Source organism: Aotus nancymaae, unplaced genomic scaffold (assembly GCF_030222135.1).
Source record: "Aotus nancymaae isolate 86718 unplaced genomic scaffold, 86718_ANA_hifiasm-v0.15.2.pri h1tg000036l, whole genome shotgun sequence".
NCBI lineage: Eukaryota > Metazoa > Chordata > Mammalia > Primates > Aotidae > Aotus > Aotus nancymaae.
This window is the reverse complement of record NW_026988450.1, coordinates 94460508-94532596: the sequence shown is the minus strand read 5'-3', so window position 1 is coordinate 94532596 and position 72089 is coordinate 94460508. Positions and strand designations below refer to the sequence as shown.

Sequence of the window (72089 nt, the reverse complement as noted above, 5' to 3'; positions counted from 1 at the left end):
TGTTCCACTCGGGCTTCCTCATCCTTCTCCCCCGCCCTGGCATCAACTGCTTCACTTTATCCTTGGGTTTCAGGTGGACAGAAACCATTCTGGTACTTAAAAAATGGAGAGAAAAGGTAATGGTGAGAAAAGCTCTGGCCTGGCACCTGTCTCTCTGTCACTGTCCCCAGCTGGTGACCCCGTTTGATTTTGCTGCTTACTCTTGGGTGATGGCGCTCTAATGCATGCTCTTGTCAGTGCCACTGTGCTTCTGGCCTCCCAGATGTGGCTTGTCTGGCTGGAGGGACCGCTGTGAGCTCCTTAGCTTCTGGGAGAGGAGGGCTGAGGGGACAGGAAGTGACATTTGCAGCAGGACATTCTTATGTCCATTTCTCTCCTTCTAAAAGAAAAGAGCAAGACATCTTCTCTAAAAGGACGGTAAAAGACTTGCTTGAAGAGAGGATGGGATGCTGGGTGTGGAGGCAGAAAGCCACATGTGAGCCTTGGCCTCGTCTTACTCACTGAGTTATTCTCAGTGTCTGTGCTTCTGTGTCTTCTGCTCTGAGTCTTTCAGGAAAGCTTCCATGGCCAGCTTATGCTGTGTGCCAGGATAGATCACAGTCCCTGGCACATTGGCACTCAGTGAGCACATTGTAGAATGAATTGATGATCAGCGAATGACTTATTCAGCTATTGAGTGAACAGATGGATGATCAGCGAGTGACTGATTTATCTGTGTAGGGAAGAGACGGATGTCTAGTGAGTGATTTATCTGTCAAATGAGTAGGTAAGTGATTTATTTGTTGAATGAATGGATAAATGGCTGATGAGTGGATGATTTATCTCTCAAGGGAATAATGGATGATGAATGAACGATTTGATTGGCAGCAGTGTTTCCTACAGCAGTCCTCCTCAGCTGCCTCCAACTCCTCGGCCTCTCCAGCCCTTCCCACATTCTTTCCTGTGTGTTATGCTGTTCTTGGAGGAGATGGTCAGTCAGGGGAGAGAAAAACAAAGAAGATGCTCCCAGATCCTAGAGACAAGAGGCATGGCAGGCCACACAGGGCCACGTGGGGAAGCCACAGGGAGGTCAGGAGGCAGCAGACAGGAGCAAGGGGAGCACTTAGGCCAAGGTCTTTCTTGGGGTTTCCATGGGAAGGAAAGGCAAGGCCAAGGCAGGGCTGGGTGAATAGTTTAGAATCAGCTAGCTTAATTTCAGCAGATCCTGGGCCTAAGGGTGGTCTCTAGTTGCCCAGGATAATTTGTCAGAGGTGGTTCTGGATTTGTCAGTTTGTGAATCAAAGACACGTTGCAGGCTGGGCCTTTTGTGGTCTCTAAGAGTTGGCTATCCCCAGCCCCGGGAGAAGCCGTCAGAGCACTCTCTCCTTAGCCAGAAGACTTTTGTTTCACTTTGTTTTTCAGTATCAAAACATCATACATTGAAAACATTTAAAAGTCTTCACAATACACATGCAGATCTGTTGTAGAGGCTCCCATTCACACTCACAGTAGGTGCTTCATCAATAGGACTGAATGAATGAGAAATAGATCTGCCTGTGTATTGCATTTACAAAGTTATTCTTCCTTACAGGAGTAATCTGACCCCTCAACGTCTGTGTTTTATTACTATATCTTGCTTTGGTGACCTTGGTTTCAAGTTTTAAAGAGCCTCCTTAGCCTAAATGAAGCGCAGCGGCTTCATCTTGCCTAGACCATGCAGTAGCCCTTCCTCCACCCTGGCTACTTCTCTGCTTGCTGCCTGCAGTCACCTCACCACAGTCCAGCTGAAGGACTCTTTTCACCACAAACCAGGCAGTTGTCACTCTCATGACAGGTCCCCACAGTGGCTTCCCAGGGCACTTAGGACAGAAGCCCATGTCTGTGCGCCAAGCATGATGTGACCCCTGGCAATGCCTCCAGCCACGCTTTTCCTCCTCCTGCCCTTTCTTCCTGCCTCCCTCCAATCACCAGGGAAGATCATTCCCATGGCATTTTGGTTTTACTCAACCTGGAAGCTCCTTCCTTCAGACCTTCAAAGAGCTTCTTCCAGTCTTGGTCTTCAGAGAGGACCTCCCTGACCTCCCTCTCAAAAGGACTCCCCTTCCCCACCCCTCTCTCTTCCTCTGCAAGTCCGCTTTGCTTTCCTTCATTACCTGACTTTGTATTATTTACTTATGTGTTTTCTCATTTATTTTTCTGACTGCCTCACTATTAAACTCCAGATAGCAAGGACACCATTGATCTGGTTCACGCTGTGTACCCTGTTCCTAGATTAGTACCTGGACTTCATAGACCATAATAAATCTTGTGGAAGGAAGAAAGGAAGGAAGGGAGGGAGGAAGGGAGGGAGGGAAGATGCCATTGGACCACTAATTATATGATAACAAAGTCTATCTCTTGACTATGTTTAGCTGCTGAAGACGTTATATTAGATATGCGGTATCCAGCAATGGTACAAATAATGTCAGCATTGAATCACTAATGCTTTAAGATCATCATGACTATTTTTCTTTAACATCTATTGGCTTGGTTTATCTTCCCAGCAAATGACACCAGCTTTCCAGGATCAGGACTTAGCCTGAGTGCCAAGGAGAGACCTGGAGATGGGGATAACCTGATGGACCCCTCCCTGTCTGCGGGCAGAGCCAAGCCTGTCTTCATGATTGACTGGCCCAAGGCCCTGCTGGGAAGAGCAGTTTTCCAAGGCTACTCAAGCTCAGGTGTGAATGCTCTCTTTCGACCCTGCAATTGCAGTGTTTCTGAAGCTGTTAGATCTCAGCCCTCAATTTCTTCTGAACTTTTCATTTTACTAGATAAGTGTTTAGAACTGTGTACCTGTTCTACTTGTGCTTGTTCCTCTATGGACTATGGCCTGAGGCTCTTCTGCCAAAAGTAAAGTTAGCATCTGTTGCTACCAGGAGCTCCCCGTGTGCACACCACAGGGGAAGAGAGGCGCCTCCAACCGATGCACGTTGTGTGCGCAGACACCGTGGTGTGCACAGCCTTTCCGTGACAGACTTTTGTAGGGCAGACAGAATTTGCATGAATTGATCAAAACGAAGCTGCTCCTGAAGAGCAATTGAATTTCTAATAGATTTTCCCAGCCCAGACATGCTGGTTTTGCTCAATTTGTGGGATTGCCACCTTTCGTAGTAATACGTGTGATGTGTCATCCCTATAAACCTCTTGGGGAGGACCTGGATTTCACACTATTTTTAGATAATTTCCCCTTCACCCTTCCCTTAAAGCACTTCAGGAAGTACTGTTGTGAAATTGTACCGTCCGTGTTTAGATCGTCAGTCTTGTATTTGGCATCTCTCCTTTCTTCAGGGTGAGTGGTGTGGGGTCAGCCCCTCCCTGCTAAGAAAGTCATCCAGTCATGGTCAGCAGTTACACCCAGATTAAAAACTGTACTGTACGTGTTTAGATCGTCAGTCTTGTATTTGGCATCTCTCCTTTCTTCAGGGTGAGTGGTGTGGGGTCAGCCCCTCCCTGCTAAGAAAGTCACCCAGTCATGGTCAGCAGTTACACCCAGATTAAAAACTGTCCATGACCAGCATTTTGCAGACTTCAAAATAGCTTTGAAATTCCTTAATCATACTTCATAGTGTGATTTATAAAGTTGCCAAATTAAACATGAACATAATTATAAACAAGCAAAATAAGATCTTACCAGAATTGTCTTATTGCATGGGACATTAGTGCCATTTCTGAGCCAGGGATGCATGGAACATCCTCAGTATTGCTTCTGCTGGGCAGGAGAGGCTCTTTATAGAAGGCGGTAACCAACAAACTAGCAGCCTTTCCAAGCAGGAGTGGCATGTTTCACTAGCACCTATGTTACCTTCACCTCTGGGGGAGGGGGGAGCCCATTCCCAAGGACACCATCTGACCTCTGTCTCTGAGTCCACTGAGTGTCACTTCCATGCAGCCACATCTTTCCTGCAGGTCTTACAGAACAGACGGTGACAATCAAGCCATACTCTCTGAACAGTGGAGAGACGTACGTCCTGCAGGCGTCTGTGGGTATGTTACATTGTCAGTGGGATTTATGAGAGGATGGGAAGGAGGCCTGCCGTGTCTCTGTGAGTTTACTCTTCCTGAGGAATTGGGTGCAGGTCTACTTGAGGGTAAAGACTGAACAAGCAGTTGAGTTTTTAAAGAGCTACATATAAATCTTGTTAATGCTAGACAACTGGACAAGTTGATTCCTTTCCTGCAAATCTGTCCATAATCTCTCTCCCTCTCTATTTAAACCCTAGAAAGGTGTTAATGCTTGTCTTGTGCCGCTGATGTTCATTGAAATTCACCCACAGGCCTCCCTTCCCCTTGCTCCGCATTCCTCCTTGCATTTCCATGCCTCTCTCAATCTGAGATCATCATTTCGGGGAACTTCTAGACATTTCCCCCCATTTCTAGAGGTTTTCATTCCATATGAGCAGCACAGCGGACTCAACGTTTTTTTGTTTTGAGACCGAGTCTCGCTCTGTTGCCCAGGTGCAATCTCAGCTCACTGCACTCTCCGCCTCCCAGGTTCAAGCAATTCTCCTGCCTCAGCCTCCTGAGTAGCTGGGATTACAGGCACCTGCCACCATGCCCAGCTACATTTTTGTATTTTTAGCAGAGACAGGGGTTCACCATGTTGGCCAGGCTAGTCAACTCTTGACCTCAGGTGATCTGTCCATCTGTCCATCTCGGCCTCCCAAAGTGCTGGAATTATAGCCATGAGCCACCACACCCGGCCAACAATTTTTATTTACAGATAGGTTTGGTTCAAGGTCCACAGTTTTGCATTAATTGAAACCCACCAGAAATTTGCACACTTGCATTCTATGTGAACTCTTGTGTCATGCAAGTGGAAAACACGAGGTTCACTTTCTCCTGAGAACTGGCTGGGCTGAGCTCAGTGAGATCCCTGAGGGTCATCTTGATTCTCACAGTTTCTGTAAACGTCAGCCTGCCCTTTCCACATTTAGCATTTAACAACTAGCCCTGGGTCCCTGCCTTGGGTTCGAGATGGGCAGCTTTTGCTTTTGTTTCAACAAATGCCTTTTGCCCTTTGGCTGGATCTCTTTCTTTTGCCTCTGAAATTTGCCCAGTGGCAAGTGTAAAGACAGTTCTCTTAGCTGGATCATATTCCTTGCTGCTGCAGGAGACACCTGAGAACCTCTCCATGGCCCGCGGGCCTGGTCAGTGTCCTTGGCTGGCTGCCAGGTGGTGCAGTCAGGCTCCAGGTCTCCTGTTGGCCTCCTCTCCCTTGGCCTTGCACACCCTCACTGACTGCTGCCCTCTCTTCCCATGCTCTTCAGATCACACCAGACCCCGTCGTGACTCTGTATTTCCCTGTGGTTATTTTGGCTGGAATGCCCATTCTTTTCCCCACATCCCTTCCTAAGCCCAGTATAAGACTGACACCCCAACACTGCTCACTCAAATGTGTCTTCCTTTATTGAGATTTCCCTGGTCAGCCAGACAGAATTCATCACCCTTTTCTCTTAGATTTTGCTTTTCTTATGAGATCTGTCTTCTGTGGTTGTTGCGACTGTTAAGTAGGATAGTACAGGAACAGTGTCTAGCAGGGCACCTGGTGTGTAGCAGAGGCTGGATAGATGGTACCTGCTGTTACGATGAGGATAATGACCATCAAGGTTTTAAACCATTTGACATGTAAATTCCATTTCTACAATCCATCTCAAGAAAAATACGTTAAACATTAAAAAAACTATGTGTATGAGAATAATCATTATGGGGTGATCGATAATAACAGAAAATAGAAAATAAACAAAATGTGTAATTGTTGGGGATAACAGTTATGCATGTTAGGGTATATCTGTTCCATGGCATCTTGTGCAGCTATTTACAACAGTGATTTTGGATGCTATATGTCAACATGGAAAATAGTTACAACATTAATACAGTTAATAAAATAAATATAAAACTGTATCAGTGCTATACAGTCAACTAAGCTGTACTTATGTGTGTATATGTCCGAGGTTTTGAGGGAATCCAGGGGAATGGAGAAAGTGTGCTTTGCTGGGTGATGGGTCTGTTAGCATCATCTCCCCCTTAGGCTTCGGTTTCTGTCTGGGTGGTTGCCATGTGGCTCCCAGGTAGGGAGTCAATTTTGTCTCCCCAGGGCCTAGGATAGTGCCTGCCCCACCCACTGAGTGTTTGTTATATTACTGAATGCTATAGGCAGTGGTTCTCAAACCCCAGCAGTTCAGAATCCCCTAGTGTGTGCAAAAACTATCAATGAGTCTCACTTTCTGAGTCAGCAGGTCTGGGTAGGGTTCAAGAATCTGCATTTCTGACAAATTCCCAGGTGAGGCTGAGGCTGCTGGTCTGGGGACCCTACGTTCAGAACCCCTGCTATAAGGTTTATCTATAAAAAGTTAATCCTACGCTGCTGTAATTCTCCATCATGGGTGAAACCCCTGCTTGATCTTTCCCTTTAGCTTCAAAGCTTGGCCTACTGGGTAAAGCTCAGCTGTACTTGACAGTCAACCTGGCTCCACAGGACATGGCCTGCCAGGTGCAGCCCCACCATGGTCTGGAGGCACATACCGTCTTCAGTGTCTTCTGCATGTCAAGAAAACCGGTATGTGGGCAACCCCCGTGTCTGTCCTGAGAGACCCAAGACAGTGGCACCTGGCAGTCACAGCAGTCATGGGTGCTGTAGGAATGGACAGCGATGTCCTTCCCACCTGTGAAGGAATTCGGCCTGCAGTTGAATGTTAGAAAGTTGGTTAGGCATAAGTGGGCTTCCCCAGCCACTAATGAGAGGAGTGCAAAGGGGCCCCCTGGTTGAGAAGGTTCAGAATTTCATGAAGAGACAAAGGCCTGCTCACAAGGAAACATGGCAGGGCATCCACTGCTCCACAGCCTTGTTAGAGCAGGGGCCTCTGTTAATGCTGCCCGTGAGAAGAAGGTAGGCATGTGACCCAAAGTGAGGAGCATGGCCCTTTCCCTCCCAGGGTGCATCTCTAACCCGGACTTACCCTCACTCTTCATCTGGGCCATGGAGAAGAACACTGTGATTTTGTCACTCAGGGTCTTGTGAGGGTGAAATGAGAGGATGGATTTAAAAAGATGAAAGCCAATCAGCCTGGCCAACATGGTGAAACCCTGTCTCTACTAAAAATACAAAAATTAGCTGGATGTGGTAGCGGGCACCTGTGATCCCAGCTACTTGGGAGGCTGAGGCAGGAGAATAGCTTGAACTCAGGAAGTAGAGGTTGCAGAGAGCTGAGATTGTGCCACTGCCCTCCAGCCTGGGTGACAGAGACTCCATCTCAAAAAAAAAAAAAAGATGAATGCCTCAGGTGGTGGGCAGGCAGGGCAGGACCTGTCACCTGTCAGTGACCCTGACACTGCCCTCTCCATCCTCTTAGCCAGGACACTGGCCTCCCTGCCTTTCTGCCTGACCCCTTTTCTAAGAAGCCGCACTCTTGTCCTCCAGTGGGGCCAGATCTTGGCCTTCACTTGAGGCACGCCCACCCCTCCCTCCTGTTCCTCTTGCTGTGTAGTGCCTAGCGGTGGGGAAGCTGAGGGGCAGCTGGGACCCTTCACCCTGAGGAGGCCATGACAGTCTGATTTGTGACTGTAGGGAGGTTCCTGGGCAAGGAGAGGACACAGACCCCGGTGAGGAATCTCGGGGTTGTTCGAGAAGCCCTTTGGCCTTGGGGAACAGAGAGCACTGCAGGGCGCAGGGATGTCTGTCACGTGGGCTATGCAAGAGGGAATGCTGCTTACCTGTCACTTACCCTCTTCCTGGCTCTAAAGAACATCCTTGGGCACAATGAAGGCTGCAGGGTGTGTGTGTGTGTGTGTGTGTGTGTGTGTGTGTGTATTGGGATGTCATTCACATGTTCATTTATACTATTTTTTGCTCCCCATGGACTGGATCATAGGACTTCCATTATAAATTTGGTTACCAGATAGGAAACACCTCTAAACACATGTTGTACCATGGGAGAGACACCCAGTATTATTTTGTGTTGCCAGCTGGTGAGCGCTTGGACAATTACAAAGGTAAGCCGTGGTGCCAGCTGGGGTCACTTGCTGTGCTGACCTAGAATTCTAAAGCTTTTTTTCCTGGTTTTCAAAAACTAAAAATCATTTAAACTGTGTCTAGAAAATAAAAGTGTTTATTGACCTTGATCAGCCTAATGCTTTTCAGTTTAGGTTGGTTATCTACCTTTTAGTGTACAAAGAACATTAATAATATCAACAAATTAAATCAGTTTTTCATACCTTAAATTTTACCTGAAATATACTGCAAATGATAAAATGCCAGAGGATGTTTTTTCATATATAAGTTAAATATTTAAATCAGGACATTTCTTATTTATGAATGAAATATGTCATATCTGGTGAATCTTGCATTTGTTATGGATGAAATCAAATCAAGATAGTCCCCTAAGGAACAAAATGTGGGGTAAATGAGTATTGAGTTAGCATGTTAGTAATATAACCTCAACACAAAATGAATCCCACAGTGTTGACAGCTTTCTGCTGTGACCCTGTTCCTGAGGTCATGGTTACTTCTAAACCAGTCCCTTGGAACTGGTTTCAACTGAGCCTAAGAGACATGCAGCCATTTAGGAAGGTATCTTGACATGCACCACCCCAGGCTGGTTAAATAAAAATCTCGCTGGTGGTGACTTTTTAAGTTTCTGTTTTATTTTTTCAACCTCTGGAGCATTCTAATGTGCAGGCAAGGTTGAGAGTCACTGATCTAGAAGTTTCTTTGATTTGGGTTGATAAGATTATTAAAGGCTAAAGTCTGAACCAGTTCATTCACCTGATTTGTTTAAGTTTCACCTCTCCTTTAAGCCAAGCTGAAATGCCTTCTTCATGAAACCTTGCCTGTCATCTCCAGTTAGAAACACTTGCACCTTCTAGATACAAGCCAGTTATATTGAGCAAAACTTCTGAGCAGCCATTTTGAGATCTTCATAATCATGCTGTGCTTTGTATCACAGTGACTTTGTACTCCCCCTTTGTTCTTGAGTTTTCTTGAAGTCAAGCTGCACACAGGGTTATGTGAGACCGAGGCTGGGCAAACATCCCAATAGAAGAACCTTGGGCCACAGCCTCAGCTCTGTGTTGGAAGTAAGGATTTCTTAACATAAATTTACAGACCAAATTTAGGTCACAGTCCCAGAGCAGTATCAGGGTTAGTGATGTTACAAAAATCATTCACAAGCATGGTATTTGTTTGTAATTATCAGTATCAGTACAATCAATTCCTATGAATACCTGAACTCAAGATTTATAAGGGAGTAAACAGACACAAAATCAATACAATATAGTAAAAACTTAATATATACTTTTTCTTGTCCCATCTTTTGCATGAGTGAGTATGGCACAGACTCAGCTTGTCCGAGTAAATGGAGTCTTGCTTAAAAACTGCTCCTTCTCTTGGATTTTCTGTCCATGCATAGGACCAACCTTATCTGTTAAGAGTATTTGTTAAAATTACTGCCTCCAGGGCCCACCTAATGTGGGGAGAAGATGGAGCCCAGAATTTGCTTGTAGACAAGATTCCTGGCGATTGGGCTACAAGTGTCCATAGACCACATCCTGAGAAGCACTAATCTCCAAAATTAAACCCCGGTCCTTGGCATTGGGTTTCGGGTTGAGAACGTTGTTATGAAGATACATAGGGCACACCTGGGCATCCATCTTTCTGTGTGGTTCCCATGATGGTACCTGTGGCCCTCACCATCTGGCCATCACCTGCACTCTGAGCCTGATCTGCAGGTCTCTTCACCACAGCCCTGCACCCCTGTTACATGAAGGAATTCCTGGGTCCCCCAAACAGGTCTTAGGTCTTTTAATGAAAGAGTCCCCTCTGTCAGAATTCTTCTTCACCGTTTTTCTAGGCCTGTTAAGTTTCTATTTATCATTTAGGAACTGGTCAAAATATAACCCCAAGCCTTGACAGTCCATTGCAGAGTTTGTATTTTACTCCCTGGGCTCCCTGTGGCCCGGAGCCTGGCCCCTTTTTCATCACTTGTCACAGTTTTAGTCATCCAGGAGATGCTGTCTGCATGTGAAGAAGCATCTCTGTAACCCACACGTCCAAGATGACCCTCTTCTGACATGTTCCTTCACAGGCACGGTTTCCACTGAAATCACAGATGGCGAAGGCTCCAAGGTCCAGCCGTGCACTGTGGTGGTGACTGTGCTGCCCCGCTACCATGGAAATGACTGTCTGGGCGAGGACCTGTGAGTAACACAATGCCACGCAGACATCCTAGACATTGTATTTCTTCCAGAGTTGGCTCTCCCTCAAGTTGTTAACAGCTGTCAAAAACATGTCAGAAACTCATCTTCTCAAGATGGAGCGAAGAAAAAAGTTCTGGTGCTATCACTGCAGTCCTGCTAACTCATATTTGCAGGTCCTTCAGAGCCTATAAAGCCATTTTCTTCTTTTTTTTGAGACAGAGTCTCACTCTGTCGCCCAGGCTGGAGTGCAGTGGTGCAATCTTGGCTCACTGCAACCTCTGCCTCCCAGGTTCAAGCGATTCTCTTGCCTCAGTACCCTGAGTAGCTGGGATTACAGGTGCATGCCACCACAGCTGGCCAATTTTTGTATTTTTAATAGAGATGGGGTTTCATCATGTTGGTCAGGCTGGTCTGAAACTCCTGACCTCGTGATGCACCCACTTCAGCCTTCCAAAGTGCTGGGATTACAGATGTGAGCCACTGCACTCGACCTTACTTTCTTCTTTTTTAAAAACAACAACTGACACAAGAACACAAAATCAAACACCGCATGTTCTCACTCATAGGCGGGTGTTGAACAATGAGAACACATGGACACAGGGAGGGGAGCACTACACACTGGGGCCTGTTGGGAAATAGGGGAGGGACAGCGGGGGGTGGGGAGTTGGGGAGAGATAGCATGGGGAGAAATGCCACATATAGGTGAAGGGGAGGAAAGCAGCAAATCACACTACCACATATGCACCTATGCAACAATCTTGCATGTTCTTCACATGTACCCCCAAACCTAAAATGCAATAAAAATAAATAAATAAAAAAGAAAAACAAAAAAACAACTTTTTTTTTCACATGTAGAAAAGAGGCTTTATTAAGGCTTTGAAGTCAAAAAATAAAACTCTTGATACAATTTTTTTAACCCTTAAATCAGCTCAGCAAATATATAATCAGTAATTTAGCTGTGTAAGATTAAAGGTCCATTACTTTATTTAAAATAAAATATATTTTAGTTCTTAAAATTTATTCCATAAAGTACATATTTCCCTATAAATTCCTACATATACACAAGAGATAAAAAGTAAAAAAAAAAAAATTTTTTAATTTAAGAAATGACAACAGAAACGGCAGTAGAAATGGGATTAATAATTAACAAAGTTAGAAACTTTTGATTGGAACGCCTCTCGACCCCGCCCCCCCCTCCGCGCCCCTCCGGCCACGCACGGTTCATGTACAAAAGCATAAATGGTTAGCCCCAAAAAGGAAGTAAAAACGTCACGCTCCTCCTCTGGAAACTTCCGTGCAGGCTGAGACCAGCCGGCGAGAAAACAGTCAAATCAGAAAACGGTTTCGGACAAAAGGAAAACACTGAGTGCTGTAAAAATCGTGTTTTTTTTTTTTTTTAAAGATCACCCTGGAGGGTAGGGGTGTCTTAAGAAAAAAAAAAAAAAAAAAAAAGGGAAAACAAAAGTGCAAGCGGACCTTTTCTCTCTGGTTTATTGTAACCTGACCACTCAATACTGTTACGGAAGGGCTGGGGCGCCGCCGGGCTGCGGGGTCTCGGTCTCCACGCCTGGTACTGTAGTTAAAGCTCATCTGTGAACACCTGCCGCCCTCCGCCCAGGCCCCGCCCCCCTCCCGCCGGCCCCGCCCCTCGCAGGCCGGCCCCGCAGGTGGCCGCGTGCAGGTGCCCGCTCTAGGAAAAGATATGAATGGCCTGCATGGCCGGCGTGCGTCAGGCGGGACACTCGGGCTCGCTCTTGCCGCAGATGCGGATGGCGCAGTCCAGGCAGAAGAGGTTGTAGCCGCAGGGCACCAGCGCGGCCATCACGTCGCCCTCCGCGCACACCACGCACTCGCGTGCCAGGGACGCGGCCGGCGCGGAGGACGCCGAAGGGGGCTTGCGGCTGTTCTCGGAGGCGGCACCGGAGTCCAGCGGGGAGCAGGAGGAGGCGGCGGGGCTGCCGGGCAGCGAGGTGGCCGTGGAGAAGGCGGCGCCGCCAGGGAAGGACAGGGGCCCCTGCGGGGGCCGCCAGGACAGCGCGCCCACCGGGTCCGGTGCGCCCCGGCGGGACAGCGGGAGCTCCAGGCGGAGGCCGCCGGGCTCGGGCAGCGTGGGCGAGTGGCGGGGGGGCGTCCCCGCCCCACTGCTGCGCCGGGCGCTGGCGGCAGGCGGTCCCGGGGCCCCGTTGACGGTGGAGCAGCCGCTGAAGCCGGGCAGGGGGGCTGCGCGCTCGAAGGGCGCCCAGATGGTAGCCGCGGCGGGCACGGTCAGGTCCAGCGCCAGGAGGTCGAAGCCGAAGTCGCAGTCCTCTGGGGCGGCGGTCCCCACCGCGGCGCCCGCATCCTCCGCGCCGAAGGTGAAGCCCGGGTTGCCGGAGCCGCTGTAGGGGCTGGCGGGGCCCGGGTCCGGGACAGGGGACCCCCGCGGCTGCCCGCGTAGAAGGCCTCGGGGGCGCTGGGGGCGCCCAGGGCCGTGTCCCCGCGGAGGCCGGCCGTGGCCGTGGGCGACCGTCGTCCGGGGTTGGGGGTCTTGGCCCAGAGGCTGGCGGCCGCCCCGAGCAGGTCCAGGCAGACGTCGGTGCCGTTGGCGTGGAAGTCGCTGTCGGGGACCGCGTCGGTGAAGGCGCCGGTGCGCAGCGTGATGTGAGCCTCGATCTCCTCGCGCGCGCTGTCCACGTTTTCGGGCATCCCGGTGACCGCGAACATCGGCTCATTGTCGCAGCCGGGCGTCACGATGTAGGTGTGCGTCCGCTGCTGGATGCGCTTGATGGTGGCGCCCTTGGGCCCCATCACCAGCCCCACCACTCGGTAGGGCACGCGCACCTGGATGGTGGTCTGTCCCGGGAGGTTGGGCGGGCCCTGGGCAGTGCCGGGCAGACCCCCGGCCTTGCTGCGCGTGGCGCGGATGATGGAGAAGTGCTCCGCCGCCGACAGGATCTCACGCTTGGCCATCTCCACGTCCTCCTTTCGGCCCGTCACGATGAAGACCGGCTCCTCGCCCCGCACCGGGGTCTTGATGTAGGTGTTTGTCTTGGCCGGCAGGGCCTTGATCTTGCAACCCCTGGCGACCCACGATCTCGGCGAAGTGCTCGGAGCTGGGCACCGGGACGCACTCGGTCATGTTGACGCTCTTCTTGCGGCTGCCGATCATGCTCATCTGCTCGGCCAGGGCCGCGGGGTGGGGCGAGAAGCTGGCGAACACGTCGGGGGGCGACGGCCGGGGCGGTGTGTTGGGGGGGGCTCTTGCTGGGGTCCAGCAACGGCAGCGACCCGGGGGTCACCGACGCGGCCACAGTGGGGGCCAGGGTCGCGGGCGCGCCGGCCTCGGGCCCGTCGGGGGGCGCGGGCTCCGGAGCCGTCCCGCCGTCCGCGCCCCCCGCAGCCCCCGCGCCGTCCCCGGCAGCCCCCTCCTCGTCCGTGTCGCCCGCGCCCCCGAGCCCGAGCGCCGACAGCTGGTCCAGGGACAGGCGCAGCGCGGCGGCCGCGTCGTCGGGCTCGGGCGGCGGCCGGGGCGCGGGCGCGGCCTCCCGGGCGCCCTCGGGCGGGGCGCGAGTACGGGGTCGGGGCCGGGGTCCTCCCTCACCGCCCCCGCCCGCGTCGCCGCCGCCCGCGCCGCCCTCCGCCTCTGAGAGCTGGGCCGCCGGCCGCCTGCATCCAGCGGCGGGGGTGGGCGCGGGGAGCCGGGCGGGGTGGGCGCGGGGAGCCGGGCGGGCCGGGCGGCGGCGACTCTGACTGCGGCTCGGCGGCTGCGGTGGCTCCGGCTCCGAGGCGGCGGCCGAGGCGGCGGCGGCGCGGGACGCTCCTTCCCTCCCGCCGCCTCCCGCGGCCCCGCCCCCAAAACAACTTTTTAAGATATTATTTACATTCCATCTAGCCCATCCATTTAAAGTATGCAGTTCCTAGGTTTTAATAATTTATTGAATTATGCAACCTTCTCCACTAGCTAGTTTTAGACGATTTTCATCTTCCCATGAAAACCTTGACTTATTAGCAGTGACTCCCTTTACCTGCCACCCAGCTTCCTCCTACCCGCCCCAGACAACCACAGATCTATTTCATATCTACAGGTTTGCTGATTCTGAAAATTGCATGTAAATGAGATGATACAGCACATGATCTTAAATGTCTTTTTTCACTTAGCATATGAATGTTTTTGAGTTTCATCTATGTAGTAAAGTATATCAGTACTTCATTCTTTTTTATTGCTGAATAATATTTTATTGTATGAACATACTGTATTTTGTTTATTCATTAGTTGATGAACATGTGGGTTGTTTTCACTTTTTTGGCTATAATGAATCACACTGCTATAAACATTTATGTGCAAGTTTTTATGTGAGTGTGTGATTTCGTTTTCCTTGGGTAGGTAACTAGGAGTGGAATCACTGTGTCATATGGTAACTACCAAACTGTTTTCCATAGCGGCTGTACCATTTTATATTCCCACTAGTTATGTATGAGGGTTCCAGTTTCTTAATATCCTAACCAACGCTGGTTATTGTCTTTTTGTTCACAGCTGTTCTAGTTAGTATGAAGTGGTGTCTCATCAAGGTTTGGATTTGTGTTTCTCTAGTGATTGATGAGGTTGAGCATCTTTTCATGTGCTTTGTATGTTTTCCTTAGAGAAATGTCTACTTACTACTTTACCCATTTTTATGTAGGTTATCTGTATTTTTATTATTGATAACCTAATTAAAAGGTTTATTTCTTAATTCTCAATTCTATTCCATTAGTCTAAATGTCTCTCCTCATACCAGTACTATGCTGTCTTGATTATTACAGTTTTGTAGTAAATTTAGAAACTGAAAAGCCTGAACCCACTAGCTTTGTTCTTCTTTTTACAAGGTTGGCTATTTCAGGCCTCTCATATTTCCATATGAGTTTTAGAATCAGCCTGTCAATTTCTGTAAAAACAAGCAGCACAAGCATGGCACGATGGCTCTGGTGCTGGCCAGCCTTTCCAGCCTTGCTCTGGCTTGGGCAGGCTAGGGCTGCAGACACCTGCTGAAGGGGATAGAAAAACAAAACAAAACCCAGCCGAGATTTTCATAGGGATTTGGCAAGTCTGTACACCGGTTTGGGGAGTATCCTGTATCCTGTAACCCTGCTGATTGTGTTTGTTAGTGTTAATAGTTTTTTACCGAATTTCTTGAGATTTTCTCTATGTAAGATCATGTCAGCTGTCACTAGAAATAGCTTTGCTTCTTTCTTTCTAATCTGGATGCCTTCTATTTCTTTTTCTTGCCTAATTCTCCTGACTAGAACCACCAGTTTAATGCCGAACAGAAATGGCAAGCATGGAAATCCTGATCTTCTCAGTTTTAAGGAGGAAGCATTCAGTCTTTCACCACTTAGTATAACTATTAGTTATAGTTATACACCACTTAGTATAACTATTAGAGGTCTTTCACAGACAACCGTTATCAGATTGAGTATGTTCTCATCCATTCCTAGTTTGTTGTGTGTGTGTTTTATTACAAAAAAAAAAAGTATTGGATTTTGTTAAACGCATTTCCTATGTCTACGGAGATGATTATATGTTTTTTTGTCCTTTAGTCTGTTAATTGGTTATGGTTAGGATGTGTGTGTCCTCTCTAAAATTCATGTTGAAACTTTAATGCAATAGTAGTAAGAGGTGATACATATAGGAGGTGATTAGACCATAAGGGTTCTGTTCTCATAAATGAAATTAGTTACCTTATAAAATGGCTGGAGGGAACTATATAGGCCCCCTTTTATCGTTCTGTCCCTTCTGTCATGTGAGGCCACAGCCTTCCTCCCCTCTGGAGGAGGCAGCAGCAGGTGCCACCTTGGAAGCAGAGAGCAATCTCAGTAGACACTGAACCTACTGGTGTCTTGATCTTAGACTTACCATCCTCCAAAACTGTGAAAATAAATGTCTGTTCTTTATATATTACCCAGTCTCAGGTATTTTATTATAATAGCACAAACAAAGACACAAGTTATATAAAACCGATTGATTTTCAAATGTTGAATCACTCTTACAGTCTGGGAATAAATTCCATTCGGTCATGATATATAAACCTTCTTCTGTGTGCTGGATTTGCTGTCTAGTACTTTATTGAGGATTTTTGTGTCTGTTTCATAAGAGGTATTGGCCTGTAGTTTTCTTTCTTTTCTTGTGTTGTCTTTGGTTTTGGTATCAAAATAATACTGGCCCCAATCAATTTGGAAGTGTTCCTTTGTTTTTGTTTTTCTTTGTTTTTTGTTTGCTTTGAGACAAGGTCTCTGTCTGTTGCCTAGATTGGAGTACAGTGGCATGATCATAGCTCACTGCAGCCAGGACCTCCCAGGCTCATTCCATTCTTCCACCTCAACCTCCCAAGTAGTTGGGGCTACAGACACATGTCACCATGCCCAGATAATTTTTTATTTTTTTAGAGACAATGTCTCATCATGTTGCCCAGGCTGTTCTCAAACTCCTGGGCTCAAGCAATCCTCCCACCTTGGCCTCCCAAAGTGCTGGGATAACAGGTGTGTGCTACCGCACCTAGCTTCCCCTGCAGTCCTGTATTTGGAAGATTTTGTGAAGGATGGGAGTAATTCTTCTATAAACATTTACCAGCGAAGTTATCTGGGCCTGGCATTTTCCTTGTGGAAATTTTAAAATGACTAATTCAGTATCTTTACTATTCAATTTCCTGTTTCTTGTTGAGTCAGTTTCAGTAGTTTTTTTTTTTTCTAGGAATTTTCCATTTCATCTACATTCCCTAATTTTTTTGGCATACAATTTTTTATGGTGTTCTCTTATCATCCTTTTTATTTCTACATGGACAGAAGAGATATCAGTTTCATTCCTGACTTTAGTAATTTAAGTCTTCTCTTTTTCTCTCTCGTATTTTTGTCTGTCAGTCTAGCTAAAGATTTGTCCTTTTGTTATGTTTTCAAAGAACAAGCTTTTGGCTTCATTTTGTTGTTGTTTTTTATTCTCTATTTCATTCATTTCTGCACTAATTTTTATTCTCCTCCCCCTCCCCCCCCCCCGCCCCTTCTGCTGTCTCCGGTTTAGTTTGCTCTTGTTTGTGTGTTTCTTAAGGTGGAAAATTAGGTTATTGATTTGGCCTCTTCTTTATAGCCATTTATAGCTTTAAATTTCCCTCAAGCACTGACTTTGCCGCATCCAATATGTTTTGGAATGTTGGTGTTTTCATTCATTAATTTCAAAGCATTTTGCAATTCTTCCTGCAATATCTTCTTTGAACCATTGATTATAATATGTGGGAGTATGTTGTTTACTTTTACATATGTTTGTAAATTTTCCAAATTTCTTTTTGTGGTTTATTTCTAACTACTTAATTCCATTATGGTCAGAGGATATACTCTGTATAATTGTAGTAGTTTAAAATGTATTGAGTTTTGTTTGTGGCCTACTATATGATGTATTCTAGAAAGTGTCCCATGTGCACTTGAAAAGAATATGTATCTGATTCTGTTGGCTAAAATGTTCAGTGATTGTCTGTTGGGTCTAATTGATTTATATTATTGTTCGAGTCTTTTTTTATTTATTTATTTATTTTTTTATTTCTAGTAGAGACGGGGTTTCAACATCTTGGACGGACTGGTCTCAAACTCCTGACCTTGTGATCCACCCTCCTCGGCCTCCCAAAGTGCTGGGATTACAGGCGTGAGCCACCACGCCCGGCCAGAAGGAAACTTTTATGTAATAAAGAGCTTCTACTTATAATTTACAGCAAACATCACTTTTTTTTTATGGGGAAAGAATAACACAAATTTAGACAGCTACAGATAATCCCATAGAAATTTTTAAAATTTGTTTGTTTGTTTTTTTAAAGAGAAAGGAGAGAATGCAATTTAGTAATGGGTATTGAAAACCTCTTTTATACTGATTATTATATTTAATTTAAACCTATGAAATGCTATGCGATTACTGAGGAGTGATTTACTTCCAATTATATAGTCACCTTTGGAATAGGTGTGAGGTGGTAATGTATGTTTTGTGTATTTGAAGTGGAGAGTTCTATAAATGTTTATTAAGTTCTGAATATCCTTGTTAATTTTCTATCTCGTTGATCTATAGAATCGTTAGCTCTTCTTGTTGCATGTAATGTCATTCCTCGCCTCTTTTGATCTTTGTATTAGTCATCATTTGCCTTTCCTGCTTTGCAAACGTTAGCTGATTATGATTGCAACTTTCCTTTTGATTGGTGTTCATATATATTTTTTTAAATTCTAGAATGACTTTCACAAGTTTTAAGTAATTTTTTTGCATTCCGCTTTTGAAAAGGAGTAGTATTTTTTTAATTTAAATTTCCTGAATTTCTTCATGTTTTTAATTCTAAATAATAAAGAATTCAGGAATCTGTCTCCTCTGAATCTTCTATTTACACTCAAATATGCTCATGTTTCTTCTGTCTTAAAATCCTCTGCTCCTCCCTACAAGCTATGATCCTTTCTCTCTTGTTCTCATTGTGGCCATACAGTTGAAAAAAGCTGCCTGCCTTTACTTTCTGTGGCTTACTGCTATTTATTCCACTGAAATAGATTCCAGCTCCACCTTTCACCCATACTACTATTTTTGACAGTAGTGGCTTTATTGTTAATGAACCCCATGGAATTAGGACTTGCTGCTTTGACAGAATGTAAATACAACAAATATATTCTTATCCTTCTCAGTTTCTTGCCACACCTTTTCAGTATACTCTGTGAAGATTCACTCCTTATTTTGTATCTAAGACAAGCTTCTCCAACCCATGGGCCAGGTGCAGCCCAGTAAGGCTTTGAATGCGGCCCATACACAAATTTGTAAACTTTCTTAAAACATTTAGATTTTTTTTGTTGTTTACTTTTTTTTTTTTTGAGTTCACCAGGTATCATTAGTATATTTTATGTGTGGCCCAAGACAGTTCTTACATTGTGGCCCAGTGAAGCCAAAAGATTGGACACCCCTGATCTAAGCATTTTTTAGTTTTAGTTACTTACAGTTAGGTCTCTTGATTCATTTTGATCTAATTTGTGTGTATAACATGAAGTATTTGGGTCTCTCCCTTTATTTATTTATTTTTTTCATTTGTTTATATTTACATGGCTTTCTGATTACTGCAGCACCAGCTGTAGAAGACACTACTTAAAAAGCAATGGACTGTAACTTATATCTGAACTCTCACTTCTATTTCATTGATCTTTATGTCTCTTTTATGCCATTACCACACGGTCTTGATTACTATAACTTTGCAGTAAGTTTTGAAATGGGGGCATGCCATCCCACCAACTTTCTTGTTTTTAAAGATCATTTTGGCTGTTGTGGGTTCCACTGAATTTCCATATGAATATTAAGATCAACTTGTCCATTTCTGCAAATAAGCCAGCTGGGATTTTAGTTGAGATTTAATTGAATCTGTAGGTCAGTTTGGAAAGTATCATCGTTTTAACAATATTAAGACCTCCTGTCCATGAACATTGGATATTTTTTCATTTTATTTAGATTAAAAGAAATTGTCAATGTTTTGTAGTTTTTAGTATACAACTTTTGCTTTATTTTGTGGTCTTATTCCTAAGTATGTTATTCTTGATGCTGAGGTAAGTGGAATTGTTTTTTTAAATTTCATTTTTGAGTTGTTCACTGCTGGTGTAAATAAATAAAACTGAGTTTTGTATATTAATGTTGTATCCTAAAACTTTGCTAAACTCCTATTTTTATTCATTTTTTTGTGGATTACTTAGGATTTTCTATACACAGGTTTGTACCACCTGTGAACAGAGATTGTTTTAGTTCTTCCTTTCCTGTGTGGATACTGTTTATTCCTTTTTGTTACATAATTGTCCTGGCTAGAACCTCAAGTACAATGTTGAGTAGAAGTGGTAAGAGCAGACATCTATGTCTTGTCTTAGGATAACACATTCAGTCTTTCATTGTTAAATATGTTGTTAGCTGTGGATTTTCCTAGTTGATGAGTGTTTTTATCCTCAAGGAGTGTTGGATTCTTCCATCAAATGTGTTTCTCTCTGTTAAAGTTACCATGTAGTTTTTGTCCTTTATTTTATTATATTATTACATTAATTTATGTTTGGATGTTAAACCAACCTTATAATCCTGGAATAAATTCACCGTGGTTCTTGTGTATTAATTATGTTGCTGCATTTGGTTTCTTAATGTTTATTTGACAGCTTTAACATCTGTATGCTTAATATAAGCATATTTGTGTATAGTTTCCTTATCTTGTGCTTTCTATATCTGGTTTTCCTATCAGGACAATACTGGCCTCATAGAATGTGTAAGGTAGTGATCCTTCCTATTAAATTTTTGAAGAGTTTGTGAAGGATTAGCATTAATTCTTTAATTGTTTATTAAAATTCACTATTGAATTTTGGGCTTTTCTTTGAAGGAAAATTTTTGAGTATTTATTTTGACATTTTTCTTATTAAAGAAAAAACTTTTTCTACACACAGCACTTCTGATAGCAGATGTTCCCCTGCCCCAAATACCAGCCAATTCTTTGACTCTCCAGACACCAAATCAGTGTTCTTAGGTGACTTACAGTTCTGACACTCTGGAGATAGCATCTGACCTCACAAGTTAGAGATCAGACTGCTCCGCTTTAGGTGCCAGTTTTAAGTCCCAGGCCTCCCTTACTTCTGACCAACTTGACTACAAATTGAGAATACAGAACCCTCTCCTCAGATCCTGTGATTTGCCATAACAACTCACGTAATTCAGAGTAACAACCATTTACTATTACTGGTCACTGTAATGTAAGAGATACTATAAAGATGAATAGCCAGTTGAAGAGGTACATAGGGCAAGGTCTGAGCACAGGAGCTTCTGTCCCTGTACAGTTGGGGAGGTACCACCCTCAGGGCAGACAGGTAGTTAATCAACCCAGAAGCTCTTCAAATCCCATCATTCAAAGTTTCTATGGAGGATTCATTATATAAGCATGACTAATTAAGTCTTTGGCCATTGGTGACTGAGTCAGACTCCAACCCCTCTTCCCTCCCCAGAGGTATAAGGGGTATAAGGAGTTAGGGCTTGAAGCTTCAACCCTCTAATTCTGCCTTGGTCTTTTTGGGAAATAACTCCTATCCTCCAGGGGTTACCTCATTAGCATACTCAGGTATGGTTGAAAGGGGTTTATTATGAGTAACAAAAGATGTTCCTCTCACCTCTATTACTAAATTCTAAGGGGTTCATGAGCTCCCTGTAAGGAACTTGTGGCAGAGAACAAATAGAACTTTCTTGTTATTTCACACATGTTATTGTCTCTTCATATTTCTGTTTCTTCTTGAGTCAGGTTTGGTAGCTTTTGTCCTTGTTCATCCATGTTGTCTACATTACCAAATATTTTGGCATATGGTTGTTTGTAGAATTCCCTGATGATCTTTTATTTCTTTAAAGTCCAAGTGATGCCCCATTTTCATTTGTAATTTTAACAGTCTCTTTTATTCTTGGTGAGTTTAGCTAAAGGTTTATTAATTTTGTTAGCCTTTTAAACAAACAACTTTTGATTTTGTTGATTTTTCTCTATATTCTGCTCTTTTTCATTTTTTTCTGCTCTATTTTTTGTTGTTTTTTTCCTCTTACTTTGGGTTTGATTTGTTTTTCTTTTCCACTTCTAAAGGTAAAAGGTTAGATTATTGGTTTGAAATCTTTTATTTTATAAAAGTAGATATTTAAGAATTGAGCCTAGGAATTCAGGCCTGGAGTGAGCCCTGATCGCACCACTGCATTCCAGGCTGGGGACTGAGTGAGACCCTGTCACCAAAAAAAAAGTAAGAGAGAAATACAGCAAGAAAGACTCCTCAGTAATCTTAATTTTAAACAGTTAAAGTTATTTTTAATAGGACTTAAAGTTTTGCGTGATTTGACCTCCACTCTGCCTTTCACTTTAAGCTTCTATTTCCACCCAGATTATTTTTACAACTCAGCCATTTAGCACCTCTTTTGGTTCCCTGAACTCAGCATTACATTTCTTTCTTTCTTTCTTTCTTTTTTAATATTTGTTTGTTTGAAACAGAGTCTCACTTGCTCACACAGACTAGAGTGCAGTGGCATGATCATGGCTCACTGCAGCATCCCCCTCCCAGGTGCAAGTGATCTTCCCACCTCAGCCTCCCAGAGTGCTGGATTACAGGCGTGAGCCACCATGGTCAGCCTGCTTTAGGTTTTAAAATGTGTTTTTCCTTCTGTGTGTGATACTCTGCTGTCCATCTTCTGGTAATTAGTTCTCATCCTTAGGCAGCACTTCTTGTAACGAACTTACTCTTTCCTTTTTGATTCTTTAGGCCTGAACTTTCCCTTTTCTATAAAATAGATTACACTTGTAGTTACCCATGTCTTGGTTGATGATTGTCGAATGGAGTTCAGGGTGCTAAGGAAGAGGGAGATATCAAGGATGACTCCTACAGTTTTTTACTTGAATATTTGGATAATAGTGTAAGATGAAAGAAGAAGAGCAAATTTTCAGGAATAAGATTTAGGTGTTCAATTTTGAAAATGTTGAATTTCACAACTTGTATAGTTTTCTGTTGGAAATATACAAAAACCCTGTGTTCCTGTGGTTCTTAGCTACATGAAAGCTATCCTATTGCGTGTGTATATATATATATATATCTCCTTCCTCTTTGCTAGATTGAAGTCTTTGGATGCTGGGCCATGGCTCAGTTCCTCTTTGTTTCTCTGTTACTTGGTTCATCATAGGTAATTAATACCTGCTAGTTGAATTGTGCTGTAAATAACAATGCCCATATATCAGTTTTAGGATATTTTAATTTTATTGTAAATGTCTCACTTGGAAAGTATGCCCAAAGAAAAGAGTTAATGGCTGATTATAGCAAATTTTAGCTTGAGGAAAAAATGCTGTAGTTTTCTTTCTTCCTTTTTTTTTAAAAAAAAAATTGTCATTGCATTTTTATTTTAGTAAACTTGTATCTTGTCTTGTAAATTTAACTATTTTCCTAACGGTTTTTTCTATTAAGAATTACTTGTATTTTGTTCTAAATATTTTTATATTTCGAATATGAGTTGAATTATACTATCTTCTGTCTTTTGTGTAGGATTATAATGATGAGATCAGGCAAGCACAGCTTCAGGAATTAACATATTTGAATGGTGGTTCAGAAAATGCAGATGTTCCAGTGGTTCGAGGGAAACCCACCTTGCGTACAAGAGGTGTACCAGCCCCAGCAATAACCAGGTAGGTGTAATTTTTATTTTTAGGTTAACATACCATATTCCTTTATTAATAGCCCAAACCGGTTCTATTTAAACAAAACTTGTATTCATCTGGGCACAGTGGCACACACCTGTAGTCCCAGCTACTCGGGAATCAGGCCAGGAGTTTGGGGCCACTGTGTTCTATGATAGTACCTGTGAATAGCTGCTATACTCCAACATGGGCAACATAGTAAGACCCCATGACTTTAAAAATAATAATAACTTTTTTAAGCCTATAGTCAAACAACGTGATGTCATATTAAGGGGATTTGCTTTGGAGTGAGGTGTTCTTGAGCTTAAATATAACCTGTGACACTTCTTAGCTTAGGTAATAAGTGACACGTATTAGCTTAACTTATTATTCTAGGTAAATTATTATTGTCTGTAATATTAATTTTTAATTATTTAAAATGAGGCTTGTTTTTTATGTAAGTAATTGCATTGATAGGAAGATTGGGATAGCAGTCACTTGTTTAGCCACTGAGTAAACCGTCAGGCTAATTCATTGCCACACCACCGATGCTCAGCACAGTGTCAGACACCAAGTCAGTGTCCACGTGGGTGTTGTCTTTTTATTCACCGTAAATGCTCTATGGTATCTGTAAATTCCTGAGCTGGTCTAGGCACACAGATTTTTTATTTCTGTCCTTGCATTGGTGATTAATGTTAATGGGAAAAATGTTTTAAAGAAATCATAAATCTGATATGACTATCTCAAATTTATTTGAGAATTATTTTTAATTTTTCAATCTTTGTCCGAAAAGAGGTCAGTGGAAAGAAGAAATGCAATTTTTTTTTCAGTTAAACTTATAAGTATGGATAGATTTTTATTTTAGATAGAATTTTGCATGAAAAAAATTAAAATAGCATTCTTGTATATCTCTAAGTTTATTTGGGAAAACAAAAAGTCACTTCCTCAGTTATGCATTGGTGATCAGACGAATGTCAGAGCAGTTGCAAATGTAGTAAACATAGGTATGGGCATGACACATATGGATTTTCTCTCTTAATAAAAAGAGCTAATAATAATAGGGTTGCTATTGATGATTTCATGAGATAATTTATGTAGGTAGTAAGTGGTAAATCTCTCTCATTTCTATTTTTTCTACCATTAAATTTACTTAAAATCTTAAGAAATTACTTACCTGCTACATTATTTTCATGTGGGTGCAGTGACAAATTACCACAGATTTTTTTGGCTAAAAATGATAGAAATGCATTCTCTCGTAGTTATGGAGGCCAGATGTGAAAATCACTATCACTAGGCCAAAGTCAAAGAGTTGGCAGGGTCGCTCTCCCTCTGGAGGCTCTCGGGGGGATTTCTTTCCTTGTCTTTTCCAGTTTCTGATGACTACAGCATTTTTTGATTTGTAGGCATATCACTCTAACCTCTCCATCCTCACACAGCCTTCTGCTCTTAAATCTATAATCTCCTTCTGCCTCCCTTTTACAAAGAGACGTGGTTATATTTAGGGCACACCAGGATAATCCAGAGTAATCTTTGTATCTCAAGATCTAAATTGTATCTGTGAAATTTCTCTTTCTAGATAAGGTAACATGAACAGGTTCCTGGGATTAGGACAGCATAATTTGATTGGCCTACTATTCATCCTACTGCATTTCCATGTTAGTTTTATCTTTGTTGTGATGGGAGCCTGTACATTTTCTCAAAATATGCCAAATACAACAAAATACATTTTAAAAACTCTTCTGAAAGTCTCCAAACTTGTCTTATCCCTACATTACCAGTTTACATTTGTTTGTTTATTTGTAAATTCAGGGTAAATAGTATGTGTTCATAAGTGGCTAGGTCCATTATTGATGCCATAGCAGATCGCAGACCTCCCAATCAAAAGGCATTGTCTCTTACTCTTTTGAAACAATAGACATTCAAACATCTGTCCTCTAATCTCACCCAAAAAGTGAGCAGAAAATGCATATAGATAAGTAAAAAGAGAAACAGACCAGGCACAGTGGCTCATTCCTGTAATCCCAGTGCTTTGGGAGGCCAAGACAGAAGGATCCCTTGAGGCCAGAAGCTTGAGACCAGCCTGAGCAACATAGCCAGACCCTGTTTCAACAAAAATAAAAATAAACTAAAAAGAGAAACATAAGTCTCCCAGACATCACATACGTATGTCAGCATTCCAGTCTTCTTGGTGAAATATAGATAAAAGTCTCCAATGGATAGCCATAAATTTGCCTTCATATAATGTGGTAATATTTTTAGTGGCATTCCTGTTTGCCATATTCAGTTCCTTAGTCTTTTTTATTTTGCCTTTAAATTAAACCTCAAGTAATTTTTTTCTTTAATCAGCTCTGCCATCCTTCTCAGTCTAATCCACATTACTCTTCCATTTCAGGTCACAATGACTTTTTCAAATTAAATGTGATCTTATATTTTCCATGCTTAAAATCTTCAGTGACTTCTTTTCCAGTTAGAAGAGAATCCACACTTCCTCATATGCACTTACATGATCCGGCACTTGGCACTCTCCTCCCCTTCCTGACTCTATCTTATTCCACTTTTCCATTGTCTTAACTCCAGCCTTACTGGTCTTCTTTCTGTTGTTCCTTGAATAGCCACAGCTCATTTCTTTCCCAGATCCCTCCCATCTACTCTTCCTGTCCTTGGAGGCTTTGTCTCCAGGTGTCTGACTGCCTCCCTCTCAGCATTGCATCCTCAGCATACATGAGCCCCTGGTCAGAGAAGCCCTTGCCAAGCACCCAGTGTCAAGGGGCCATCCTCACAGCCAGAAGCTGGTTCAGCACACCCAGTCTTGGTGGTGTCATTTGTCAAACTGATTTACCTTATTTATTCATGCTGTCATTGGTTATTCCTTATTGGTAATGTAAATCCATAAAGACCCATGTGTTCCTAGTACCTTACATGTGGTAATTGCTCAGTAAACAATAATGTGAATAAAGTGCTAAAGCACATTCTTCACCCTCTTTCTGATCAAGTGTTGACCACTAGAAATATTCTTTTGTTACTGCTGATCCTATTTGCTGCAGGACCGGGTATGTCAAAATACTAGTTTTGTCTAACTCAACACTTGTGAGTCCTCCAGGATGCTGCCTTCTGTTCCTCTCCTAACATTCGGTGGTTTCTGTGCTGCTTTTCCGTTGGCCTTTGCTCTGGCCCTTTCTTCCACATAGAAGCAGTCCTACCTCCCCACATTTGATACCAGAAGCAGCAGGAAGAAACATGAACAAAGGAGAGTATGCCCTCTTCCTAAGTAATAAGTGTGTGTTCACAGATATTGGGTGCTTAATGTGGTGGTTTTAAGTGAGAACATGAGACTATCCCAGTCACCCAAGGTCATTTATCAGTTTTCATTGAATTGGGGAAATTTTCAGCTACTGTTTCTTCAGGTATTTTACTTGCCCCTTTCTCTGTTTCCACACTATGGGAACTGTCAGCCTAAGATAATCCTTTATAGTTTCATTTCAGCATTAGATCATATGTTACTGATCTTAATGATGTCACATCTTTGTAAAGCTAGTATTTTAGCAGGTGCTGAGATAAACAATAATCATTATCTGAAAATAAGTATGGATCGGGAAATGAAAGTGACAGTGTCCTATCTGATCCCATGGTTTGAGAACTTACGTAGCACTCTATAGACATAATAATTGCTGCTATTTAATAATGAAATAAAATATTTCCTTTCAATTATAATACATATTATAAAATAATATATTATTTCTCAAACAGCGGCAAAGTTGTTGGGAAATAAGTATGTAAATTGTTTGGTACTCACAATTCGATCACCAAATTTGTTATGTATTGGTTTGGCCTAGGGTAAATACCATGAAAAAAATAATGAAACACTGAAGACATTGTGAATTGAGAAATTTAAGTCATGTGTCTTTATGATATTGTCCTATAGGCTGAGTCTCTGTTCATTTTCTGTTATTTTTTGTGTTTTACAGACCAGTCTATGTCTTGATGTAGCCTCAAAGTTTCACTGACTCCTTCCTTTGTATTTTGAAGCCAGTGCAATGATTTTTTCATTTCAGATCCTTTTTATTTTCAGATGCAAAATTTTCATTTGATTTTTAATAGTTTTTACTTCTCTGCTGAGTTTTTTTTTTTTTTAATCTGTTCATTACCAGGATATTTTCTTTTGTAATAGACCCAGGTTTGCTTGCTGGCTGCTCAAAAGCCAAACACAAGAGGCAAATATAGGAGGTGAGGGTTGATGGGAAGAAAAGCAGGTTTAATTAGAGAGTCAACCAATTGAGAAGATGGTGAACTAGTGTTCTAAATTTTAAAATTTACCCTATGGTTTTTAAAGGGAAACTTGGTGTGGGACACAGGTGGGAGTGCTGCAGAGCGCAGGGGCTGTGAGTCTTGTTCCAATGACTACCCTGGATAATCATCCACCTGGAGGTCTGGCTGGTGTTACCTTGACTTCAGACCAGTAGTGGTGGACTAATTGTTCTTGACTCCTGCTAAGTGAGGGGATTCCACAGGGGCTTTGTGCCTGGTTTAAGATTATCCTCTGGAATTTCTTAGGCAAGAACATAATTTGATAAGCATGCATTGCTGGAGGGGAGTTTCTAGAGAGGGAAAGAATGAAGAGGTGAGACAGGAGGGAAGGAAGAAAAAGTGGGTGATTTTTAAAACTGAGATCCCTGCTTATACTTTTACACATTATAAATTTTTGAGAGCTTTGTTTAATTCCTTCTCTGCTAATTAATCTGGTTTCATTGGAGTAAATATTGTGCTATGAAAACTCTGGAATTTGTTATATTCCTCCAAATAGTATTGTTTTTATTTCATTTTTTTGGAGTATTTTAGCAGATAGCTTAATTGAACTCCAACTGCAGACTGTATCTGTTGGTAAGCAGCTAAAATCTCAGATGAGATCCTCCATCCTTTTCAAGGATACTTAGGGTCTGCTCTATGCATTTGTGGTTCAGTTGTCACTGGAGAGTTGGTGAGAGTTCATACACAGAATTTGTGGCTCCCTATCTCTGGCTCTTTTCCTTCTGCAGTTCCTTCCTCACTTTCCAGCAGCTGTGGTTGCTCAAAACTTTGGCTTGTGATTCTTCAGGTAGCAAAGACTCAGCCTTCCATTGGAGTCTTAGCTGCTCAGCATGCCTCCTGCAGCCTGTCCTCATGCTAAACACCCTAAGAAGTCACTTCATTCAGTTACCTTTCTTCAAGTGTCAGAAACCCTTTAGAATCTACCCAGTCATTACACAGTAACTTCAAGTAATTGTTTTTTGTATTTTATCCAAAATTTAGTTTTTGTCCAAGGTTTGGTTTGGTTGGAGCTTATGTTGTTATACTAGAAATAGAACCTTGTGGTTGTGTTTTGAGAACACACATGTGCCGGAAATTTCATATGTGTGGCTCTTTAATGCCTCACAATAGCCGTGTATAAGCTAAATATTATTATCCTTATTTTATAGATGATGAAAGTAGGACTATAAATACAGAGTTATACATCTTCTTCAAGTGTTAATGCAGTTAGTTGTTAGTGGAGTCAGAATTAATACCTAACTACCTCAATTGAGTTGCTGCCCTCCTATGTTTCCTCTGTAGTTTTATATTTGAAAAATAGTACTCCCAATGTTTGCTGAATATACTAAATTTCTTATTAGCAGGCATTCTCTCTGAATATAAATGTAACATTAAAGTCGAAGTCCTTCACATTAGAGGAGGAAGTTGCCTGAATTTTTTAATGTCAAAATGTTATAAGCCAAAGCCAAAGTATTATAATTTCTTCATAATTCAATCAAACACAGTAAATTAAGTCTCCCAAGAGTGTAAAACTAGAAACAGTAGAGGATGAAATAAATTAGCTGATGAAAGAAATGCCGAGATAGGAATTAACAACAACACCTTCATTATTAAAGTTATATTTTGGCTGGGCACCATGACTCAGACCGGTAATCCCAGCACTTGGAGAAGCCAAGGTGGTAAGATCACTTGAGCCCATGAGTTTGTGGCCAGCATAGGCTATATAATGAGTCTTACCTCTACTAAAAAAAATTAAAAATCAGTGGAATGTGGTGGCACATGCCTATAGTCACAGCTACTCAGGAGGCTGAGGTGGGAGGATAGCTTGATCCCGGGAAGCAGAGGTCGCATAAAACAAAGTTTTTTTTTAATATTTAAACCTAATAATATATCATCAATTGTACTTAATCCAGACATACATATTACAAAGCCATTGCTTTGGCTGGTAGAACAAGAAACAGTTAACAGAAGTAACAGTCACATTTACTTCTGCTAAAGAAAACAGCACAGATCCTTTAATGGACCCAAGTGGTGGCAGTCTTCATTGACTGGCTGCATAATTACTCTTGAACACCTCTGAATTAACTGCCTGCATATTAACACCCTTGGACACACCTACAGCAGCTGAATGTAGTTGGAGTTGACCACTTGTCAGGATGATGAGGAAGTGTGTTAACTGCTGTGCCAAAGAGCTTTTAAGCTATTCCCTTGTGATTATTAACAGCACTGTTAACAGTGGTTTGGGTCAGAAAACTCAGTGCAACTGAGTGAAACTCCATCCTGGATACAGAGAATAAAGAGGTTCTCAGATGTGGAAAACATGTCAGTCTGCACTTTTGTAAGCACTTCCCGAAGGCCTCAGAAGAGAGATTACATCAGAGATTTTCACATTAGTATATTTCCCCTCTTTTTAATTATTGAAATGTACTGTTTCCAATAGTATGGAATAACTCCAGTTTGGGTACTATACATCTTTTCTGAGTGAGCATCTAGCACCTTGTGCTGTACTCTGTTGTCACTAGGACAATATGGCAATGCAATTACTGAGTCTGTTAATCTCCAGACTAGCTTGGGCTTATAGTATAGAGGGAATGTGCCTTTTGCCCTTTGTATTGTTGGGTCCAAGCAGTATAGAAATTCAGTGTGTGCTGTGTAAATATTCACTGATAAATGAGTGGAGATCAGGTTTTTAAAAATCTAAGAAATCTGTCATTGCTTCTGTGTCAGGATCACATTTACCCCCACCCCAACACCACAGATTATATGTTTCATATGGCCTTCCAGTCACTCCTAACACTAAGAGCAAAGCACTGTGAATTTAGCCTTGGACTGAGGACATGTTTAACAGTTTAATTTGCATGTCAATTGCCTGCTAGAATTAAGAAATTTTCTTTTTTTTTTTTTTGCCCCTGAAGGGTAGCACATAGAAAAGAGAGCTTTAGAATCAGACTTAAATTCAAATGTCACTACCACTACTACTTAAGTGGCACGGGGAAGCTCCTTCTCTACACTTAAGTCAGATGGGGCAGCACTGCCAATATTACAGGTTTCCTCTGAGGAGTCAGTGCCTGCCGTGTGTTAAGGTGGTTACTGCCTTACTTGCCACACACGGAGCCCCGGACAAAAGCTGCTTCCTGTCTTCCATTTCCCTCACTCAACTTTAAAGAATACTATTTTAATTCTTTATGCTGTCTCCATTCTGGATATTATATATTTTCTTTAAAATTTTCAAAGCCTAAAACTATAACACCTTTACACAATAAAAACCATAAGCATGATTAGCTGCTAAAATGGAATATATTCTAAAAAACAGGGTAACTCACCAGTTTTCGATATAGAGCTTTTTCAAAAAATAGTAAAGAACTTCACTTTCAGAGATGCTTATTCATGTATCCTCCTTTCCCCTAAAATTCCACTAAATGACTGAAAAATAAAATGCTTCAAAATCTATAAACCTACTGGAAATTACTAAATTAGTAAATATAAGACATTTTTGGAAGAGAAAAAATGATGAGACTAAAATGGACAAGAACCATCAGAGAAGAATGCATTGTAAAAGGCTGCCAGGGAGCTAAGAGTGTTTCTAAAGAAGCCCAAAAGAAACTCTGAGCTACAGAATATACATGGAGAAAAGAATTAAAATGACAAGTAAACAAATATACATAGCTGTTAAGTCCAAATATAAAGATTCTGAAGAACTAGGGAAAGTAATAAACATGTGCTCTCTGAAACAATCAATGGAAACCTGTGTTTCTTAAAATAATTTAGGAGGTTGAAGACTGACCAGTCATCTGAATTTGTAGGAACTCTCCTTTCCAGTCCACATTTGCTGTCCAGCTTATGAATGATCATTTTCCTGTGCTCTGCTCTTGCCTCCTGCCTCCCCCTGTAACTGGTGCCTAAATTTTATAGCCAGTTTTGTCTACAGAGCAGCCTCTCATCATCAGTTTATATTGAAGGACCATATTAAAATCTGGGCTTAGATTTTTTGACTTCACATTTTTTAAATGTTGTGTTTATATTAGTTTTTTAAACAATGGTGTCTTCTAAATTTTATAAGATAATTGAGTTTTACTGTTTGGAAAACTAAACCAATCACCAGTGGGAGCCCTGTAGTTAATAAAAGTAATAATACGTCAACACTTTTTATTCATAGTTGGTTTCATTTAAAAAAATAGAGTATTTTAGTTAGAAGTTTTCTGAAATTCATAAATTATTTCAGCTTTTGAAATAAAATGCAGTAATCAAAAAAATATGTATGTAATTCTGATGTGCACTGAAATAAAAATATAGAATCATTAACTCTAGGCCTTGAGGTAAAGAAATGCACATTTCAGAATTCAAAATACGTAGAAAAATGTAGTGTTAAATTGGCTGTTATAAAATTACTGGGCAAATTGGCAAGATAATTAAAGAATTATCATTAAAGAAAAACTTTAGGTAAGGACCAGGTAAGAAGTTTTAAATTAAGCATCAACATCAAGTTCACCAGAAGTTTTTCTAAGTTTAGATTGTCTTAAGATATAAACTAACATGAGAGTTAGTAATTTGAAATTATAACAAAAATTAGACAGTTACAGGAAAGTTACACTTTACTTCCATGAAATTTCCGGGGGGGAAAAGAAAAGTTTATTCTAAAAAATACGTTTATCCATGTGAATCTTCATAGAAGGTAAGCCCCACTGGTCTCTGGGCGACACTCCTGCCTTGTTTACTGTTCCATTCCCACTGCCCACAACAGGGCCTGTGGCACAGCAGCTGCCCAGGGCAAGTTCTGTGGTGGAAGGAGGGATGAAGGAGTGAGTGCTGTCTAGGAGGCCTTGCTCAGTGCGGAGTGCCAGGCTGCAAAGGCCTTGTTTCCTGTTCCCCATCTCACCCAGCCTGGCTCCCACTGCCTTTCTACTCCTAACACCAAACCCAATTGCATACAGTTTCTTAAGAAGAAAGAAAAAAAAACACCTCTCTGCCTTTTACTGTATTAAAAAAGATAGTTCTTCTCTATTATCTTTAATTATCTATGATTTTTATAAGGCAGCCTTACAGGGCAATTCTGTATCTATCGATAATGAATTCATATCATAGAAGGCAGCATGCACTTATTTTGACAAAACTTTCTGTTATGCATGCACATTTTAGGAATTTAATGTTATGTTATTTTGGTAACATAAAAATAAATGTCCTTAACTCCACTGCCATTTGGAATGTTAAGCCTTCCATTAAAAAAAAAAATTCTTTTTTTATAGAGGCATAAACAACAAAGTGTTACATACTGAATAGAAATGTTATAAGATATTATCTTTAAAATTGGTTAAGAATGATTATAGATGCTAAAGATTATCTTCATAACTAAAAATGATGTACTTTCCTTCCATCATATATGAAGTTATGAGAAATTTTATTAGGAAAACTGAATAGTTAATATTAGGGCCATAAATGTTTTACCAGAGTATGGTATGAATTATATTAATGTACCAATCAATATTGAAAAGTCTTTTTTTTAATTGAGGAAAGGATAGATATAGGAAAATGGTAATATATTTCCTAATTGGATAAAATTATGGAAATTTTAAATAAAAAATACTCCATTGGGATGTTATTTAAGTAGTTTGTTTTTCTACTTGGCTTACCTGCTCGGGACATTCTCCCACCCAAACAGTCACCTACCTCTCCTTCCTTCCAACTCTGTGCCTACTGTGTAGCCTGTGCATTTAACACCAGCTGGGCTCGTAACCTGGCACAAGCACGCCACATTCCAGGCAGAAAACTAGAGGACTTACCATGGAAATGAGTCTCTCTGCTTTTTCTTGGTGTAAAGTCCACCCAATTCCTCCTATTGAAATCAGCCTTCAGTATTCAAGTACTTTGTATTAAAGCACTTTCTGATGATGTGTTGAGCAGTCACACTGGAGCTGATGAAGGGGAGACAAAAAGGGAAAATCTTGGGTTTCTTTTAAGATCACTTTCATAGGCTTTGGGAAGATAATAACAGAGGCAAATAGTGTTGTAAATTAAGTAACTTCTGATAAGAATTTGTAGTTTAAATGCTACCCGGAGATTAACAGACAAGAAATGCAACTATGCACAGTTTCTCTCGGTTACAGCTCAGCGAGCGCTTTTACATGTCCTGTGTGACATAAAGCTGGAGAAATGTTCTGAGCCTGCTGTAAATATCAGTGCCAATGGGAGGAAGGTTGACACCTAGCTGGCCAACTTATTTTTTCCTAAAGTTTAAACAAGATCCACTAATGAGCTAAGGCAGTTTAGAGCAGAAGGAACCCAGTGAGTATGTTCATATACAGCAGCTCTCTCTTCCCCTCCACACTTTGGTTTTTCAGAAGTTTTCAGAAGTTTTTTCAGAGTTATTCGAAACCTCTTTGAAAATCACCTATTTCTGATGCTAGGTCATTAGGAAAATCACAGATTTTCCTTAATTCCCTTTTGTGACAAGAATTGAAGTTACAGCGATGAGGAAGTCATTGTATTTAACTAAGTCTAGAGTTTTAGAGGGGAAAATCAGAAACAAACAACTGTAACAGAATGGTATAGAGGAAAAGAGACATGAAGAAAAGAGTGCCATGGAAATAGAAATGAGGGTGCAAGTTATTCTGCAGGGAGAGAGCGGATATGAACAAACAGAAGTAATCAGATGGGTTAGTGCTGGAGGGAAGTCATCCCAGTTAAGGGTGCAAAGTCTTGGAGACAGAAAAGAAGGGGAGCGTTCGAGGCTGGGGATTAGAGTGGGGAAGCCAGAGGTTCTAGGGTCACCCCTGACTCTGACTTACTGTGTGGCCTTCGGGAGCTTGGGGTTACTTCTCTTTAAGCCATAGTTCCCTCTTCAATAAAATGGAAATAGAAAAGTAAGCACACACTTCCAAATCCTACTTAATTTTTAAAATTTCCTTTTCAAGGAATCAAACTGTGCCATGATTCCTTTTTTGATTACTCAAAATAGTTTGACACTAAAAACTGAATTCTTATAGCACAGATATTTGATCAGTCCCTCAACAGACGACCAGAGGCAAATTACTTCTCTCTCAAATTTTATTATCAGTATCATTGCTTCCAGACAGGAAGGAAATTTTTGCTGCATAGTTCCAAAAGGCAATAGAGCTGATAGTTAGAAATGACAGAGAAAGATTTTTGTTATTTTTGTTTTTAAATGAAGGAAAAAAGTAAAAGCATGCTAAAAATCAGAATTGGAAGACAGTTGATGATACAGCCTTCAAAATAAGTGAGCTCTCTGTTATCAGAGATCATTTCACTGGATACAAAGAGAAGAAAAATAACTCTCTTGCCCCTAAGAGTATACTTCCTTATACACTGTCTTATTTGTCAACCATTTTACCAATAACCACTTTGTAACTTGTTAGGTTAAATTGTAACTTGTAAATTGCATTGGATTTCTTTTATACTCCATACGAGGTAGGATAAGGAAGCAGTTGCTCAGTTTTTTCTTTTAATTGCTTTGAAGATTGAATGAAACATAGAATAAAAAGAAATAACCAATAACTTGCTTCATAAAAGGGCTATAACCTCTGGATCTAAGACTCAGCTCATCAGAAGATGGTTTGCAGACAACCAGAGCAGCACTTGAGAGCTTGTTAGAAAAGCAGAATGTAAACCCTGCCCTGGCCTAAAACAAGGTCCGCAGGTGATTTGGATACACGTGAACGTGTGAGATGCCCTGCCCTAGAACCGCATTTCAGGTGGTCTCTAAAGTTGCTCAGAGTAAGAGCTGCCAGTACCATCTCTTCAGCAGTTTTAGTCTTCATCAACTCTGACAGTTTCTTCCCTGTGTTCTAAGAGACTGTAACTGTAGGCTGTTTCTCCTTTTCCTTTTGTCAGCTCTCTCATTTGGATGGCAACCTTAGACAAGGAAAACACTCTTAGAATGATTAAACTTTGTTCTTAGAAAAGCACTCTCACAGAAATGAAGAAAGATTGTCAAATGTATTAGGGATGTTGTAGGAAAAATACAGTTACCCTCCGGGGCTTATTGCATCAGGACACAGAGACCTCAAGTGGATTTCTAGGAAGGTTTTTCACACTGTGACCCATGAGAGACAACTAAGGCCCTGTTACCAGACCTTGCAGGCCCTGCTCTGTGGTCAGCGTGGGTCCTGCTCCTTCTGAATGAACCCCAGGAGTCAGCTTTAGTTTCCCAGGTCACCAGATTAGCAGTGCTGGAACTCACTTGAGCAGTCAGGGCATCTGCCATGAAATTCATTGTTTTACCTGCTGTGCGTTGCTGCTTCTCATAAAATTTATAGACAAAAACCTAACAATTTAGTATGTGTTTACAAACTCTTCTCAGACCACATTACTGTTGCTAAATGTATAAAATAAGAACTGACATGAGTTGTACTTTCTGTCTCCTTCCCTCATCTTTCACTAAACAGTCAAAAGGAAAGTCAGGACAGAGTAGAAGCAGAAGTCTGTGTACTAATTACCACTTACTACATGCCTGTTTTAGGCCAGGCACTTTATATACCCAGTGCACAAACATCGCAGCTATTCTGCAGTAAGATTTATTAGCCCCAGTTTACAGATAGGAAAACTGAGCCTCAGACATCAAATGACAGAACTACATTTGAGTATTAATGTGTTGGAACCCAAAGTGCATGCTTCTTCATTACATCTTAAAATCTTGTATTAATCTGTAAACTAAATAATTAGTTTTGTTTCAGAGTACTTTTTTTTTTTTTTTTTTTTGGTATTTGTTCATTCAAAGCATGATATGGCAGCTCACTACAAAAACCTTCCTGGATTTTTTTCGTCTCTGAGTTTCAAAACCAGAAACCATGTCACTCTGCTGAAAAACCCAAATAGAAAGAATTATTACATTGTAGTCTATCCATTGATCTGCTTTCAAAACTCTGTGCAGCTGTGTTATCTTTTTGCTCTTCTCTGACACTGTGATATTCCTATCAGTGTGGATCTACTTTTCTGTTTTTTAAAAAAGTGTCATTGATTATCAAGTTCTCACTAATAGATGTTTGTTCTCTTCTCATCCCCATGTTATAAACCCAGCTGTTCAGCCTTGCCCTGAATGTCATGTGTAGCACTCAGTGGAAACTTTGCAATTAGACAGGATTCTTGAGTTAGCATGTCATCTCCATCATGCCTTTCTTCCACCAGTGTCGTCTAAAGTATTGTTAATGCTGTTGCTACGTAATACTACGTCTGTGGAATTTCAGCATTTAAACTAATTTTCAAAATATCTTTTATAGATAAGCATCCAGAACAACTAGATGTATATCAAATGACTTGTCTAAAATTCCATAGCAGATAAAAATACCTTAGTGTGATTTCGTACAGCAGTGGGACATAACCAACATGTCAATGGTTATGGAAAAGAAGTATGAGCTTCTCAAATATATAAATGTATGTCTTTGAATTTGATGAAACTTTCAATTTGATGAAAGATATACATTTATATATTCAAGAAGCATATTTAGTATTTTGTGATTCATATAGTACCTTGGATGGCAACCTTGGGTATTGGATAAGGAAGCAGGAAGCCTTAATTTGTTTAAATATACACTAATTAATGAAAATGTCACAAAGGAGTTAGATGTGCTATAGCTACAAACTACTCTTTAATCACGTTGAAGATTTTTCTAGATATATACTGGAGATATACAAAGATGAGTAAGATACTACAGAAATTATATCATCATTGCAGTTTAGAGTGATTGAAGTTTAAATAAACTTGATTTTTATTGAGTCAGTAAAAATTCTAAACACTTTATATGCACTATCTCATGTTTCTCTCCTAATAACCCAAAAGTGGGCTCTGTGGTAGCCTCATTTCACAGTTGAGGAAACTACTTGGAAAGCTCAGACTCTTGATTAGTTTGAGTGCTAACTAGCAGGTAGATGTTAAGCTCGTAAGTACGTCAGGAATGGAATCCATATATGATTCCACTGTTTTTGCTCATGACAACCATTTTTACTGTACCAATGCTTATGATCTAGGATTTTAAAGAAAAAGCCTGATTAAAAATAGTCATTAAACGGTTACCTGAGGGTGAGGTTATGAAAAAGTATTATTTTTTTTGACTGCATTAGACATAAGATTAGATTCAACTGCTAGTATCAAATATCCACCTGTAGTGACTTAACCCAGTAGAAATATTACATCCTTCTCCTATCCCCCTTAAAAGCCTGTACAGGAGTGCCACACTGTCTTTCCCCAGCTCCATATAGCTTGTAGCTGAGCTTTTCTTAGCCTTTCACTTTTTCCTTCAAGCCTGCTGCCTTTAAAACCATGTCTGCATCCCATGCAGGAAGAAAAAAAGAGTGAAAGGGGAAAGAGAATGCCAACTATATAGTTGTAAAGAGCTTCCCATAAATCTCACTCAGTGCTAATTAATATCTCACTGGCCAGAACTGGATCACAGGCCACCACAGCTGCAAGAAAGCTGTAAAATTGAGATTTTTTAAAAATGTACTTAGTATTTTAGAACAGTTTTGGCCTTACAGAAATATTGTGAAAATAGTACAGAGTTTCATGTAATATGGTAGTAATAGAGAAAAACCTGCATGTGGTTTTTCTCTATTATTAACATCTTACATGAACATGGCTCACTTATTTCAGTTTATGAACCAATATTGACACATTGTTAGCTAGATTATTGACAATATCGGTACAGTGTTAACTAAGGTCCATTTCAGATTTCCTTAGTGTTTACCTAGTAATGTCCTTTTTCTGTTCCAGAATCCCCAGAATACATCACGTTGAGTCGTCATGTCTCCTTAGCCTCCTCTTGGCTGTGACAGTTTCTTAAACTTGTTTGTTTTGATGATCTTAACAGTTTGGAGGGCTACTACTCAGGTTTTTTCTAAGACGTTTCTCAACTGGGATTTGTCAGATATTTTTCATCATTAACCTGGGGTTATGAATTTGGAGAACTAAAACCACAGAGGTAAAATGCCATGTTTGTCACATCATATCAAGTATATGTACTGTCCACATGACTTATCATATGCTTATGTTACCTTGATAACATAACTGAGGTAGGACTTGTCAGATTTCTCCACTGTCAAATTCTTCATTTTTCTTTCTTTTCTTACTGTATCCTTTAAAAGGAAGTCACTATGGGGAGCCCCTAAATAAGAAGTGGGGAATTACAGTTCACCTCCTGCGACGTGGAATATCTACAAAAATTATCTGAAAGATTTGTCTCCTCCCCTATTTATTTATCTATTTATTGATTGATCCAGTCATTTCTATCAGTGTGGACTCATGGATATTAATTTTATACATTGGGTTACAATTCAGTACCACTGTCTTTTCTTGCTCAGATTGTCATTTCATGTCAGCTTTGGCCATTGGGAGGTTTTTTTTTTTTTTTTTTGGAGATAGAGTCTTGCTCTGTTGTTAGGCTGGAGTGCAGTGGCACGATCTCGACTCACTGCAGCCTCCGCCTCCTGGGTTCAAGCAATTCTGTCTCAGCCTCCTGAGTAGCTGGGACTACAGGAGTGTGCCACCACACCCAGCTATTTTTTTTTTTTTTTTCTGTATTTTTAGTAGAAACCGAGTTTCACCATTTTGGCCAGGATGGTCTCAACCTCTCAACTTCGTGGTCCACCTGCCTCGGCCTCCCAAAGTTCTGGGATAACAGGATTGAGCCACCATGCCTGGCTAGGAGTTCTTTCAGTTGGCTTTGACACACACCCATAATTTGGGGGTTTTATTTATTCATTTTTTTTTTTTTAGCACTTTCTTACTTTCTGGCACTACACATTACTCCAGACTAATCTTATGTATTTCTACCTCCAATTCTAAAATCAATCATTTCTCCAAGGAGCTTAGGTTCCTTTTATTGGAGTATGGTATTAGAAAGCAAGATCAGGGTGTTGGTTCTGCTTGTTGCTTCTGGGATGTGCTTGAGTCTGCACTTTCTCAGCTGACGGAAAATGAACATATATGTGTATGTACTAACCTGTGGATCTCCTCATATTTATGCATATTTCTTTGTTTAACAATCTGTAAATATAGTAAACTAAACATGAGTTCATAATGACGTCTCTGATTTTAATCTTTTACATTGACTGTTATACTCTCTTCCATTTGCTTATCACTCCACTCCAAAGTGAGAAACTGGCTCCCACCATTCTTTTATTTGTTGAGTTCCAGGGTACGTGTACCGTGATATCAGAATTGTTAACCTGTATGCACACTTCTTCCTGTATAATATATCTTCATCAACTAGAACAGCGCTTATGTACAGTTTTTTTTGTTGTTGTTTTTTTGTTTTTTGTTTTTTGTTTTTTTGCCTTTAGTCTAACAGACTTCTCTTATTTCTAAGTTTACTTTTCTCCAGCCCTTTATAAGGTTATTTTCATATGCTTTTAATATAGTTAAAATGTTTTTTCACATTCAGCATTGCATCCTAAGAGTCTCCTATTTCCTAAATAATGTTGTGGTTTTTCAGTGTGCATACATTAAAATTCACTCTCTGTGCTGTGAAGTTCCTTGGGTTTTGACAGATGCTTTGTGTCATGTATTCACTATCATTTTAGTATTATACAGAATAGTTTTATCACCCTAAGCTATACTCATTCAACCTTCCCTCCACCCCTTAACCTATAAACTACTGTTTTGTTTTGTTTTGTTTTTGCCATCTCTCTAGTTTTGGTATTTTCAGTGTGTCATATAGTTGAAAGCATACAGTATGTAGCCTTTCCATTTCCAGAGTGACTTCTTTCACTTAGAAATGTGCATTTAAGATTCATTCCTACTTTTTGTGGATTGTTAGCTCATTTCTTCCTACTGCTGAATCATTTTCTGTTGTATGCATGTAACCCAGTTTGCTTATCTGTTCATCTCTCGAAGGGTATCTTGGTTGCTATAAATAAAGCTGCCCTAAACATTTATGTGCAAGTGTTTATGTCAGCATAAGTTTTCAGATCCATTGGGTTAAAAACTAGGAATACAACTGGTAGATTGTATAATAAGGCTCTATTTAGCTTTGCAAGAAATTTCCAAACTGTCTTTCTAACTGGCTATATACTATGTTGTATGTCACACAGGAATGAAAGTTCACAGTTTTTCTATCCTCACCAACAATTGGTATATTCAGTTATTTATTTTAGTCATTTCAATAGGTACGAAGTAGATATCTCACTTTTGTTTTAGTTTGAATTCCCTAGTGGCAAATGATGTTGACTATCTTTATTTGGTTATTTGCCATCTGTAGATTTTCTTTGGTGAGCTGTCTGTTCAGATATTTTGCCTGCTTTTTAATTGGGTCATTAGCTTTCTTATTGTTGAGTTATAAAAGTTTTTTGTGTGTTTTGGATACAAATCCTTTATCAGCTAATGTGTTTCCCAAACATTTTCTTCCTTTCTGTGGCTTGTCGCTTCATCTTTTAATAGTGTCCTATGCAATGCAGAAGTCTTTAATTTTAATTAAGTACAACTTACCAACTTTTCTTTCAATGACTTTTTTGATATTGTATCTAAAATCTCATCACTAAACTAATATAATACAGATTTTTTTCTATGCTTTCTTCTATAGTTTTTATAGTTTGTATTTGGCTTTAAGATACATTTTGAGTTGATTTTTGTGAAAGATATAACATCTGTGTGTAGGTGTCTGCTTTTTTTTTTTTTTTTGATTTATTGATATTCACTTGTTCCTATACCATTTGCTGAAAAAAATATTATTTTTCATTTAATTCTCTTTGCTCCTTTGTCAATAATCAGTTGACTATATTTCTGAGGGTCAGTTTCTGGGCTCTGTATTTTGTTCCATTGATCTGTGTCTTTTCTTTCATAAATACCATGCTATATTGATTGTAGCTTTATAGTAAGTCTTAAAATCAGATATTATGAGTCTTCTAACATTGTTTTTCTTCTCAATATTGTGTTGTCTGTTCTCAGTCTTTTGCTTTTCCATGTATACTTCAGAAAATATTTGTCTATATCTAAATATATATCACTTGCTGAGATTTTGTTTAGAATTGCATTGAATCTATAGATTAGTTGGGATGAACTGGCATCTTAACAATATTATGACCACAAGCTTGAATGTTACTCCTTTGAGTTCTTCCATCAGAGTTTTGTAGTTTTCTACATAGGGATACTGTACATATTTTGTTAAATTTGTACCAAAACATGCAATTTTTTGCGGCTTCAGTAAATGTTTTTGTGTTGTTAAATTCCAACTGTTTTTAATAGTTGGACATATAAGTATATAGGAAAGCATTTGACTAGTAATCTTTTATTCTGAGATCTTATTTTACTAGCTTATTAATTATAGGCATATGTGTAGGGCTTGGTGGGTTTTTGGGACTATTTTGGGGAATTTTTTTACATAGCCAATTACATCACCTGTGAACAAAGGAAGTTTTACTTTTTCCTTCAAAATCTATAAGTTTTATTAACTTTTCTTGTTTTATTGAAGTAGGTAGGACTTCTAGTATAGTGTTGAAGAGTAGTTGTGAGAATAGACATCCTTCCCAATCTTAAGGGGAAGGCATTCAGTTTCTCACCATTCAATATGTTGTAGGTTTGCTTTACGTGTTTTTTTTTTTTTCTTGAGACAGAGTCTGCCCTGTTGCCCAGGCTGGAGTTCAGTGGGACCATCTAGGCTCACTGCAACCTTGGCCTCCCAAGTTCAAGTGATTTTCATGTCTCAGCCTGAGTAGCTGGGATTACAGGCTTGTGCCACCACACCTGGCTAAGTTTTGTCTTTTTTCGGTAGAGATGGGGTTTCACCATCTTAGCCATGCTGGTCTAGAATTCCTGATCTCAAGTGATCCACCTGCGTTGGCCTCACAAAGTGTTGGGATTACAGATGTGAGTCACTTTGCCTGGCCGAGGTTCTTTTTCAACTTGAGGAAATTGCCTTCTGTTCCTGTGTTACTGAATGTTGTTATGAATGAGTGTCGCAGTTTGCCACGTGCTTTTTCTGCTCTATTTATATGATCACATGATTTTTCTACTTTAGCCTTGTTGATGTGGTAGAGTACATTGATTTTCTACTATTAAACCAACCTTATATACCTGGAATAAATCCTACTTGGTGATGGTGTATAATTCCTTTAATACGTTATGGAATGGAGTTTGCTGATATTTTTGAGGATTTTTGTACCTGTGTTCATGAGATACACTGATTTATAGTTCTTCACTTTAGACTGGCTTTATCCACATTGCTTATTAGGAGGCCTTGTTCTTGTTTCTCCTCAGATCACGTCTCATCCTAGGGAGGTCACAGAGCAGTTGGGCTGCTCACAAGGCTGGCTCCGTTTGCCCCTTTTCCTCTCCATCTCTGGCCAGTTGCAGCCTCTGAGGGTGATTTGGAATTTTGGGAGATACTTTCTTTGTCAGGTCCCAGCCAGGGCTCAAGACCCAGCTGGGGACAGTCACCTCTGGCCTCCCTGGCTGGCCCAGACTAGTCCTAGCCTCTGATGAGTAATGTAGAAATACTTTTAAGGAGGCATTTCCAATGACCATCCTCACAGATTGGGTTAGGAAATGCTCCCTCTGCTTATATTTTTTTGGACAAGATTATAGAGAACTGGTATTATTTTACTCTTCAGTATTTCATAGAATTCATTGAAATCATATGGAGTTGATGCTTTCTTCTTTGGAAGGTTATTAACTGTTGATTAAATTTATTTAATAAACATAAGCCTGTTCAGATTATTTAATTCTCCTTGTGTTGGACATTATGAATCAGAATCAGTCACATTCATGTAAGTTAAAAAATGTGTGGGCTTGGAGTTGTTCATAGTATTTCTTCATTATTCTTAAGTATCCTTCAGGAGGTCAGTAATAATGAAATCCTCTTCTTATTTTTATTTATTTATTTATTTTTTTGAGACAGAGTCACTCCATTGCCCAGGCTGGAGTGGAGTGATGTGATCTTGGCTCACTGCAACCTCAGTCTCTTAGGTTCAAGTGATTCTTGTGCCTCAGCCTCCCAAGTAGCTGGGACTACAGGCACAAGCCACTTTACCTGGCTAATTTTTGTATTTTTAGTAGAGATGGGGTTTTGCCGTTTTGACCAGGCTGGTCTTGTATTCTTGGCCTCAGGTGATCCACCTGCCTCAGCCTTTCAAAGTGCTGGGATTACAGGCCTGAGCCACCGCACCTGGCCGAAACCCTCTTTATTTCTGATACTGGTGTTTGGGCTTTTATTTTGCCTGTCTATACAGGTTTATCAGTTTTTTCAGTCTTTTCAAAGTCCAGCTTTGGGTTTTGATAATTTGCTGTTTTTGGAAAAATGAGTCTTTAGCTGTATATTTGCTAAGCCAAACACACCGAAGAAGGAGGAAGCTGATCTGTAGGCAGCCAGCCTATCAGCTGTAGTTCTTGCTGGCAGGTCTTGTCCAAGTGACATACATCACGCTGTGTTTGTATTCCCTACTGTAGCCACGTTTTCCTGTCCTTATTTCTACAAATAGGACCTGCACATTTTCTCAGGTTTTTGCTTCTGTGGAACGATACTTGATAGAGCCACCTCCTTCTTTTCTAACTTCGGGTCTCATGATTTACATTAGAAATACATGAATATGTTGAATTCTACCTCAGAAAATGCTAGTGTTTACTTAATCTAAGAATGTTGTTTTATTACCATGTAGTTGATACATTATTCAGGAAAGTACATTTTATTCTTTCTCTGGTGGAATTGTGGCATATGTTTTGGCCTCTGGCTTTGCTCACAGCTGTTCTCAGACAGTTTTAAAATCTCTCTAAGCCTCAGTTTCCTTGTCCAGAGATAAGCAAGACAAGGCACACTTCATAATGTGGGAGTGAAGTTTGGGTGTAATCCTGGCATGGCATCCTGTAGAAGTCTAGGGTGCATATGACTTCCCCAATATCATAGTTTCCTACTCTGTATATTGACCAGATATTGAGTCCAGACTTCTTCTATATTGTTACTAGACTAACTACCTAAATGACTTAATTTCATTTTGGCAGATACCTGTTTTGTGTTTCCTTTAGGTCTTTGCTATGACTTCCTTATTCCTTTTTATAAAAATATAGAACATTAATTTTGTTCCTGAGGTATAAATATATGTGAATAACATAATGTCAGAGAATATGATAGATACTGCTAATTTGACCCTCTTGGTTACAGGGGAAGGGGAGGAGTTACAGCCCGGCCAGTTGGAGTTGTAGTACCACGAGGGACGCCAACACCCAGAGGAGTCCTGTCCAGCCGAGGGCCTGTGAGTCGGGGAAGAGGACTTCTCACTCCCAGAGCCAGAGGAGTCCCCCCAACTGGGTACAGACCTCCACCGCCACCCCCAACACAAGAGACTTATGGAGAATATGTAAGTGAAGGTGTAAGATGTAAGACAACAGCCTTGTTGATCAGATTGACCCAACCCAGACTTAGCACTGCATATTGTGCCCAAGTACCCTTTGTTTTGGTTCTTGAGTACTTGACCTTGGTTCAGCAAATATTTGAGTGCTAAAGAAGTACTTAATGCTAGAAGTATAAAAATGGCCTGATGTTTTTCATCAGATAGCTTAAATCTAAGGTATAGAAGAGGAATTTAGGTGGTCGAGAGGTGTAAGACTAAGGTTCAGGAGACATATTTTCGAGCCCTTACAAGAGTTCAATGTAACATTCTTCTATATTCCACTCCTGAATACTTCAGTCATTTAAAAAATAATTGCCTACGTATACCAAGATGCTTTCACCCTTAACTGTTTCCTTTTGAGCTATGCTGCTGAGTATGGATTCTTAGTGGAAATTCGTTTCAGTGAAGAAAACAAAACTTCTCTATTTTCAATTAGTGCCAGTCTTTCATTTATCATTCAGTGATTCTTTGATGTAATTCATAGACTGACTTAACATAAGAGAGAATTACAACCGCAAAAATTGAGGGGGAAAGGAATTTTTTGATGTCCTCATTTACCATACATGAAGAAAATAAGAAGCAATGGATAGGTGATTCATATTAGTAATTAAAATTGTTAGAATAAGAGTGTATGAACTGTTGTCAATGAAAGGGAAGCAGTGACAATGATAAAATGCAAGAACCAGTAGGTTTTCGAGTTTTACTTTAAGAGAGATCTCTTGCTAGGTGCTCTGTGCCTCTTTGCATAGTTTCTAGAAGGTTGCAATAATCCCCTGGGCCACAGATGACCTCTTCAACCTCATCTATGTGTGGCTGTTGGTAAGATCAAAGTCTTTGTCTTGGACATACTTAAGTTTTTATAATTCCCTGAAAATGCTGTGTCATCTTAGGCTTCCAGGCCTTTGCTCATACTGCCTCCTCAGCCTAGATGGTCTTCTCATGTTTCATTTGACTTCTCCTTTTGTCCTTCTAGACTTAGGTCAGCTATTGCTAGGGAAATTTATAGGCAGTAATAGTTAACCTATTGAGCATTACTACAGTTCTTACAGTCTCTCTCCCACCCAGCTTGTGAACCTCTGGAAGGGCAGGAATAGACAGCTTTTATCTCTTTATACTTGAGAGAGAGTGCATACTGGGAGCTCACTGAGTTATATTTTAACAAATAAATCCCGTAATAGTTTCACAAGTTTGTTTTTCAGTTGAGGAAGGATGTAGTTCCTCTCTTCTCTTTGAATTCCTTACTACAGTAGCATGTGTTCCTACTTCCTAATATATATTCTTACCAGATGCCAATAATAATCATGCCTCAGCTCTTCCATAAATGCTGAGTCTCCTGAAAGTAGCAGAGACTGTAAAGTAGAGGAAATGTTAAATTCCTTTTACGTAGGCCCAGTGTCTGTTCCTTTCCACATTGGCTTACATTGATTTCTCTTAGGTTTAGATTTAATATAGATGTGGTTGGACGATGTCGTAGAAATTGCCTGGCAGGTTGTGTGGGAAACCTGGATCCTATACCCCATTTTGTCATAAATTTTAACATCAGTTAGGCGAGATATTTAACTTTTTGGGCTTCATAATCCACTTATTTCGAAAAGCACTATTGCCTTCTTTACATGTATTTATCTTTGCATACAGTAAAGATTGGATTTCTACCATGTGAGCCAGACACACATGTTGTCTGTCTCAGCATGTATACTCTAATTAGAAATTGGAAATAATTATGTTGATTAATTAAAATGAAAATTTATTGAAAGGTTAAATCCCAAGGGAGAAAAAGCAAAAGCAAGAGAAATTCAAGACATTTGAATTTGCTGCTTATACTTTTGATTTTTTTTTTTTCAGTAAATGATGGGAAAAGCATCAAAACAATTGAATTGAGAAGTACTCTGTAGGATTAATTTACTCCCTTTTCCATCTGCTACCAAGGATAATGGGATAATGGCCCTATAGAAGATTACCTGTGTCTTTCCAGAACCAGACAACAGTTTAAGAGCTCTAAAGGAGAAAGTCAACCTTCATTGTTTGATTCCCATGCTTATTCATGTCTGGCACTCCTGCAGGCACTGACATGACTGTAGCTGTGATTTCAACACACAGCCAGTGCGCTTTCTGTCACATGGTAGTATTGCCTTCGAATAACTGAGGGCCACATCCACAAGTGTTTTAATGTGACTGGAATGCAGCATTTGCAATTTCATCAGCTTCATGCAATAACAACTCTTGCACACATAAAACAGCTGTATGCTTTCCAGATGTGCTTTGGGTGTAGAGTGGAACACCAAAGAAAAAGAAACACCATCATGAGTGCACCTCCTTCCCCAAGTTAAATTACTGTCATGAAGGGTTCAGATTACAAATGTTATAACTTTCCCACTTAATTTACCATCTATTATTCCTGGAATGTCTTCTAAGATTACTAGTCAAGAGGAAAGATTTTCCTCATTTAGCCTAGCATTTTGTAAGCTGCCTTGGCACAGATGTATAGTAAAAGCTTCAGTAGCTTTTTTAGTATAGTAAAAGTATATATATTCACTATATATAACAAACTTTGCTGGTAGTTGGTGTAAAGAGTAGATAAAGCCCTTCAGCCCACTTACCATGGCTCCATCAGTAGCACTGCCTCCCAGGTATACCCTTTTAACCTCATCTTCCTCCACTGACCCAGTTTTAATTGAACTTTCTACTTCCAACCTTTCTAATACAGCTTGCAGTCTCTCGCATAATTTTAGACATTGGCCATTGGTCTCAACTGTTTGAAATCCTAAAGATTATTCACCTACCACTTTTAGTTTTGTAGTATGGTAGGGGAAGTGGGAAGTAAGCTCTTCTTTAAATTTTTTTATGTTGGGATCAGCGCAATGGCTCACGCTTGTAATCCTAGCACTTTCAGAGGCCAGGGTGGGCATATCACTTGAGGTCAGGAGTTTGAGAACAGCCTGGCCAACATGGTGAAACCTCTTCTCTACCAAAAAAAAATACAAAAATTAGCTGGGTGTGATGATACATACCTGTAATCCCAGCTACTTGGGAAGCTGAGGTGGGAGAATTGCTTGAACCCAGGAAGCGGAGGTTGTAGTGAGCCGAGATGGCGCCACTGCACCCCAGCCTGGGCAACAGAGCAAGACTCCATCTTAAAAAAAAAAATTCTTTTTGTTTCTTTGTGACTAGGATTTTAGATAGGGTGGGTATACTATAAGATACCCAACTTTTAGAAAATGAGGAGCCTGTAACACAAATAAATGGTTATCCATTCATGTATCAAATGGGAAAGTTGGTCATCTTTGAATATACTAAAATTATTACATGGAACTAGAATATCATATATTAGGTTTAAATTCCATAAGGTTAGGGACTCTCCATCTCCCTCCCCTATCCCCTACTCGCCACAATTCACTTTTTTATTCCCATAACTAGTATATAATGTCTGGCACATAGTAGGTCTTTCGTAAATATTTACTGAATGAATGAATGGTCACAAGACTGTTTTTAAAAATTGCCACCTGCAGAGAACCCACCACAGATGCCTTCGTGTGATTTTCAGTTTTATTCACATAGCAATTTATATGTAACATAGTATTTAGCATATTGCTGTGTAATATAATCATTCAGAATATGTCTAGTTTTCAAAAGATTATTAACTTCTAAGGAAAAATTCTGAATCTCTAAGTTAATCTCTGGCTACTAGCCCAGTGTTTGGCACATTGTAAGCACTTATAAATGTTTGCTGGACTGAACAACCCTATACAGAGACTTGATAAGTTGCTCAAATGCGGGTTACTGTTGATTTTTTCTAAGTTACTAGTAAAAGATGTGATGGGAAGAAATGTGATAGTTAGCATTTGAGAAAATAACTTTCCTAAGTTACTGTTGTTTTCTAGCACTAGACGGCTAGTCACAGGTTACAAATGACCAAGACTAGTTTCTTTGGTTCCTAGAGGAAACAGAATAACCTACTGTAAATCTCATCTCAGTATAAAAAGGGCTTTCAAGAAAGATGTAATATTTGATGAGAAAGCGCTCTCCACAAGGCACTTTGATATATGTCATGTTTTCCTTATAACCACCTACTATGATCTCTACTGTGCAAATGAGAATTTAAGGTCAAAGAAGTTAAGTGCCTTGCCCAAAGCCACAGCACTGGTAAAGAAGGAGCAGATTCAGGATTCAAAGTTCAAGTCCTATGTTCTGTCTCAAAAAATTAGTACTTTAAAAAACAAAACCAAAAATACACTGTTCTACGAGCCGAGATTAGAAATAAAATCTCTTCATCTTTGGAGACAGTGTAACAGATGCCGCCTGTTCCCTTCATCAGAAATGCCATGAAAGGGATTATAGGACACTGAATTAAATAACCTCTGTGTTCCTTGCAATTCATTAATTCTCTGGTTTTAAGCTACCCAAAGTAGGTAAATGGAAATGAACTGTTAGGAAGAAAGGGACGATGTTTGGGTTAAAAAACTGAATGAGTGAACAAAGCACTACGAATACATGTATTGGCAAAAGTAAGAATAACATTTTATTATTTAAGAATTTCACAACACCTGTATCTCTGAAAAGGGTTTGTCATTTCATTGAAACTCAGAAATGTAATTTTTAAAAATCTCCTTGGAATGTATCTAGTGATAAAGTTTTGATTTCTATACAATGTGTTTGGCTATATCAAGTCAACTCAGGTTACTTTTCATCAATTTTAAAATTTGCTATTTGTGGCCATTATTTCCAGAATAAAAGATGAAAAAATATCACATCAGTGGTTTACTTAAACAAAATGAGGAAAATTCTATTTTTTCAAATCCTGCCACAATAGCTGCATTTTTCAGAAGTTTGCATTTCAGTCTTTAAAGATACTCAATGATTTTCAGATTATGTGTACTACAAATATTCTGATACAGTTTTAGGCCCAAGAAAAACTTAGTCAACGGTATCTGTTCTAATTATTTTTAAATAGTTATATTATGCCCATTTTAGAAAATGTACCGCTTTATTAGCCCAAGTGAGAAAACTTAATAATTCACAGGTATTTCCTTGTAAAATGTCCCTATTGTAACTCATCTGATATTTCTCAAGGTGAGTTGTTGAAGATATTTGATCATTTATACTGTCATCTGAGCCAACTGTTCTTCATTAGGGTCACTATAACAAAATATGCCCTGAGTGTGCGTCATTGAGATGAACATCTGTTAGCAAATAAATCTTTTTGACTCTGTGATTATTATTACAAGAGTGGTGTATGACACAGTAGTTGTTTGAGTAGATAGGCCAGCCATTGGTAACACCAAATGCATCTCTCAGTAATTCTTCTTTCAAGAATAACTCTAAAACAAGACAATTTAACAGGTTAGCTTTTTTCCAAAATGAAGAATATAGATAATGGATTTTTTTTTCAGTCATTTAAGTATAAATTGGGACCTTCCACTCTACTTTTAACTTAGTAAAATTAGATATAATTACATGAACTCCTCATCTCTTTTTGGAGAACAAGAAGTACCTTTTTTCCAAAATGACATTGATTTATTATTTATGTCCAAATGATTAAATAACTGACAAATTAATTAGGATATCCCAGTACACATTCAATGAGAACACTAACAATTTAAAATGTTGGTGTAATTACACACACAAAAAAGCGTACCTGATGTGTCCTGGCAGAGCCCAATTTACATAGGAATTTCTGAAGTGAAACCAGTTTTTATAAATTGTTTCAGGGTCAGCATGCAAAGAAAACACACAATCTGAATAAATGAATATCCCCCTAACGTTCAATATGGTAGTTTTATTTATTAACTCTGGAAGATCTTGTTCATTTCCATTACTTCACCTAAACACTTGCATGTGATTTCTGCTGAAAGGAAAACACTTTCCTCCTTACTGCTGCTCTCAGTACTTCACTTCTGCGCTGTATGTGTGGGTTGTTTCAGTTCTCTGCAGACATCGACTGTGTGTCCTACAGTTTAATTCTGACACCTGGAGTTAGCACAGACCCCACAGTTAAAGGCTGAGTCCCACTTGAGATGCCAGTCGCAATCGGTGGACGCCAGGTTACCCACAACTTGTGTCTGACTTGGATAGAAACTGGAGATTCCCACAACCCCCTTCTCATGTTTGATAATTTGTTAGAATGACTCAGAACTGAGGAAAGTCGTTTACTTACTATTGCTAATTTGTTATGAAAGGATACAGGTCAGGAACAGTCAGATGGAGGAGATGCATAGGGCAAGGTGTTGAGGAGGGCATGGAAGCTCCATGCCCTCTCCAGGCAGTCACCCTCGCAGCACCTCCATGTCTTCACCCAGCCTGGAGGTGCCCCACGCCCCTTCAGTTGAAGTTTTTAATGGAGGCATCACTACATAGGCATAATTGATTAAATCATTAGTCATTAGCAATTGACTCAATCTCCAGGCCCCTCTCCTCCTCCCTGGAGGTCAGAGGTGGAGCAGCAAGTTTCTCCACCCTTTAATCACATTGCTGGTTCCCTTGGCAGCCAGCCTCCCCTCTTCTATCCCTAGGGGCTTTCTGGAAGTCATCCTATTGATGTAAACTCTTATGTGATTGAAAGGGACTTCTTATGAATAAAAAAAGGCCCTCCTTTCACCTTTATTGCTCTTGTCACTTAGAGAATTCCAGGGGTTTTAGGAGCTGTGATCCAGGAACTGTGGAAGAAAATGAAAATATACATTTCTTTCTATATCATAGCATCAAAACTACCAAATTTAAATTTCTAACTCTGGTATCATCTGTTCACAGTCCCCTCTCCCTGAATGCCCTATAAGCACTTTGAGAGCTGTGCTAGAGACCAACACAAAGGTCAGTCTCTAGCACAGCTTTCTTCCCCAGAGTTCCCTCGTTCTTCTCCAGAGTTTCTTGTTAAGATGAATGGCGCTACCATATAACCAGACTCCCAAGATCTAATTCTTTCATCTTCCTTCTCTGTATTCAAATAGCTACCAAGTCTTTTCATTTGTTCCTCATGAATAGCTGTTTGATTTCACGTTCATCTACATTGCAGTTGGTTTTGTTATGATACTTTCCTTGTTCACTGTTTTATTCCTAGCACCAAACATATAGTGGTCACTTAATAAATACTAGTGTTTTGGATGGATGAACACGCACCACAGAGGTTGTCATAGCCTCTTCAGTTGTACCTTTGCTTGTAGTCTTGCTCCAGCCCGTTCCTTTCCTTAAATAATGTATTCTTCATACTACTTCCAGTGTACTTTCTAATATCTAACTTCTGACATGCTACTGCCTTCCACCTCCCCCCATAAGGAAGAGAATTAGTTGAAAATTCTAGAAGGATCTTAGTCTCTTCAGGATAAAGTTGAGACTCCTCTGCATTGTGTTTAAGGGCCTTCCTGAGGCCTTCCATCCTCCTGTTGACTGACTAACCGACTGTCATTTTGCATTCATTCTATACCAATTGCAGTCCCTTAAACATAGCAGGAACTGTAAACTCTCTGTTTTCTCGAGCTCTTGGCTCTCTTTGAATGCATTTTCTTGTTTTGTCCATGCCAACTCTCTTTATTATTCATAATCTTCCATCATGGAGCCTTCTGGATCTAATCAAGCATAGTTAGCAGCATCTTTCATGTCCCTTTAACATATTGTACCCACCTCTGTGTTTACTTACTTGTCCTTGTCCTCAGTAGGCTGTGGGATCCTTTAGGGAAGGATCTATGTCCTTGTTTTATCTTAGTTTACCCAGTCTATCACAGGACCTGACATTTTGGAGCTACTAAGTAAATATATGGAGGATGGATAACATGGCCTTTGTCAATGCCAACTAATTCTGTGTCATGCCACGTGTTATGTATACTTTTCAGCATACTTAGTGCAATAAAACTAAATATTTTAAACCAGTTTTAGCAAACATAACATGGTCCACTTAGTGAACCAATAAATAAATATGAAAGACAATGCAGTTTAATATAAAGAATATTATTCTGAGAGGCAAAATAGCCATGCATCACTTAACAATGGGAATATATTCTGAGAAATGCATCATTAGGCAGTTTCATCATCGTGTGAACACCATAGTGTTCTTAGACAAACTGAGATGGTAGTGGGCTCTACTGTTTCAGTTTGTCTAAGAACACTCGCCTAGCCAATATGCTTTTAGGTAACAAACCTGTACAGCATGTTACTGTACTGAATACTGTAGACAGTTTTAACACAATGGGGTTTTTGTGTTTGTAAACATATCTAAACATAGAAAAGATACAGCAAAAATGTGGTATTATAATCTTATGGCTCCACTGTCCTATATGAGGTCTGTAGTGACCAAAATGTCATTATGTGGTGTGTGGCTATACTTGGTTTCTAACTTCCCTTCTCTTCAGAATTACCATCTGTTGTGTTTTTATGCAGACTATTTAATGTTTCTGGGCCTGAATTTTCTCTTAACTTGCAAAATAGTAATGGTGATATGTAGCTAGAGGTTAGTCCAGATGACGTTCTTATCCTCCTTTCCAACTTAAAAACTCTGCAATGGATTGAGTATTTTTGTGAAAACTTGGTTTCCACTCTCATCCTAAGGATGGTTTTTTTAAAAAAAGAAATTTGTTTTTCTCAAATAGAAACCTTTCTATTAAAAAAGTAAGTTACAGAATAAACACATACATATTTTAATGATGGTAGAAACAAGCTAAAAATGAGTAGCTGTGAGCCTTTTGACTTCTAAAATATCTTGAAAAATGTTTTACAAGATGAGATTTAAAAAAAATACAGACTTGTTGTCCCTTAAAATGTATAAACTAAAATTGCCTTAGGAATTCCAATCTTACTTTTCTCTAAGTCATTTAACTATGATTGCATCAACTATCTATTCATAGGTAGTATTTATCAGTCACTAATATCTCTTGATATCTCAATGTCGTGCAATCAATTCTAAGCATTTGAGGCTGAGCTGATGGGTTAATCACCTTTAAAAGTAAGTATGGTAGGGCATTTTAGATGTAGTCATATAAGCTCGTCAGAATACAAAAACTCTTTTCTTCAGCAGGTATTTTTTGTGCTTTGATTATGTAACTATAAGGTGTTTATTGAACAGAATGTGGAATCGTCCTTAAATCACCTCCTGAGGAATGGTAGTGCCTACTTAAGAGAGGCACTAGACACCTTTCAAAGTCACACAGCCTGTTAGGGCAGAGCTAGAATTGAAAGCCTAGTGTTCTGGCCCTGAGCCCATGCTCCAGCACCCTGTCAATGTATTCTAATGGAGAAGCTAATAAATAAATGGGAAAAATTATTTAATCTCTTTGGATATAAAAGTTGTTATACAGAATTTTGAGCAAGCAGTACATGATTAAGGAATAATTGGTTTTACCAATCCTTCTGCAGCTACTGCAGGATATGTTATTTCCTCATAGGACAACTGCCATTGGTTAATTAATCCAGGTTTAAAGAGTCAAAGAGATAGTTTTGAATAGGAGCAAAAAACAAAACCTCATGTTGTACAAGCAGGCATGCCTTCTGTGTGTGTTCTCCAGCTTCATGACTCACTAAGGCTGTGAAAGATGAAAGTTGTCTTGGAGAAAACACTGCTGCTACCATAAATGGTGCCCTCATCTGTACATGGAAATAGACGGACCATTGTTTTCTCCTTTGTGATAAGAATCAACTCTTCTGAAATTATGATGGCTAGGAATATCAATGAAGGCCTTTTGGGGAAATGAAATATATTTTTTAATATACATGTTATTCTTTAATGTGGATTTTATTTAAAGACTCAGTGAAGTCATCCTTCTCACTTTTTGAGAAAGCTAGAGCTCACCTGAAGCTTTAATTATATGACAAGTTTGGGGATTTTTGTACAGATGAGAGTTGTACTGACGGTAAAGTTTCCCAATGCAGTGACTACTCACATAATTTTTGACAGTTAACTAATCTCAAAACTGCTTCAATTATCTTGTTTTCCATAGTGAGAAATTTAATTAAAACAGTACAGATTGTGAAAAGGTTATTTATGAAAATGCATTTTAAATGTGAATTGAAAAGCCTAGGGACACCTTTTTATTTTAGATAAAAAGATGAAGGTTCTGTAATTTTTTATATTCATTTTACCAGAAGCCAGGGTAAGAGCAGTATGCAATTTACTTGAAATGTCTATCAGGAGCCTCACAAGTCAGTCGTTTTCCTAAATTGCTTGAAAGGTTGACTTATTTTAGAAATGTAAGACTTTAGGAAATCAGTCCAGATTTAAAATATATGAGTATGGAGGGGTTGTTTTTTTTTTTTTTTTTCCACAACAGCAGCAAAAAAACACCTTATTAAGGAAATGGAAAGCTCTAAAATGAAAATGTCATTAAGGCATGGAAAGGAAAATTTGCTGTCATAATTAGTCTTGCCCATCCAAGTTAGTTGAGCTATGATGGTTTTATTTGAGCTGGTGTGACAGATGTAACATATCCCTCAGGTGAATTAGGGTGAGACAGGGAAAGGAACTTGTGAACCACTAGATTATTCCTTTGTTATAATGGATTTTCTGCAAGAACCTGCCATGTTAGTTTCATAATTTTCAACCAGCATTCATAGAACACGGTCTCTGCTTTTAAGTAGATGAGAGTCTAAGAAGGAACATAATGTTGGGGAGGAAAAATAATTTTCCCTCTACCCTCTGAGTTCTTAGCTGGAATGGACCCAAAAGAAAAATAAGTTTTTTGACATGCGTATTTTATATATATGTGAGAGATACTCAGGTAATTAGTAAATCTCAAAGAAATGTCTTAGGACTCTGGTTTATATAGCACCTTCAGTAAAGAACAGTACATTTTTGCAGAAATGACTAGATAGACAAAGGCAAAAGACTGTAAGTTTCTAGGGAGTACAAATTCTAGAAAAGCAAATAAATGGAAGTTTGTTATGTAGATTCCTCTGTTGCCATCTCAGGCTAACAAGGGTCTAGAGGTATCTTGGTGGGCCTCGGTGTCTCAATCCTATAATCCCAGCAGTTTGGGAGGCTGGGGTGGGAGGATAGCTTGAGGCCAGGCATTCAAGACCAGCCTGGACAACATAGTGAGACCCTGTCTCTACAAAATATAAAATAAATTTAAGAAAATAAACTTTTTTTCAGTGATCAACCTTTGTCCCTCCTGGTAGAGAGGGGATGAGGGAAACCTTTGCCTTTATAAATTTATGTCTTGCTTTGATGCAGATATAAGAGGGCAGAGAGCTTTTTTAATCTGCTGATTCTCGATTAGCTTCAGCTCAAAATAATCTTTAAGCTAAAGTGGCTTAATTTTGGGGTGGCATGCCACATCTCCTGAAGTAGCTATCACCTTCACTTTGAATCCTTTCCTAATTACCTGTATATTCTTTTCCATTTTACTTTAAGTAATCAGTGGTAGGTCGGAGCCATGCCTTTTGATCTACAGGAACCAGTATATAGTATATACTCAATGTTAGATTTCTTTCTCTTTTTTTTTTTTTTTGTTTTTTTTGTTTGCTTGAGACAGGGGTCTTGTTCTGTCACTCAGGCTGGAGTGCAGTGGTGCAGTTACAGCTCACTGCAGTCTCAACCTCCTGGGCTCAAGCAAGCCTCCTGCCTCAGCTTTCTGAGTAGCTGGCACCCTAAGTGTGTGCCACTGTGCCCAGCTATATATTTCTTTTCTTTATAGAGACAAGGTCTCACTTGTCTCTATACAATAAGACCTGTCTTATAGAGACAAGGTCTCACTTGTCAAGAATGGTCTCAAACTCCTGGCCTCAAGCAACCCTCCTGCCTCAGCTTCCACAAGTGCTGGGATTACAGGTGTAAGCTACTTTGCCCGACCTGGATTTCCTGATACAGAGACAAAACACAATTAACCTTGAGAATTAGAACACCCATAATTGACTTCTATACAAAGAATAGGAGGAACAAACAGGGAAGAATAACTGCTTGATGGAGGGTGATAGGACTTTACCACAGGAAGGGAATGAGTAGCACTCAGGTAGGAGGAACCAAGAGGACTCTGCACAAACTCTATGTGATATTTAAAGGCATAGACACAGGAGAGATCTTAGTATACTGCAGTCAGCCAGAAGAATTTGGGTGATGGTCCATTATTAATGAGGTTTACTATCATCTTTATCTTTACACATTTTTATTAAGTTTGTTTATAGGTAGAATAGAGTGTGAGGTATATAACAGGATATGGAATCAGGTCTATGGTGGTTAAAAGTAAACAAAATAAAAAAAACAGTAGAAGCACATTGTCAGGTTGAGTGACAGAAGTGGAAGGCCAGCTGGCCATCTCGATATGTTCTTACAGTGTGGCATTATCCTGGGAAGTTCACTACAGCACAGAGTCTGGCCCTCAATTTTATACAGAGTAGTACAATACAAAGTCTGTACTACAGTACAGAGTCTGGCCCACTATGATAGAGCCAGGCAGTATATCATAGTGGTTAAAAGCAAAGTTGGGAGCCAGACTGACTTTCAAATCCTTGCCCTGTCTTTAATTGCTATGTAACCTTACTGAAATTGCGTAACTGTTCTGTGCCTCAGTTCCTAATTCAAAGATGGATATACTAGTGCTTGTAAGATTAGGTAAAAATGATCATATGGAACGTACTTGACATCTGACACATAAAAGGTGATAAATAAGTATTTTATTGTTGTTGGCTCACTTCAGTTTACCGGTGTAGCTCAATCTTTCAGGGAATGCTCTTTTGTATATTGGACATTAATATATAAAAATTGTCATATCCAGTGCTATTCACATGTGCTAGAATGACTGAAATTAAAAAAGTACTTTCAGTTGTTGACTGGGATGTGGCACAATAGGAACTCTGATGTGTTGCTGTGGGAATGTACACTGCTATAACCACTTTGGAAAAATGTCTGGCACATTTGGCTGTCTGTTAAAGTCGAGCACATGCCTCCCCTAGCAGTCCTGCTTCTGGGTCATTCCTCAGCAGAGATGCGTACTTGGATGCACTGGAAGACTTGTGTAAGAATTCTGTAGGCAAAACCTAGAAAGAAGCAAAATGTGTATCAACAGTAGAATGGATGAACAAATTATAATATAATCATTTAGTATTTTAAAGCAATAAGAATAAACCAATTGTTGCTACAGACAACATCGATGAATCTCACAAGCATAATGCTTAGTGAAAGAAAAATAGCACAAAATAGTAGATATTCTGGTTTCATTTATAGAAAGGTCAAAGCAGGCAAAACTCATTGATGGTGCTGAGAGCCAGGATGGTGATTACTTGTGGGGGAATATGGTGACTCAGAGGGAACAAGCGCAGCTTCTGGCAACTGTTGATGTTCCATTTCTTGATCTGAGTACTGGTTACTCTACTTTACTCCTGCTGTGTAGCTTAGTTGTACACTTGGTGAGAATTCACTAAGCTGTGCACTTAGGACTTTACCTTTTACGACTTATTTTATGCTTGAATAAGAAGTTTAAAAATACGACCAATTTGTGAATTAAGAGAATTGATACGACAATAGACCAGATGCTCTCATTTGTAACAGAAGAGCATATCTTTCTTCAAGCAGATCTGTTATTAGACCACGTGATAATCTGAAGGTTTCTCAGTGAGTCTAAAAGCAGAGCAGAGAATAATCTTAATGCAAATATTATAAAATTCTGATAGCCTGTTCTTACATTTTCGCTATATAGAAGCCTCTGCACTGTGAATTACATGTGCCTTTTGGTGAGTCAGGAGCCATTTCCCCTTTACAGTGAGACTAAAGACACTTGACCTATCTCATCTGGCCCATCGTTCAAAGGGGGGCTGTTGCTCTCAAGGAAGAGCACTCAGAAGAATGAATGAATCAGTATAAATCCATGACTAACTGAATGCTCATCCTGTGCCAGGCACTGGGAACACAGTGGTAGACGGGCAGATGAAGCCCCTGTTCTCATGGATACTGCATTTCTACTGGGAGATGTGGGCAGTAAATAATACATATTGGGTGTTGATGAAAGTCAGCTTCCAGACTCATGCTGGGCATGACTACAAAAGGTGAAACATCAACAAATTAAAAAAAAAAAACTTTGACGGCATGAAAGCTAAAATGGCTAAAAAATAATCATAACTGGGCCAATAGCTTGGAGGAAAATGGAAATGAAAGTCAATTTTCCTCTGAATCACAGAGTATGAAAAATGACTGGTGTGACTGTTTCCTCAACTTTCCTAAGAATAGTACATACTAGTATCATTCTAAATACAGAGGAAAGACATAATTCATTTTACACATAGTGGATGTCTTAGGAAGTCAAGGTCATTCTCTGGTGGAAGCCTGGTAAGAAATACTGCTATGAGCTTCTGCTCATTTCTAAAGAAGGCAGATGAGAATGTGAATTGAGTCTTAAAAGAAATCTAGAGCTTGGAGAAGTTTTTAAAAATGGGGCTTAAGGGTCTACCCAGTTTAGATGAAGGAACAGATAAATCCCCTGGGCTGGTAGAATGGATCCCAAAGAAACTATACTTCCAGAGGATGCCTGATGGTCAGCTTGCAATTTTAACACTTTTTTATGGGGCTAAGGTTAACCTAGAATTGCTAATTCTCCTATGTTGGAGAAATACAGCAACATAGTACTGACATTATTGTTTTCATGTGTATTTGCATATATTCAGTACAAAACTACAAGCATACGAGAAGGTACTATAATAAAGAGCTAAGGAAAACTATAGAAGCAGACAGAATGGATTCAGATAGCAAACATTAACTGTACTCAATTATAGTAAAGGAATTAAAAAATAAATTTGATGATTTAAACAAAGAACTGTAACATATAGAAAAATTGACATTTTGTGACTGAGAAGGACCAAAACTGAAAAGAACTACATGGATGGGTTTAGTAGCAGATTAGACACAGCTGGAGAAAGAACTAGTGCACTGGATGTTAGATCAACGGAGCATGAAGGTAAGAGACTGGACCAGGTGCAAAGGACCCTGAGCACAAAATCTCTCTCTCATGGCCACCTTACTCATTTAAAGCCCAGAGGTTCCACATGGTCGGGTCCCTGCCCCTCTCTCCTGGTTCACTCCACTTTTACTTCTTGTCTTAATGTATTCCTGCTGCTGTAACAAAATTACAATATTAATGAACTATAATAATTAGATGTAATTAGATATCTTAGATGGATAATTTATAAAAGAAATGTATTCTCACAGTTTTGGAAGCTGTGCAGTTCAACATCAAGGCACCGACAGATTCAGTGTCTGGAAGGCTTGACTCTGATTCATAGAGGTGCCTCTTACTGTGTCCCCACAGGGCCGAAGGGCAAAATGGATGGCAGTGACGGGAGGGTCAGGCAGCTCTCTGAAATCTGTCACAAAGGCATTAAACCAGTTCATGAGAGTAGAGCCTTCATGTCTTAAGTACTTCCCAAGAGGCCCAACTTCTTAATTCCACCACAGTGGACATTAAGTTTCAACATAAATGCTGCAGGTACACAAACATGCAAACCACAGCACCCCTCTACCTCGTGGCCTTTATGCTTGCTGTTTATTCTGTCTGAAATGCTCTCCCCCTAGTCCCGTAAACTCCGTGTGGCCAGCTCCCTCACCGCTTTCACATTTGTATTCAGAGTCTCTTGACTATAAGGACCTCCTTGGCCACAGTGTCTAAAATCTCAAACCTCCCCAAACTCTCATTATCTTACATACTGTATATTTAGATTGGTTTTGTTCTCTGCTTCCCCATGAGGACAAAGATTTTTGTTTTGTTTGTGTTTTTAATGCTGTATCCCCAGTGCTCAGCACAGTAACTGACACAGTCGGTGTTCAACAACGTCTGCTTCCCAGACGTTCCCAACAACGTCTGCTCTAGGATAGGTGGAAAGATGGCTATAAAAACCTGTAGCATGATACAAGGTTAATATGGACCCAGGAAAATTTAGTTAGTCCCATTTTCTTCTATCTTTGTGGAATTTCTGATTTAATTTCATTTTTCTTTAATTTTTCATTTACAGTTAGTTTTCCCTTTACTTGTTTGTAGGATTTCTGACTTCATTGTTATTTTGGTTTTCTTTCACTGTATTTTTCAGCACCTTGACAAATCAAACAAATGCAATTCTATCTCAGCTGGATATGAACTAAGAGAAGACATCTTATGAATGATTGACACAGACATATTTTAAAAGTCTGTATTCAGATGTAGTAGAATGGCAGCTAATCTTGGTCAGTCATTACCTAAAAAACAAAGTAGTTAATATGAATATTTGCAGGATGGAAATGTAGACATCACATTTTAGAGAAAGTTTTAAGAATTCATCATATTCTATAAAAGTCAGATACCTGGATAGCTTTGATTTTTCTCTGGCCTGACAGCCTGAGAGTGTTAAAAGGAATAGGTTTTTAACTAAAACAGAACTACCTTTATTCCTTTATTAGGTATGAACTGTGCCAAACAATTTTCATAAATATTTTTTGGCTACTCCTCCCACAATCACTGGAAACAACCAGGAGGCGTATTGTGATTCCCATTTTGCAGATTTTTAAATGGGAATTCAGAGAAATTAGTGATTTCCCCAAAGCCACACAGCTAGTAAGTAGTAGAGTGGGAGTTTGAACATAGTCATCAGACTCCAAACACTGATACAAAGACATTTTATTAGTCTAGAAGTCACATAATATTTTCCTCACAGCCATAAAATTAACAACTGGGCATGTGATTTAATTCTTAAAGGATGCCTTATTTAAATGATATGAGAATGATTCTTATTTAGAATCATGGTAATATGGTAACTTTTATCTTTAATTATAAAATAATTTGACTTTGTGATTTGCTCACTATCTAATTAGTGAGTCTCAGAGGTGACACTACATCAACCCAGATACTATTTCCCAGAACTCCAGTGAAAATTGAATTTCTGAAAAGACTGTTTCAGTTAATGTTTGTTTTTTAAACTCAAAATAATCATTGCAAGACTAAGCTTTTAACACTGTGTTTTATATGAAAACTTTTTACATGTTGAAGTGACCAGTTATTATCCCAATTAAAGTGAAATGTCAGATAGCATAATTACATTCTTTTAAAAAGACTCAAAACTGAAACAGTATTTTAACAATCACTCTTTTGTAAATTCATCTGTTCATTTAAAATGATTTTTCCCAGGTTTAAATGTAACTTTACTTTGGACAGAAATAGAATTAAATAGGTCATGCTGTTTCCTTTATCCTGGAAAATCTCTTCTTTTCAAAGCAAGATTTCTGTGGTGTTTGGCCACTTTGAGTTTTCTAGGTCGGGAATGACAAATGAAGACTCTCCACCTGTATTAGAACACATCTTCCCTTCCTGTAGTCTGGCACCCACCAAACAGACAGCTCACCTCTGCCAGTTCAATGCCGTTTCTAAGCTAAAAAGTCAGACTTGATGAACAAGCAAGTCTTTTTAATGAGGCGAGCATTATTTATGTTTATAATAACGTTAATTTCTCATCCATGTTTGTTCACTGTTTTTAATAATGTTCTGACTTTCAAAAGTAGAATACAGTGCTCCATAGGCAGTTTTTCTGCTGAGGGCAGGGAATCTAAGACCGTTACTTAATGTTTGACAGAAAATGATATAGGTGAGTTCTTGTCATCAAATTTTACAGTATTTTAATGCACACTACATTTTATTATATAATATCTCCTCAAGTTACATTCTTCTTAAAGAAGCACTTACTACATTTCCTGCCACTTGTCATTAATTAGTTCTTTTCTTCATTTATTTATTCAACAAACATGACCACATGCCTCCTATGTGCTAGACAGTCAGAATACAAGAGGAAAGGCCTGCTTTTTACCCTTAAGGACCTTGCAGTCTAGTGAAAGAGAGAGGAGGCAAAGAAATAATTACAGGAGCTGTGAATATACAAGTTATTAGTTATCATGGATGCACAAAGGAGAGAGGGATAATTCAGCCTGGAGTCTTCTTGTTGGCTCACCAGAAAGGTGATGTCAGAGGAAATAGCCTGTGCGGAGGAATTGCGGTGTGAGATGACACAGCTGCCGCAGGGCGTCAGGCAGGTGCTGAAGCACACAGCACCAAGCAGCAGTGGCAGGCACCATCCGGGGGTGAGTTGCTAAGGGCATAACTGTGAGAGGCTTAGGAATTTGTTCTTTATCTTGTATCTTTATTTATTGTGTAATCTCCCCCTGTTGTTCTCAGGACAGAGTAGTGCAGAGTGGAGATTTTAAGCAGGGAGGGAAGCAATACAAGTGAGGATTTGGATTCTAGCTGTATAAATTTGGAGGAATGTTTAGATAAGGAAGCATTAGGAAGCTGGGATCAGTTAGGGTCTCTGACTAGTCCAGTTGAAGAATTTGGAATGATTCTAATGAATCTAATAATTCTAAATGAAATGATTCACATTGGGAATGTAGAGAATGGGGGATGGGTATGAGAGAAATTTAGGGAGATTAAAAATAGACTCATTGGCTAGGTGAAATGACAATGGGATGCTAAAGCAGAAAGCATTGATTTTTATCCAGATAGAAATGCCTTCCTAGGTGTGTATGGACTGGCAGATTCTCACCACAGTGTTAGAGATCTCTTGTATCTCCTGCACTGCCTTGTGCACAAGTGCAGGGCCTTATATATAAAGTGCAAAGAAAGGGATAAAACATCTTTGCAGTAAATTTTGACAACATAGGATTGTTTTATATATGTATGCATGTATTTATTTATTTTTGAGATAAGGTCTTGCTCTGTCATCCAGACTGGAGTGCAATGGCATGGTCTTGGCCCTGCATTGCCTTGGTCTGAAGCCTCTGCCTCCTGGGCTCAAGCAGTCCTTCCACCACTTCCCTCTCTAGTAGCTGGGAATACAGGTGCTCACCACCATGCCTGGCTAATTTTTGTATGTTTTTTAGTGGAGGCAAGGTTTCTCCATGTTGCCCAGGATTGTCTCAAACTCCTGGGCTCAAACGATCTGCTCACCTCAGCCTCCCAAAGTACTGGGATTAGTAAAGGAGCTTTATTAAGCTTCTTCCAGAGGAAATCCTTTAGGTTGCTTATAACTTTTTACTGCCAGGTTTCCTCACTTTTGGTCATCTGATGAATGGCTAGAGGCTCCAGAGATGTATGGATCAACCGAGGAAAACTCAGGAAAGAGATGAGAGGACTAAGCAGAGAAGGATTTGGCCTGCTTTGCCTCGAGAGGCATTCAATCCAGCAATGTAATGAGCATCTTTTGAGTCCTCATTGTGTTCCAGGCACTGTTACTACTCTGTGCCTGATGTGATGGTGTGAAAGATTGAAAAAGACATAATCCATATTCAGAATGGTAGGTAAGGCAAAAAGCTAGGCGTACCCTATGCAGTCCAGTAATGGAAGTATATATATTAGGTCCATTGTTGGCATAACAAAGGTATCATAGACTGTTTTCATGGGACTGAGAAGTTATAACAGAATTGGAAGCTCTCATTTAAGCATCACCGGGAAAAATTCACTAGACAGAGAGGGCAGGCCAGAGACTTATAGGAAACAGCACATGAACTAGAAATAATCATTGCATTGGAGGCACAGGACACATTGCAGAAAAATGAGACTGGCATGAAGACTGCAGCTTGTCAAAGTGGGGATGTTCTCTAGGAGCAAGTAGGGAAATGTGAGAAATTACATATTTAGGTATAAAGAAAATCTTGCAGCATTTCTGAGCAGTGCCAGCAGTGAAGTGTAGTGAGTTTCTCATCTCAGGTTTTGGCAAGCTTTTTAAGAGTAGATTCTAAGTTTAGATGTGTGCTTGATCTAAATCTTTGACATCTCCTTTTATATTTTGATTCCACTCAATTATCTGTTGAATTATAGCAAATAATGCACTCACTATTTCTTTTAAATTTTTATCTTAGCCTCAGAAACATCTACAGGAGAATTTTATAACATAAAACTGTATAAATAAAAAATGAGCAACCAGTGGTTGAGAACACTGGAAGATAAACGCATTAGGGAAAAAAGGGAGGCCTGCTAAACTCTCAGATCACCCAGTCCTCAGACAAAAACACTTAAGGGTTAGAGGCTTTTACCCAGCTCCACTGCCCTCTACTATTCCTCTTTTTAATCATTTCCTGAGTCATTTTTCTATTGGTTAATCTCCCTTCACTGTTGTTATCATCCAGTATCATCCAGTGACCTCATCTCTTACCTTGTGATAACAGTAGATGTTCAGCAAGAATTCTCTGTGCTCCCTGCCTGGAAACTTAGACACTGATTTGCAGTCACACTCAGCTTTTCCTCCTTTTCTTCTGTTGCACTCTGCTTCATGCTTCCCTATATGTTTCAAGTGTTGTCCACTGAACAAATAACACTTGTCATAATGGAAGTACAAAATATTCACCACCATGGCCAAATCTAACTGTGAAATCATCGTTAATGAAATCTTGTGAAAATTACAAATTTAACCTCCTAAAATCTTGAGTATAAAATTACTAAAGTCAGTAATGCAAAGACCTAAACAATCTGAAAATTCAGATAAATTGCTAATGTTGTAATAGCTGACAGAATAATTGAGTAAGGAATGGGTGTCATAACTGTAGAGTTAAAATAGTATACTGTTTAGAATTCCAGTCATTTACAATCTTGATTCTTTAGATATGCGCCGAAACAGAATTATTTATTTGAAGAAGCATATTTTTTCCAAGCTAACAGATTACTGAAGAAACCATGATCTTTGCATTTTGCCAAACTGTATACATGATACAGTGACCTAGTTGTGAATCTTAACCTTCATCTTCACCATTTCTGTTTCATGCCCACACACCAAGAGATATTTCATAAACGCAGCATGAATGATGTCACTCCACATTCAAATCCTTGTTCCTTAACTTGGTCCTTCATGAACTAGCGTATGATTTTCTGAGTCTCCTCTTCTGTTTGTACCTTGCAGTGGAACCACAACAAGCTATTTGATTCTTCGGATGAGCTTAGTTCTTGTCTCTTTCTGTACCTCTTGTTTTGCACCTGCTGTTCATTCTGCCTAATTTTAATTTTTAATGACTATTTTAATGGCAACTTCTACTTTGCTGTGCTTTGAAACTGATTTCTAGCATTGATACACCTGGGAAATTTTCTTCTACTTTCTCTTTCCTAATGGTCTGTCCCACCTCAGTGCCTACCCTCGACACAGCAGTTGACTTGTAGAATTATAGTTGTCTCTTTAGATGTCTGTCATCTGTGTCCCACTACACCTCATGTCACCCTGCTTACTAGACTAGGATGCTTCTTTCCAACCATGGTGTCTAGCAGAGTGCCAGAAATGGCATAGGTGCTAAATGAAGGTTTAATAGGAATTTTCCTTCCATTAGGAGCCTCCAGCTTCTTTTAATTCATAAGAATTATTTGTAATGTCTGCATTTTGCTAGTTACCTGATAACCAAAGTCATCTCAAAATATTTGTTTGTTTGTTTTCTGACAGCTTTTTCTTCCTTGACTGACTATTGGAAGATCGTAGTCAAATTAGTAATCTACCTTCAGCTACTATGAAGAATACTTTGGCTTGCAAATTGTGTTATAATCATATTTGTGACTTTTATTATCCTCTGCCCTCATTTAATGACTATCACTTTATATTATCCATTGTCATCAAAATACCTAACATACAGCTCTTTGACAAATACTCAGTTGCTCTTTTCTAAAATTTTTTTTAAACATTAGTGATTATATATAAATTATGTCTTACTCCTACAAAGACAGCACTGTCCCTTCATGTTAACATTTGTTTTACAAAGTTGAAAGCTTTATAGTACCATACTGTTTTGATTACTGTAGCTTTATAGTAAATTTTGATCTGGGAAGACTTATGGTCTATCCTGAAGAATTTTCCATGTGCAGTGGAATTAGCATTCTGCTTCTTTTGAGTAGATTTCTCTATAGATGTCTGTTAGGTATAATTGATTTGTATTGTTCAATTTTTTTTTTTTCTTTTTTGGCCTTCTTTCTAGATATTTACTTATTACTGAAAAACTGTTGATGAAATACTCAACTATTATTGTTGAATTATGTTTCTCCCTTTAATTCTGGTAGTTTTTGCTTCATGTATTTTGAAACTCTTGTTACGTGTGTGTGTGTGTGTGTGTGTGTGTGTGTGCGTGCATAAATGCTTATAATGATTTTACCTTAATGAATTGCTCTTTTTATCATTTTTTAAAATGTCATTTTTCTCTAATAACAATTTTTGTCTTAAAGTCTCTTTTATCTAATGTTAGGTATTATAGTCACTTTAATACTCTTTTAGTTAGTTTTCTTGGTATATCTTCTTCCATACTTTTCTTTTAAACCTGTATTTATCTTTGAACCTAAAGTTTGTCTCTTATAAACAGCATGTGGTTGGATCATTTTTCCCATGATGCTAATTTCTGCCTTATAATAGGTGTGTTGAATCCACTTACACTTAGTGTAATTACTGATAAGGTAGGATTTATACCTGCCTTTTTGCCATTTGTTTTCTACATATTTTATGTCTTTTTTGTACCTTACTTTCTTCTTTTGTGTTAAACGTTTTCTTTCTTTTTTTACTGCACTACTTTGTTATTTCTTTTTCTACATTTTTATGTTTAAATTATTTGTATTGCTTTCTCAGAATTAAACCAACACAAAAACTTTGCTCTTTAATAGCTCCATTCTCTCCACTCATTTTTGTCTTATTACTGTCATGCAGATTACATCTTTATACATTGTATACCCATCAACATGGATTTATAGTTCTTTTATGCATTTGTCTTTTAAATTGGATAAAAGGAAAAGAGATACAAATAAAAAATATGTTGATACTATATTTTATATTTACCTAAGGATTTACCAATGTTCTTTGTTTTTTTCATGTGGATTCAAATGACCTTTTTTTAAATTTCTCCTTCATTTTTGGAGGATAGTTTTGCTGGATAGAGAAATTTTAGTTGACAGTCTTTTTTTTTTTCTTCTTTAATAACATTAATATGGCTTCCCATTGTCTTCTGGCCTTTATGGTTTGTGTTAGAAATCACCTGCTAATATTATAAAAATGTCTTACATGTGATAATTTGCTTCTCTCTTGCTGCTTTCAAAATTTTCTCTTTCTCTTTGTCTTTCAACAGTTTGACAATAACCATGTCTACATTTAGGTCTCTGAGTTTATCCTTTTTGGAGATTATTGAGCTTCTTGGATGTGTAGATTATAGTTTTTCATCATATTTTGGAAGTTTTCAGCCATTGTTTCTCAAAATACTCTCTCTACTTCTTTCTCTTTTTTCCTTTGGGTCTGTCAGTATGTGTATGTTGATATGTCTGATGCTGTCCCAGAGGTCTCTGATACTCTGTTCATTCATCTTTTTTTTCTCTTCCTCAGACTGGATTTTCTCAACTCATCCATCTTCAAGTTGACTAACTTTTTTCTTCATCCTCTTACATCTGCCGATAAGCTTCTTGAATGAATATTTTACTTTAGTTATTGTACTTTACATCTTAAGAATTTATTTTGATTCTTTATGTTTTCTGTATCTATATTAATATTTGTTTGATGAGACACTTTTCTTACACTTTAGTTGGTTAGAAAGTATATTATTTAATTCCTTGACTACACAGCTATACCCTGTATATACCAAAATCCACACATACTCAAGTTCCATAATCAGCCCTGCAGAACACACATATTTGAAAAGTTGGTTCTCCATATATATGAGTTTCACATTCTATGAATACTGTATTTTCAATTCATATTTGGTTGAAAAAAATCTGTACATAAGTGAACCCACACAGTTCAAAGATATGTTGTTCAAGTGCCAACTGTATTGAAAATAACCAAATTAAAGTCTTTGTCTAAAAGTCCAAAGTCTCAGCTTCCTCAGGGACCGTTTTTATTGACTACTTTTTTTCTTCTGTAGGGACATACTTTTGTGTGGTTTTTTGCATGTCTCAAATTTTTTTTGGTTTCAAACTGAACGTTTAATGTGTAAACTCTGGAAATCAAAAATTTCCAGTGTTTCCTATTTGTTTTTATTTGTTTAGTGACTTTTCTAAACTAATGTTATAAAGTCTCTATTTTTTGTGTGTTGCTATTGAAGTCTCCTCTGTGTTAGTTTAGTAGTCAGCTAATGATTGGGCAGAAATTTTAGTAAATGCCTGGAAGCTTTCTAATCTTTGCCAAGGCTCTCTGGGTGCATATTGTAATTCATGCTTCACCTCAAGATCAGCTAGAAGAGAGAGCTCAGAGCTCTCTCAGGTCTTTTCTGGGCAGGAATGTGGCACTATGCATGGTCCCAGCCTTCCAGATTGCCAGGAATAATTCAGAGCTTTCCAAGGCCTGTTTTGGACACCTCATTCCCCACTTTTCTTTTGAAGGTTTTTGATTAGCCCATTGTTTGTTTAGTTTTTCTTGACTACCTTAGGCTGCAGAAATTTCAAACAATTGGCTCTAATTATTTTCTTCAAATACTCTGAGGAAAAAGGTATTTCACAAAGGGTGAGGTCTGAGTCAGGTCAGATGAAAACAGTGCTTTAGGAATGAGGTTTTGGCAGAACTCCAGCCTTGTTCTGCCCCTTCTAGTGTCATGCAGACTCCTGGTGATTGTGGCTGTTGGTTTTCAAGGTTTCTGCAGAGCTGGGGAATGGGGCATGGGAATAAGACCAAGTTATAACAGCACAAAGATCACTGTTCTTAGCAGGATTCAGCTATTTAAAAAAAGAAGAAAGACAATGTATTCTAGAGCTCTGCAGTCTTTTGGTTAACTTTCTGGGTTCTGAAAATGGTGATTCTGACCATTTTTACCAATTTCTCTTTGCTTTTGTAGAGAGACTGTTGGGAGGTTCTCCACCATTTTCACTGAAGTCACTCCTATATTTTTCTTTATGCTATAATTAGACATGTAATTAAATGCTAGCTGAATTAATGGAAATTCACTAAAAGCAGAATGCTTCTTCCTCTTTAGAAACTTCTCTGAATATTTCTGTACTTCTCCTGTTATGTTTTAGGACTATGATGATGGATATGGCACTGCTTATGATGAACAGAGTTATGATTCCTATGATAACAGCTATAGCACCCCAGCCCAAAGGTAAGAGTCAGTCTTTATTACAGACCCCACAACAGAAACCATTCCCTTCCACATTCATATATTCTGGGAAAAGTATGGCAGTCAGCTAGAGAGGGTAATTTGGCCTGTTTTAATAAATGTTTAAATGGACAAGCACTACCTGTTCTAGCAACCAGCATGTATTACCCTACCCAAGTTTACCATAATGTTAAAGAAATCAGGCTTGGGAAATAAAAATTGAAGTTTTAGTCTAAAAATTAAGTATTCAGTATATTTTAGGTAGAACAATGGCCTCAAGCTCTGTGACTATTTAGTCTTAAGGCCCAAAATTACATTGGAAATTTGTAAGTATTCTACATTGTCAGTGCCTAGAGAAGAAGGTTTAAAAGTTTTGATTCCTATTCATAGAACATTTCAATTTCTAAGCAGCAACTCTCCTGTTTTCTAACAACTTCAGACTCCTTCCTGTGAATAATGACTTAGTTGTGATTTATTTTCCAACGAAATACTTACCCACAAATAAGCAAATGTTACCAGAGACAAAACAGAGCTTCAAAGTTACCTCTTCTGATAATATTACCTTGATGTTCATTGATATATGAAATTAGTGTTTCTTATGTTTAAAATTCTAAGTGGAAGACAAAGGTATACATACACACCAAACAAAATATTGGCTTTATAGTGATTATGAAGCATAAGTAAAGATGGACTATGAGGTGATTTTGATGAAAGCACAGATTCACTTTTGAACTCATCCGGTTCAAGTCGAGCTTTGAACTCATAGATTCTCTTATTTGTTAACTCTGGTACTAAGGTAGATAGGGATATAAAAAAACCATGTTTTTGCTCATACCAAATTTTATTCTTCTGTAACTCGTAAGTATTGAGTAGCCTTCAAACTTTGACTGTCAACTGGTCTTTGTTGGTGGAAGCCTGTATGTCATGTTTGTGCCCTTTAGTGTGTCGAGGGTAGACCTAACACTTATGGAGCCCAGTGGCTAGCATGTGATGAATGCTAGGTAAGACTTTGTATACACTGTCTCATTTAAGTATAACAGCAACTTTATGAAATATATGGCATTGTTTTCATTGTATACGTGAAGAAAAGGGGCACAGAATTAAGTAATTTGCCAGAAATCACACAGAAAGTGGAAAGATGAAATTCTAAGTCACATATTCTAATTCAAAGATTTGTACCCTTTATAAATAAACAAGTCCTTCTCTGATTTTGTTTAAAAACATAAATATCCACAAATATTTCAATATGTACTTTAAATATCCTAGCAAAGCAAGTCTCCCGCCCCCACAGCATTTGCTGAGTGCTTACTATACTCCTGGCACTGTTTCTGTAAGTTTTGTAAGGCCTTACAGTCTGGGTTGTCTGAACACATCAGTCCTGACAACAATCCTACAAAGCTGATGGTATTGCTGTAGATGAGGAGATCAGATAACCAAGAGACTCTGGCCCTTGCTTGTGACTGAACAGCTGATGAAATGGTAACTGAAGTGTGTGACTGCCAGTGCATATTCTTACCCTGGTGCATTTGTGCGAGAGTCTCACTGCACATATCTGTTAGTTCTGTTCCCATATCTATTATATACAGTCATGCATCATTTAATGACTGGGATATGATCTGAGAAATGCATCCTTAGGCAATTTTGTCATTGCATGAACATCATAGAGTGCACTTACCCACCTACATGGTATAGCCTGCTACACATCTGGACTGTATGGTCTACCTGCACAGCATGTTATTGTACTGAATACTGTAGGCAGTGGATACACAATGGTGTTTGTGTATATAAATATAGAAAAACGTCAGTAAAAATGTGGTATAAAAGATAAAAAGTGGTATACCCATACAGGGCACTTAACATGAATGGAGCTTGTAGGACTGGAAGTTGCTCTTAGGTGAGTCAGTGAGTGAGTGGTAAGTGACTGTGAAGGCCTAGGCCGTTACTGTGCACCACCACAGACTTTATCAACACTATACACTTAGGCTACACTACATTTATTAAGAAGTGTTTTTCAATATTAAATTAACCTTAGCTTACTGTAATTTCTTCACTTTATAAACCTGTAGTTTTAATTAATTTTTGACTCTTTTAGTGTCTGAAACACATGAAATACTCTTGTAATAATACTTAGCTTTTGTAGTTTTTGACTCTTGTAATAA

The 72089-nt window shown here is 39.4% G+C and overlaps 1 long non-coding RNA gene and 1 pseudogene across 1 annotated transcript; one reads left to right on the top strand and one right to left on the bottom strand.

Annotated features, from left to right (window-relative positions):
• Positions 1-11729: 11729 nt before the first annotated feature.
• Positions 11730-16235, bottom strand: LOC135277943 (RNA-binding protein MEX3D-like; annotated as a pseudogene).
• A 7012-nt stretch (positions 16236-23247) lies between these two features.
• On the top strand, positions 23248-69933 carry LOC135278005 (uncharacterized). The gene is made up of 3 exons (XR_010345523.1): positions 23248-23381; positions 44753-44948; positions 69851-69933. It is a non-coding gene; the product is annotated as an uncharacterized LOC135278005 (long non-coding RNA).
• Positions 69934-72089: the final 2156 nt, after the last annotated feature.